At 31.4% G+C, this 72,089-nt stretch overlaps 1 long non-coding RNA gene across 1 annotated transcript; it reads left to right on the top strand.

Annotated features, from left to right (window-relative positions):
* The first annotated feature begins 29,956 nt into the window (after positions 1–29,956).
* LOC148285673 (uncharacterized) lies at positions 29,957–62,172 on the top strand. Its single transcript, XR_015825183.1, has 3 exons — positions 29,957–30,040; positions 59,171–59,301; positions 62,067–62,172. It is a non-coding gene; the product is annotated as an uncharacterized LOC148285673 (long non-coding RNA).
* The last annotated feature ends 9,917 nt before the right edge of the window (positions 62,173–72,089 follow it).

The raw sequence follows: 72,089 nt of genomic DNA, 5'->3' as shown, positions 1-72,089 counted from the left end.
TGATATGATTTATTTAATGTGATAGCTAACATCACAAAAAGTCTTGTGACGAGTGAAATTTCAGCAACATGAGAATGTTTTTTTTTTTAACAATAAAAATATAAAAAAAACACAATAATAATACATCGAGCAAAGAACTAGTAAGTATGGCAATTAAGTGAACACGTAACAGTACAAAAAGTAAACGATAAAAAACTAAACAAAATCAGCAAAGTATTACGAAAATGGCTCTAAAAATAAATAATCTTGTTTCGCATTTTTGTATATTTCCTTCAAATGTAATTAATTGCTGACTCCGTTCCTTTTGGTTACAGGGTTCGTCTTCCTTGCACCGGAGTTCGAAGTGCAGAGATCGAAGTAAAGCTGCAATTGAATATTACTTCAGTGAACAGAGTGCACGAGGACACGTGGCTTAATTTCAAAAGGAACAAGATATGTCTCAAAGGTACCCACATCATTACTACACACTCCTTCACTTTGCATGTAATGGATCCAGAAGGCACTTTGCAGATGTGCAACGAGCATTTGTACGGCGAAAGATTCACAGTCGAGTAGTCGAGTGTCAGTGCCTTTTTTCCCTATATTAAGGTTCTAGAGCTTTTAACTTAGAGGATTCTACTTGTTTTACTTTACATTTGAGATAAACGTGATTTTAAGAAATGCTTTAACTTTTTCAAATGCATTGGAACAACAATCTTTGTCTTAAAAATCTAGGAGTTTTCGTTAAATAATCCATTAGTATTTTTAAAATAGGTAAACACGCAATGTTCAATTATAGAATACTAATTTTTAAGTAGTTTTATTTGTAATTTTATTTAATAATTACATAATGATTATAAAATTATTTTATAACGGTATAATTTATCACATGGAACATACATAATATATGTTGTATAATAACTCTTGTGTGGCTGTGATGTCACACTAGTCTACACATACGATAAAAGACTTGATATATCTCTATTATTTTTGATAAAGTTGTTTGTGTTCTAATCCTCAAATTGACATTATAACACCGAATCGAGGAAGTAATATTAGTATAAATATGCAAGAAACACAAACAATACAAATAAAAATAATATTTATCCTTTTTTAAAAAAAATTTTTTTATTAATATCCCTACAGAGATGAGGTAGAATTTTTTCAAATTCAGGATTATGGATATTCGAGCGTTTACGTTTAAAAACATATATACAAAAATCAAAAATGTTACCTGTGTCGATATTCGCTAATAAGCGGAATGGGGAATGTTGTAGTACGTAAAGTGGCCACTAAACCCAGCCAATGACAGGTCATAAGCCCTGTAAACGCTCGAATATCCATAATCCTGAATTTGAAAAAAATCTACCTCATCTCTGTAGGGATATTAATAAAAAATATATACCTACTCCCCCTTGGGAGAAATCCAGATTTGTGTATGTACAAAATACACGTACCAAAAATAATGTTGAATATTTATTCTTGCTACTTGCTTTGCGAAGAATAAACGTCACGCAATACAGTAATAAATCTGTACAAGAGAAAGCGACAAGATGGAACTCACAACAAAAAAGACAGATACGCTGTTCTCTAGTCGGTGCACATAGGTTGATTTAAATGATTTAGGCGGTCAAAATTATTATGATATTCAAAACAGTATTTGTTATGAAATAATATTATAATATAATATTGTAAACATAAACTTAGTTTGTGTCATATCAACACTGTTTTTTTTTGCCTATGAATATCTAGATATTGTGTTATTGCTTAAAAAAACTTTTAAAACATTATTTCTTTTTTCGTACTGAAATATTTTTTTACTGCTTTTTGTTTAGTACCCAATGTTTCAAAATTTCTCGTGGAACATAACCTCATATTTGACTACTTTTTTGATTTTTGTTGAAAAGCTGCTTTTTGACTTGAGGGAAGTATACAAACAATATTATTAATATTTTGTTGAAGGCAAAAGCCATTGATTCTTGCAGAATCATAGCATAAACTACAAATATTTAAATATTCTTTTTATTTTAATAATAATACAATGAAAAATATAATCATACCTTTTTATTTTTATAAAACAAAACGAAAACTAACTCGGAAACAATTTCACAAACACAATAAACTGCTCGCGTACACGGCAATAGAATAAAACAACGTGCAAAAGCGTGTCTGCTATTAGAATCGCGGCGCCTACTGTTGTCTGGCGTCGGCCGAACCGGGGAAACCCACGCCGGCACCGACCGGCATATTTGTAAGTAGGCGTCAATCAAACCGGCGCAAAACGCCGTTAACCTGTATATAAAATGTATTGAGGAAAATACAACAAATAATACGATTTAACGATAATTCACAATAATTAAACATTGAAACGGAGTGTTCCAATACAAAGTAATTTTCAAATTAATTCTATTTGTGAATGGATTGTGATATCGGTCGACGACCCGTTTTCCCCCTTCCCCTCTTGTCCCGGGTGGCCACAACCCCTCGACCAATCAGACAGCTGTTTGTACCAAGTGCCCCCCTCTGGTATTAGGGTTAATTTGTTTGAGTGTCCGACACAACCCTTAACAGAAGTACCGCTTGAAGCCCGTTATACTTTATTCGCTGCCAATAATTCTTGGTTGATTTTTGAAAAAAAATTTAGTAATTTTCTATGGGTACACCACGTTTAATTTTAAAATATTGAATTAATTTAGTTAACAATTAGGAAATATCACATACTACAAATACAAAGATTTAGAATAAAAAAATCAGTATGGATATTGCGGATAAATATTTTCATGTATAAATTTTAAAAAGGAAATTAAAATATAATACAACAATGGAAAAACGCGATATGTTTGGCTTCGATAGTTATGACGTCAATATTTGTAACAATGTTCTTAACCAATTTAAATGGTCAGGAACAAATAAACATGAATCGTGAAGTATTAGGGGCGTGGCCGAAGGAATGATCGTTTTTGCGGGAATTCAAAATTACAAATTTAAAGATATTTTTTTATGCTACTTATCTATCTATCCATATATATGTATATATGTATATATATATATATATATATATATGTATATATATATATATATATATATATATGTATATATATATATATATATATATATATATATATGTATATATATATATATATATAAATGAATCGCCGTGTTGTGTCTCGCAAAAACTCGAAAATGGCTCGACAGATTTACGTGCGGCTTTTCGCAATTTTTTTTAATTCACGTACTCAAGGTTTACAAATAATAACATCTTCAATATATTGAGTAAAAAAAAACTTAGACGATCATATGCGTTTTAATCGATTTTCCAGGGTTGCATCCGACTAGAATGCATATTCCAAAAAAAATAGGAGAATGTTTTTTTTTTGTTAATTAAAAATTTTTGTATTTTAACGTTAACAAACATCAATTATTTTCAATAGATACTGAATTTATTAATTTCCCAACAATTTCTTAATTTCTACACGTTAACATACTTTTAACGGATTTTTAGTAATATTAAAAAAAAACGACTTTCGAGACATTTTTGAAAAACGGATTCTTACACAGAATGCACCACTGCCGATAAGTGGCGTAGAGTTTGACATTTGCAAAAATAATTCTTTATTTGAAAAATTATTATTTCTTGTTTGAAATTCAACCACAAACAAGTACCAAGGTAATTAAATCTGAAATTTGAATATTAAAAATTCTTCGTTTTGGAATTTAATCATAAACAAGTACGTAGGTACCTACATATCAATGAAAAGTATTTTTCCTTTGATCCGGAAAGTTTTCGCACGTTTTCACGATACAGTCATTTTTCTTTTATTATAATTTATTTATTGACAAACTAATTTTTGCATAATTTTGATTTCGCGCGACGAGACCTCTTAGCCAATCGCATAAGGAGATAAAACGAAAAACTAACCCATTTTAAAGAATAAATAATATAAGTTTATTTTCTTTTATCCGAACAGTTTTTGCACGCATTTACGACACAATCAGTCATTTTCTTTTCACTTATTTTGGTTTCGAATTAAATGTCAAGGTCACGTCAAAACCTGGCTGGTGGTTTAAGAATGACCAAATACACGTCAGTCATGAGTTGAGTGTCATAATTTTAGAACGCTCAGGGGAAAAGTGGTCTGACTTTTATTCGTCAACACGTATTTTTGTATTTTCTTCATGGATTATGGCACTAAAGTAGTGATTTTTGCATTATTTTAATTTGAGTGCGACGAGGCCTCTTAACGATTAAACGTTTGCTAAACCAGCAGGCAAGCTAATGTTCGGGAATATTAATAATTTTTAAATTTGGAATTTAATCATAAACAAGTATCTAGGTACCAATAAAAAGTCTTTTTTCTTTTATACGGACAGTTTTTGCACACCTTCACGACTCAAAAAGGCTTTTTTTTAAAAATATTAAATGATATCGAATTAAATGTAAAAATCACTTCAAAACACGACTGGCTATTAAAGAATGACTAAATTCGCTTTTGGCAAGAGTTAAAACATAATTTTAGAGGGCTCATCGTAAAACGCGGTCCGATTTTTCTTCATTAACACATTAATATATTGTAAAATCTGGCTGGCGGTAAAAAAATTAGCGTTGAGGGTGAGTTGAGTGTCATAATTTTAAAAGCTCAGATATATCGTATTCAGACTGTTTTTTACTAGCACGTATTCACGTATTTTCTCCCTGGATTATGGCACTGGAGCAGTGATTTTTGCTCAATTTAGATTTTTAGCACAACAAGCATTGTGATTGCACATGAGGAGGTAGAACGAAAAACTTAAATATATTACGAAATTATAAATAGCTCGAAAAAAGGAATAGTAAATAACGTGTGTCCTTATTTACAAAATGACGATTACTGAACCAGCTTATAGCAGGCTAGCCAACGTTCGGGAACAAAAATAATTTTTAGTTTTGGGATTCGACCATAAACAAGTACCTAAGTGCCTACTTAAATTCAATATTTAAATATCAATAGCTCTTAGTTTTAAAATTCAATCATAAACAAGTACCTTAGTACTTTATTTTCAATGAAAATTCCTTTTCCTTTAGATCGAATAGTTTTTGCACGCTTTTACGACACAATCAAGCATTTTTCTTTTCATTTTAAGACAAGTATAAAATTAAATTTTAACTTCAATATACAAATAAGAAATATAAGAGCGTCAAATAATTTAACTTGCGAACAACCTTGATCTAACAGAATAAAAAACATTTTTGTATATACAGCAATAAAGTTCTAGAATTCACTTTCTAATGACCTAAAAAATATACAAAACATATACGTACTTTAAAAACGCCCAAACAAAACAGTTCTTACAGCCCGTGTTAGTGATATTTAATGTTAAAGTATCGACTTTTTATTAAAACTCTTCTGTTATAATAAATTATATCCCCTCAGACCAGCACTTTTGCTGATTGAGAATATTTCGTACAAAAAAATATGCAATGTAATGAGTTTTTATATATATATTCTTTTTCTGTTGATTTCAATGATACTCTTATTGTGTTTTTTTTAATACTACTATATTTGACTATTATTTTGTTGATTTTAATGATACCATTATTTTGAATATTTGATTATGTGTGAATCTTAATTTGTATAATTTATATTTTAAAAATTATTTCTGATTATCTTTTTTGCATTGTATTCTTTGGAATTTTATTTTTATTACCTTTACTTTTTTTTCTAGATTGTTATTCTATGTCATTATAATTTGATCTTATTAATTTAACTATGTATTTTTTTGTTATTTATTGTAACTTGACACGGGCATAGCCTAAAAAGCCTTAATAAGTTAATTAATATTTTAACTAGTGTAATTTTGAGTGAATCAATAAATTAAATTAAATGAAATATGTAAAGGTAAAACGATGTATTTTTTCATTTTCGTAATTTATTTTGGTTTCGAATTAAATGTCAAGCTCACATCAAAACACTGCTGGCCATTCAAGAATGACTAAATTCGCGGTGGGCATGAGTTGAGTGTCATAATTTAAGAAGGCTCAAGGAAAAACGCTCTCTGACTTTTCTTCATCAACACGCATTCACGTATTTTCTCCATAGATTGTGGCACTAGAGTAGTGATTTTTGCACGATATTTATTTGAGCACAATAAAGCCTCTTATTTAATCACACATGGAGATACAACAAAAAAAACAAACCCTTATTACGAATATATAAATAGTTTAAAAAAGTCCAAAATAAATATCGGGTGTAATTAATTACGAAAAAAATGTTTGTTCAACTAGCTTATATCAGGCAAGCTTACGTTCGGGCAGGACAACGTCTGTCGGGTATAAAAATATTTTTTTTTACGGGACATCATTTAATAGACCTTAATTATTTTCAAAATGTTAAAAAAATAAATTATTTTCCTATTAAAAAAGGCTAAAGCTTATGGCTACCCGCATTTTTTTTGACTAATTGTATCGATTTATAAACTATAATAGCCGATCAAATAAGAAGATATGTGATTGAAAAGCATAAGGATGTAGTCTGGTCAAACGAACACAAAATAGGAAATCATACAATTTTGCCATTTTAAAACGAATGTTTTTTTTAATCGCGCAATAAAAAAAATATAAGAAAATTGATAAAAACAATATTTTTCCAAAGTATTTTTGTAAAAAAATATACTTAAAAGTTTTATGTAACTAAAATATAATTACTTTTAGACCGGCAGATTACTCCATTTCAAATTTAGACTAAAGTTAGGTATCTGGGATCTCAATAAAACCTAAGTAGGGAACTAAAAATTGTAATAATTGTTTGAAGATAATAAGGTGAACATGAAAGTAACAGAAGCCAAACTTTAGTTTTTCGATTTTGAAGAGAAATATAAGCATTTTAAATCACATACATTTTTGTGACATTTTCCTTTATTTCTACGTGAAATTATGCCTTCGGTAAATACTTAAAAAAAATAAATTATTGAAACACTTTAGTTGAAACCTTTTTTCATAGAATGCCGGCTATCTCAAAACAAATTTTATACCTAGTGAGATGGTTAGCAACCATAAAAACACTTTGTAGTATTTACCTTTTTTTGCTTTATTATTTGTTTTTCCGATTGTAAAAATAAAGCTCTATTCAATAAAAAAAAATCAATGCTGATTTTTTTCTAACCTCACCGCGTTGAAGGCGTTTAGAATCATATTTGCACACATCGCGATGTGTCCAAAAGTTTGACATTTCGCCTGCGTGCATGCGTAAAGTGGCCGTGTAATGTTACCAGACCGCGAACAATATATTATCATAACACAAATATTAGATAACTTTGTGTAATGTTATGCTGTGTTTCACCACAAAAAATATTTTGGCTGACTGGACTAAAAAAAAACAGGTATTTTTATTAGGAAAACTTAAAAAAAAGGTTGTTAAATATGATTTAGTATTTAAGTAAAAATCAACATCGTTTTATATTATACTAAGGTAAGCCGGGCAAAAAAATCGACTACCCTGGAAATACTAAGAAAATGTGGCGCAGTTGGTTAGATGGCTAACTGTGAAACTGGCGTCACGGGTTCGATTCCCGCCAGTTGCAAGAAAGAAATCCAAGAAAGATTTTTTTCTCAATTGGTCTGGGTGTTGTAGTGTATTTTTCGTAGCTTCCTTCCATATCCTCTCTTTCCTACATGCTGCCAAGCCTCTGAAATAAAGGTTTAGCGGGTTTTTCCTTTTAAAAGAAAAAAAAAGAAAAAAACAATCTGGCAGACGGTAAAGTAATCGAATTCTAAAACAATATTATTTGTGAATTTGCTACTTACACGTGAAATGTGATTCCATCCTATTCACTTTCAATCCCAGCAGTATTTAGGCACTTAAAAACGACACAACACGGCATTATTGAATTTTAATCCGCAGTTGCTTACAAAGCGACGTCTACAGAGTAACTAATGGCCACAACGTAAAACCACCAATTGATGAGTAGTTTAGACGGTTTCTGGACTTTTATAATTCTGTGCCTTACCGTTTTTATAAAACTGAGCGCTTTTTTGGGTTTTTTGATAGTCCTAGCTTTCGTAAGAAACAATTTATTAAAAAAGCGAAACAATAGAAATATATCAATAGGAATTATCCATATTTCGCAAAAAAAAAACACTCCTCTATTGCCATAATTCGAGGAGAAATTACGAGAATACGTTTGGATGAAGAAAAATCAGACCGCCTTTCCTCTTAAAGACCGTTGGTCTTCCTACCGGTTTCCCCTATACTAAAAATGTATATGTATATAAGAATATGAACGCGTTACTCCCTAAGAAACTCAATGTCATAAACCCCGATTTCAATTAAATTTGACACTACCGCTTCCATCGTCCCCTTTCCTCGAAGTTTGTTAAATTACACAGAAGTCTTATGTCAAAAACTGTCATTCTTTTTTATGACCATATTGCAATAACACGAATGGTAGCAAAAACTGAGTTTACTTATATTCAATTCAGTTACAAAAATCTTGTCATCAATCAATCAATCAATGATAAAAAAATCTACATTATGGTGTTTTTTATAAATTTAATAATATCAATCTAGATTGTTATGACTATTTTGAAAAATTACTTAACTCTCAACAGGCTGTGCTACAAAATTCCTTTACACGCGGCGATGTACCATCGTGTTACCTCAATCGAAAGACAGTCCCCAGTTAGGGGTGAAAAAAGCCAAAAAAGAAGAAGAAGAAGAATCGAAAGACAGAATATTGTGAAGTTCAGACTTATGAAAAACATAGAGGCATACTGTTAAATGATTTTTTTTCCATAATTTATAAAAATAATAATTTAGGCCTGTTATAGCAAAATAAAACTTTCATGCACTCCCTTTTACTGGTAATAATCGACCGATTGAACGAAATTCTTCTATTGTTTTTGTATCTTTCACACAAACATCGGCCACAGAACAGTCTCTGTCTTTCTTGTTTTAAATTTTATTCTCATCCCCTTTTTTATACAGTATTTAGATTTAAAGCGGTAATTACCATTCACATAATTGAACGTAGTTATGCAGAAAGCAGCCAGCCATAGAAAAGTGAAACTGAGTTAACAGCATTTTAGTGTAAAGGGTGAATAATCGAACCTACACAACAGTTGCAATACTTATTACTATAACAAATGATAAATAATTTTATAATTTAAATTTTAGTCCTCTCCTGTCTAACTTTGAAAATAGTGATATCAAATTACCACCCGTGTAAGAAAAAAACGACTTGATTTATTTGGTCCACTTGTAGTATCTTATACGCTAAATGTAGTATTTAGTGAAAATGATAAAAATAAAAAAGGAATCAATCCATTACTTACGTAAACTTTGACGAAGAAGCTTGTTTGCTTTGAAACCGGTCGGTGGAAAAAAATATAATAAAAAATTAGTGGTTAAAAACAAAGTTGTTTTATTTATTTTACTAAAAAAAAGAATTAATTACGCATACGATACGATTTAATGATTTTTAATGTCTGGCTGACCACACAACAAAAGATTTGCATTTTGCCTAAAACAGCCAGCCAGTCAAACTCTGAAGTGTGTTATGTCATTATGTATTGATAATATTATGTTATGTTTATATGAGAAAACTTAATTGAATGGAATCACTCTATTATTTTTTATAATAACTTAAAAAATAATTTAATTATGTTTCAAAGGAATTTTTGTAATTTTTTTAAAGTCTGGCTGACTTCACAACATAAAATATGCATTTTGCAGAAAACAGCCAGATCTTATATCGAATGAAATCTCATACAAACTCTGAATGTATGAGGTGACATTCATTTTCATGACATTTTGACATAATGGAATTTTCAAAAGGTGATTATTACAGTTTTTGTATGAAAATGGCCTGGTTGTTTTAAGCATGACATAGAATCAACCTTCTTGGAATTGAAAACACCAATATATCATTTTCTCAAAATTGTGGACTGGCTGCTTTCTGCATAACAAGTTTTAATTATTCCTCGCACAGTGAGGATAAATATTTTTTTACATTGACATTCAGCATATTTATACACAATTTACTTTCTAATTCCGATGTGAAAATGTTTATTTATAGATTACGAAAAACACAACTTCATTATTTAAGTAAATAAGCGTGATGTATTGAATCCTATAAGACTCGTATTACATCATAGCCACACAAAAGGTAACTCCGACGCCCTAAACAAGTTATTAAAATATTAATTCCATAAATATACAATTAGCACCATTGATTTCGAGGTTAGCGAAATTCAATCAAGTCACTGTGAAAATATTGTAAGTTTTACGTTTGACAATTACACCATCAAAGGTTAGATAGGAAACACTACTTCCCTTTGATGGTAAAAAACCGCACAAAAGTACTGCAAAGGGCTTATGACCTGTCATTGGCAGGTTAAAGTGGCCATTTTCTTTTGTTCAGTATTTTAAAATATTAACCAAATACACAAAACGTTACTAAACTGCGAGCAAACACAGGGTTTTAAGACGATTCCACCTTTGCGTTATAATAACTGAAAATAATGTTTCTACTCGTACTGTGATTTCTCAATAATTTATTTGAAATCACAAAATTTATACTTTTAAGTAACGTTGAAGTTTTGAATTGGCTGGATTCGGTAAATAAATCATACGGATCATACAAATGCAAATAAATATGCAGATTAATCCACGAGGGATGCAAAAATCCATATTAATTTGTTTTGAGAGCAGAGGGAATGCAGCTCGCATACATGCATATTGTGTGCAAATACGGATGCACCGATGTACGTATGCGAAAGTCATAGTATAAAAATTAGCATTAGCGTTGTGAGTTCATAATATAAATTCAATAGCATTAGCGGCGTGAAAAGTTTGGTCCTAATTTTTATAACAACCATCAAAATTAAATCTTTCTAAATATGGAACCGGCGGATTTTTATTTGTTACATTTCGATCATTCAAAAACTGCGCCCATTTAACATTAAGTTAAATTGAAGCATATTTTCATCGTAAATTTTAGGATTGGTTATATGTCTCGTGGTAGTGTCACGGACTCTGAGTCTGGAGGACTGAGGTTCGCATCCTGCTCCACCATAACTTGTTCCTTTAATTAATATAGTTTTTTAGAACTTATAGAAAATTGCGACTAAATTTTGACATTACTTGTCAAATCACATTAACGGATTTGGTATGTTTCAAGTCCATATAATAGAAAGTAACGATTGATTAAATGTACAAAAGTCGTAGCAAAGATTGAGGAAATTCTGAAATTTTAGTTTCAGTGCTAAAATATGACGTTTATGCAAGGCTTTCGATACTATTAAACACGACATACTTTTTGAAAAACTTACGAATATAGGAATCTTTAATAAGGAATAAAAATTGTTTCAAAGTTACATGAAAAACAGAGAGCAAATAGTAAAGATTGATAATAAATCTATCGACGAAACTGAAATATCATTTGGCGTCCCTCAAGGAAGTATACTTCGCCCAATTTTGTTTCTTATAAATGATCTTTGCAATTTATCTATAAAAGGCTCTATAATTAGGTTCGCTGATAATACTGTGCTACTACCTCAAGGAAGTTCATAGGATATTGTATTAAAAAAGTATGAAAATGACCTAAACTTAGTATAAAAATGGTTAGACTCAAATTATCTAACACTAAATCACTCGAAAACAAATGACATAACATTTAAAATTAATAAAAAAATATGTACATATTTAAAAAATTTTCCTCATTATTCACAGCTATAATAACAAGAACGAATTCCAAATAGTAAATTTATATATAAATCGTTGGACAGAGTAGATTCAATAAAATATTTCGGCATTTATATCGATGGGAATTTAAGATGGACTAATCATGTCGGACATATTAAAAATTGATTGAAAAAATAAATTTGCTTTTTTAAAACTATAAGAAATATAATAAGCCTAAAAGAACTTTTTAAAATTTATTACGCAATAAGTCAATCTGTTTTGGAATATAGAATAATTGGATGGGGATGTATAAATGACACACTGAACAAACAAATAATAATAGCACAAAAAGCTTGAATAAAAATTATCTTAAGAGTCCCAATCAGAACAAGCTCCCTCGGTGTATTCGTAAATTTTAATGTAACATCTATAAAACAACTTTATGTAAAAGCTCTGTTACTGTACGCACACAAACATTATTCTCTACCTTCCATAACTCTTTCTCAAATACAAGAGTTACAAGATACTCCACCCTGATGCTGCAAAAAAAATTTAAAATTAATACAATCTTCGGTCAAAGAGGATTGGCCTACTACTCGGTTAAAGTGTATAATCTACCTCTTTTATCCATAACGACAATTAGTAAGTACTCACAATATAAAATTGCTATTAAGAAATGGATAGTAGAGATGGGTTGCGTACGGATCGAAGAGTCGATCAAGCCAAATAGGTAAAATTTGTGTACTGTTTATGAAATTTGGTCTACAGGTCTACATGAATTGGTTGTGTTTTTTATGATTATTTTAGTTAATATTGCTTATTATGTTAATCAAATTAATTGCGTATTTTTAAAATTATTATGTTAAATTTGTTAAATAACTAATATAGGCATGTTATACTTTTTGTAAAATGTTTCCCTCGACACGGGACACCCCGGCGAGAGAATATTATTCTGTATAAAAAAGAATACAAACATTGTAAAAGTATAAATAAATAAATTTAAAAAAGGAAAAATAACTGTTTGTAAAATTAACTGACAATAAAAAAAAGTGCTTATAATGTTAAGTAAGAAAATCATTTCGATATACATGTTTTATAAAATTGCTTTATAAAACATTGAAATAATCTTACAAAATTGCAAGGAAATAATCATAGCAACCTCACTGGGTACAAAAATATCTGTTCGTAAGCTAAAAATCGACGCCGCTGGCAGCAGCCTCCGTGATGTAGTGGTCAAGACGCTTGACTCACACACGAAAGGTTCCGGGATCGATTCCCGGCGAGAACACAAAAAAAAGTGATTTTTCTCAACACTGGGTGTTCTGTGATGTAATTCACCACTGTAATTGGGCCTTCTGGCCTGTTGTAGTGCAAAAAAAAAGTAACTAGCTAAAAAAACATATTTTAAAGAAATCGCAATTATTACGTTTGGAGAATAAGGAAAAATTTGATTTTTGCGTTTTGGAGGTTTTATGTACACAACGTTATTCATTTGTCATTTTAAGTATATTCCGTTGGTTCTTTATTTTCTTTTTTTAAATACCTGGGAGGTTTGTAACGAAGCAAGGTGGCCAAATTTTGGTTAAGTGACTTTTGCTTGTATATAATTAGGACAATGCAAGCTATAAGAGAGTGAAAGGAAAAAAATAATATTAGAAAATTAATCAAAAGTATTAGAAATAAATTTTATGGTCAAAAGTTAATTTTTGTTTAAAGAAATGTTTTTCGCATGTTTTTTTTTATGTTTTAAAAATAAATTAATATGAATTTACGTAGTAAAAAACCAATAATTCGGATTAACGCAACTTTTTCTAACTAAGTTACCTTGATGACATTTGCCTCTTAAAAACATAATCTTACGCCTCGAATGGCATTTAGCTTAAAGCCGTCATTTTTAGGGTAAGTGACATTTGCTTGAGCGGCGACAGAATATGATTAATAAAATGAAATAGTAAGAAGAATATAAATGTGCATATACTGTTATAACGAAAATTAAGAAGTCACAAAAACAAAATACACAACAACTATAGTTAAATTATAGCAAAAAAAATATGTTAATGATAGAAAATTAATTACAAATATGCATCTATCTGGACAGTTGATATTTTGATAAAAAAAACTCCCATTGCATTTAAAGGAGAACTGCATCTTGAAAAAAATTTAGAAAATAAAAACAAAAACAGAAATATTATCAAAAAAAATTTTGACACTTTAAGACAGCATTATATTGATCAAGTCGAACATACTCGTAATTTACTATATTCTTGATAAAATTGACTAGGCAAATCGAAGCATTTTTTTCCAAATTCGTCTTAGTTTTTAAGGTTTCCAAACTCACTGTAAGAAAATAAAACTCGATTACTTATCCAAAATTCATAAAATCAATAATTAACTTATATCATAAATATTGCTATTGATTTCATGATTTAAAAAAAGATTTTATTAACTTTATTGTTATCTCATGTATGTTTTATCTTTAAAAGCATTTTTTTCAAATTTGCTACTTTCTAAATGTAAACTGATTAAATTTAATATTTAAACTTTGACGAGAAAATAAATTGAAAACAATAAGAAAATATAAAGAAAGTCTGCAATAATCGATATAACGTAAATTCTCCATAGGAAATTGAAAAAAATCTTCAAGACCACCATTATAGAAAAGTTTGACAAAACGATGAAGTTTTTCAACAATAAAAGCGTATAAATAGATTGGTCTGTTAAAAATATTTTATTGGACACATCCCTTTCAGATAAAAGCCAGGAAAACTATTTACTTCCTAATAAAAAAAATATCTTGTTCTTAACGTTTGTAGATGTTTCGTATAGCTACACAATTATTATTATCAAACACATATGTACAATGTACACATCTAGTGGCATATCCAGATAATTTCTGTTACATGGAAGGTAAAGTAAGGTGCTTCCCGTAGCAGTCCAGGATTAATGAAAACTAATATTTCATGTGATATCTGCCAGGAATTGAACCTGTGTAACAAGCGTTATAGGAGAACGCACCAACCACCACACTATGAAGCGGACCTATCGCCAATGGATTTCCCTTTTCAAGATTTTTTATTATTTTGGCTGGTGTGGAGAAGTGGTTAAGATTCTAGATTTTCTGACTCTTGGTTCGATTCTCAGTAAGAGCAAATTTTTTTTCAAGCTTGATGATAAAAGCTGTAATTCACCACTATAATTGAGCCTCCTGGTCCGTTGTGGAGCAAAAGAAAAAGTAACCATGGCGTGATACCCTCGTACCCTAGTACACTCTCGTAGGGTTTTGGTTCAGGCTTAGAACTATATTTTTTTATCCGCCCGGACCCAGCACAACGCAGTCACGTCTATAAATAAATTAAAATCAATCACTTATTGTGTATTTATGTGAAAAGTCAATAAAAAAATATGATCTAAAAATATTATTTGTGTAAAAAATAAATTAATTAAACTGATCTAAAATTAACATATTACAACAGAGATGAAGAACATTTAAGAGAAGGTAATATGGAAGTCTAGGCATCTACAGGGCTTATGGCCTGTCAATGGCTGGTTTAAGTGGCCACTTTACACACTGTGTAACATTCACCATTCTGCCTATATTTGAACATCTATATTCCTTCAATTCTTTCATCTGTTGATGTTTGTGAAGTTTTTTACATTTTTACATTTTTTTTTGCACCACAACAGGCCAAGAGGCCTAATTACAGTGGTGAATTACATCACAGAGCACCCAGGCTTGAGAAATATCACATTTTAATTTTTGTGTTCTCACCGGGAATCGAACCCGGAACCTTCCATGTGTGAGTCAAGCGTCTTGACCACTACACCACGGAGGCCGCCGTTAAAGAGCTGAAACCTTTATTTATGCGGGTGAGATTCATCCAATTGAATTATTTCACCTACATACTAGGCAACGCCTGAAAATATAATTTTTTCAATTTCTATACTTCTTCATGGACCAGGTAATTTATCAACAATATTTTGAGTTTGTCCAAATTTTTGTAGACAAGAACTGGATTCAACTCCCTGGGGAGCTGTTTATATTAACATATTACAACAGAGATGAAGAACATTTAAGAGAAGGTAATATAGAAGTCTAATAAAGTCTAATAAAGGTTTCAGCTCTTTAACTTCACAAACATAAACAGATGAAAGAATTGAAGGAATATAGATGTTCAAATATAGGCAGAATGGTGAATGTTACACAGTGTGTAAAGTGGCCACTTAAACCAACCATTGACAGGTCATAAGCCCTGTAGATGCCTAGACTTCTATATTACCTTCCCTCCCAGTGAGGAATACACAGTCAATAAAATTATATAATTTATTACGGTGAGGTGTTAAATAAACAAATAAATGGATGAATGGAATTAAAATGAATAAATTTATATGATTTCAAAATGTTTTCAGAGTGTCCACCCCAAACTATAAATTTTCAAGATCTTGCATATGCCATCATGTCTGGATGGGTTGTGCGATTCGATTGGTATTTTAGCTAATGCAATACTTTAGCGGACCGGGAGAAAGTTTTCCTTACTTGGTCATTTCTATGAGATATACGGGTATTGCAAGGGGAAGAAAATATTTCGCTTCTTTTGTTGTGAAGATTAATCGACGTTGTCGGAGAAGAGCTTTTTAAAAATAAACTTTGTTACAACGTCAGTGGTCTATTATCTGAGATTCGTATTGTATTTGAAATACGTTTGATATCGGGAAAACAAATATTCGGGAAAGTAAAGTATGATTTTTCGTTTTGTTAAGTATGTCTCTGAGTCCAGGCAAGTGAAAATACAGTTCAGTATGTGAAATATAACTAGAACCCTAGTCGAGTGTTTCCAACTAGATGGCTGCACTTAGGGAAACATTCAAGGGATAAAAAATAAGTCCACCTCTTTGTGTAGTGGATAAAGCGTTCGACATTCATTCTTGAGGTCCTGGGTTCGATTCTTGGCAGGCTGGTCCTGAAACATTGATATTTAAGTTTTTTTGAACTGCAAAATTTGATTATTACTGAACTGGCACATATGGCTTTAGACTGATCACTTTACCTTAATGTAACAGATGATTAAACTAAGCTGCATTTGGTTTACCAATGCTGTGCCCTATGCACCACTTGATACTAAAAAGGGGATGATAATGATATTTTAAGGTATATTCCGGCGTTAAAAATACAGTTCTGTTTGTGAAAAAGAACCAGAGCTCTTGACGAGTGGTTTTGAATCAATGGTAGCTCTTACTTAAATATCCGAACAACCGAAGCCATGGAGTGTGTTCAATGACTACATTCGGGTAAAAAAATCATATAAACGGAAATACATCGGAGATAAGTTCGCTTCATAGTGAATTGATTGGTACATTCGCTTACCACGCTTGAGGTTGTAGTTTATATTCCTGGGGTGGTATCCTAACCACTTTCGTGGCACAGGAAAAAAGTTTTTCTCTTGTGTTTACATACAAAACACACAAAAAAAACTGTTTTTTCGTGCCACGAGAGTGGTTCAGGATACCACTCCTGGTAGCTTAGACGTAAAATATTGATTTTAAAGGTAGGTTTTTACTGAAATTCATTGTCACTGATCTGGCACTTGAAGGCTAAAGACCGATCACCTTACTTTTCATGTAACATAAATGACCCGCAAACGTAGCAATGCAATGTCCAATGCACCACTGGACCAGGGTTGGATAAAAGGATACATACTTGGGTACTAGCATTGGTTGTCTGAACTGAACTCTTGTCCGTCTGTGTTGTTCTTGTCCCATAGAAGGGAAATGGTAAATTACAAATCTAAATAGTAGACTAACTCAAGAAAACCACGCGCCGACCATGCTCTAGGACCCGTTTCGTCTGCTTTAAGGTCTGTGAGATTGTTAGGACGATTAAGGTCTTTGCATAAGATTGTTTCTACTGTTGGTATTAGGAAAATGGTTTTTGCGAGGAATTCAGTACTATGTCGAAAAGTAATTTCGCGTGAGTTCGATAGGGATCATGTTAGTATCTGTGTTAGGATTTTGCCGGTAGTGTCTTGATGATTTGATGTTCCACTGTGATTTGTTATAGATCTGTTGATTGAGTGCATGTTGTATAGGGCAAATTATTCTAATGTTTCCTATATGTATTTGGGTTTCGTCTCGTTTGATTGATTTGTTTGTATTACTACGTTCTTCTTCTTTTCCGATGCGGGATCTGGAGCGTGCGGCCGCGGTCTCAATTTGGAACTAACACTGTATTCCTCCACTGTAATACTGGGAAATTAGAAAAAGGTGATTCTGCTGACCATGTGTATTTGATTGATCACAAACTGACAATACGGCAGTGAGGGGTACAATGAAAGTTTTTAAAGTTTATTTGTTTGTTATTTTCGCGGTTTGATTGTAAAGAAATATAAAATTTTTGTTTAATTAGTTTAAAAAAAAAAAAAAAAATGATATTGATATGCGAAACTGAAGAAAGACTCAAGTCTTTATGAACAGTTTCGGGAAAGGGGTGGATGCTTTCATTGGACCAGGGTTAGAAAATGATGATTAATATAATAAAAATTAAATAAAAATTACAAAATACACTTTTTTTTTAATCCTTGACATTTATTGTATTAATTAGTTATTCAAAGTAGAAATTACCACGTACGATGCTCTGTTTGACGTTATCTCGCTTTACACCCCGCCGTACCTACTTGAGGTTTGTTATCATTTTCACTTTAGAAAAAGCCAGAAAGCACTAGGGGTGAATGAGTGAGTCGCTTACCCTCTCCGAGTAAAACGCGTCCATTCTCTAGCAAGCTATATGTTTTAATAAAACTCTATTATGTGATGTCTGTGATGTTGTTATACTTGAGATTTTATAAATGATGCCACGTTATTAATATTACTTACTTTCTTCTGCAGCGTTCTTGTATTTTCACCTGGAATGCACTTAGAGTATGCATAGTATTGCACAATTGTTTATCCGGTTTATTTGGCATATTACAGTTAGGGGCAAGGGTTCATTGTTTTTTTTATTACCGGGGACCTAAATCAAGAGATCAATCGTTTTGCCTTAATAAAATAACAGTCAGTATACACGGCAGTTATAATACGAGTACGCTACCGGATTATAACAGCTGTTTTTACAAACTCTAGATTGTCAACACTGCATCTTGTCAAACCTATGTGTTGTGGCACATAGTGACCGAGTAAAAGACGTGTTAGCGTATCATTCTTATCTGGTGACGACTATACTAAAATAACTAATGAACAGTGACTGACTGAACTTTCGGTTTTAATTTCGGCCAAAAATTACCCGAAGTTTCGGCCTCGCCTAAACGTACGATCGGGATGTGCCAGATTACGCTTGGCTGTAGGTACTCGGGTGGAAAATTAGCGCAATTAGGGATTTATTTATTTATTAACGGACATCGTCTATTTATACATTTTTTTCTTCTTTTTCATTCCCAATCTTCACCTAATGGTGCATAGGGCGATGCATTGGTACACCAATCGAAGCATATCTTGATCTTTTTTGTGACATGAAGGTAAAATTATCAGCCATACGCTTCCGGTACCAGTCCTGGCGCAATGAAATATTATGGTGTGAAAACACCCTTTTAAATTAATATTTATATCAACCATGTTCACTTTAGAAAATAAAGACGCATCGTAATAGCTAAAAATGCCATGACTCGACTGACCAAAATTTGGCAAGATCGGGGCATCTCGAAAAAAACTAAAATATTCATTGTGCGTACGCTTGTGCTCCCAATATTCTTGTATGCAGAAACGTGGACAATTAAAGCACGTGAGCATGAGAGAATAGATGCCCTTGAGATGTGATGTTGGCGTCGAATGCTGAGAATACCATGGTCGGCCAGAAGAACAAATGTCTCTATACTGGAAGAACTCGATATAAAAGTTCACCTATCGGCCATATGCTATCAACGTATGCTGCAGTTCTTCGGTCACATAGCTAGACGTGACTCAAAAAAACCTGGAGAAAATAATAATCACGGGCAGCGTGCCAGGACGAAGAAGCAGATGCAGAGCTGCAGCTCGATGGATCGACCAGGTGACAACAACCTCACATGCGACCCTATATGGAGCTGTGGAGAGGGCGCAGAGCCGTGGAGACGCTTTGTCAATGGAATGGCTGGTGAGAGTACCAATGATCACGACCCTCAGAACTGAGGAACGACAGAGAAGAAGAAAATCAACCATGTTGGGAATCGAACCCGAGACTTTTCGCATGGTAGGCAAACACGCTGACCATTACACCACGAGGCCGGCAAGATCTGGACTATTTATTAAGTGCTCGTTTAAGTCGTTGTAAACTTAAACCAAAATAGGCCAGATCTTGTCTTGAGTTAACAATACGACAAAGACGGGACGTTGGAGATATTGGACTGTTGTCCATTCGAATAATTAATTATTGTTCACCCCTAAAGGCCTAGAGAGTCGTAAAGATTAACAAATTACAACAGAGATGAGTCACATATTAGAGAAGAGAATATGGAAGTCTAGGTATTGACAAAGCTTATGACTTGTCATTGGCTTCTTTAAGTGGCCAGTTTACACACTGTGTAACATTCTTCATTTGGCCCATGTTTGGGCATCTGCTTTTCTTCTAATCTTCCATAGGTTGATTTTAGTGAAGTTAACGAGCTGAAAGCTGAAGACAGGTCATAAGTCCTGTAAATGCCTGAACTTCCATATTCCCTTCTCTTAAATGTTCTTCATCCCTATCGTAATTTGTCTTAATGATTATCTAGGGGGTGAAATCCAGAATTTTGTTTACAAACATTTGGACAAACTCAATATATGGTTATAAAACCAACTGGTCAAAGAAGTTTAAAAATTGTAAAATTGTTTTCAGGCGTTGCCTAGTATGTAAAACAATTCGATCACGTGAATCTCTTCAAATATATACTCTTAAAATATATATATATATTAATTATATATATTTTACTAGCGGACCCGACAGACGATGTCCTGCCCAAACGTTGGCTTGCCTGCTATTTATTACCTTAGAAAAAGACTTTTCATTGATAAGTAGGTACCTAGGTACTTATTTTTGATTTAATTCCAAAATAAATTTAATTAGGTACTTGTTTATGGTTGAATTCCAAAACCTAAAATAAATATTTTTTTCAAATATGGCATTCTTTTTGCAAACGTCAAACTCCGATATTCTCACCAACAGAGGGGTGTACTTATGTTGGAATACTATTTTAAAAAATGAATTGAGTTTAATATTATTTAAATACTACCAAAAATCCAGTAAAAATAAATAAATGGGTAGAAATTATAAGAAATCTAAGCAAAGAATCTGATTGACATCCACAAAAAACAAAATGCTGTTTGTAAACATTAAAAAAAACTTTTTTTTTACACAAAAAAACAACATTTTTCCGTTTTTTTGTAAATGCATTCTCCTCGAATGTAACCCTGGTAGATCGATGAATAAAATATGTATGCTCCTTACTTCTTTTTTACATATTATATTGTAAATTTTTATATCTACGAACAGGCACAGCGCAAATATTTATATTTCTCTGAAAACCGCACGTATATCGGTTAAGCCGTTTAGGAGGAGTTCAGTGACATCATACGTACAGAGGAATTATATTTATAAAGATTATCTCAAAATGCAGTCAATCCTTAATTTCTCGTACAAGCAGTCCCTCCACAAACCCCTACCCATCTCCTACCTAGTCGCTTCGTTGGTCAAATACGTTTATATCAACAAAAAAAGTTGTTAAGGAGGGGTTGGGGTTTATAGAAGGAATGCTAGTCCGAGAAGTTAAAGATTTACTCCATTTTGATATTTAAAAAAAACCGTGAGGAATGTCCCTCTTAAGTTTTGCGGTCTGGATCTGAAAAACCGGGAACATTTAGTAAAACGTTTGACCACAAAGTTAATGCTTTGTATATTAATAATGACCTTAATCCTGTTTATTTTATTTCAAAAATATTTTACTTCTTATCATACAGAACAAGTACTATTTAATAAAAGCCTACTTATGGATGTAGCTAAATCACTGTTCATAATTTGCAAAGAGCAAATTTACAAAGCTGTACATACAACACGATAAAAGCGCTGGAAAAGAAAATGGAGGGTGAAATAAGAGGCGAGATGGAAAAAAAATCCCTTCTTCGAGAGGATAAAATTTTATATTACATTTAGGGGATCGGAAGACTACTATTTAGATACAAGATCTACATAAAAATGGTTTCAGGCATGCATTAGGCAATGTTTATGAATTTGAAATGATTATCATAGATTTCATAAAATTTGATGTCGGTAAATGGCTTTATTGATTGATTTTGTAAACGTATTATATTAAAAGTATCTACCCTTTCAGTACTAGCGTCTTTCCTCATGTATACGAAGAAAAATAATAATATCTCGTTTTTTTAACCAAACATCTCCGTTTTTTGTACACACTAGTCAAAGGTATTTTGTATATGAAAAAATATAATTTATATGTTGGTAGCCTACGCTTGTTCTGACATTTGGGTTTTATAACGACGGTTTTGGCGGTTCAAATTGGCTTGGCGTCACATGGATTCAAACATTTTTATAAGGTAAGATATTACTTTTACGTTTTGTGAATATTTTAAAAATGGTTAAAAGATGTATAAACTAATATATTTATATAATGAGGAACTTCAGCCCTACGGGAAATTGGATACAAAAAATGTTTTCTTACGCGGGGTAAAAATTAGAGCATTAAATTTTACCGCAAAGTTTCTTGAAAATGTACAGAAAAAATAATAAAAAATATTTTGATAAAAACGCACTACTTTAAATGACGTCACTGGTTCATGTGAATCAACCTATGATCTGAGAGCTATGGAAGATTTCCGGTCTGCTTGTCGCTTCTGGACCAATAGGAAAAACTGAATGGGAATAAGCGGAAATGAATCTCTGACGTCACACGCGGAGTTATTTCAGAAATACAAAACTTTAAAAAATCGTAGCGCCGATAATACGATATGTAAAAATTAAAAAAAAAAAAATTTGACTCAGTTTAACAGTCTATTAACGAATAAAAAATTTGAAAAAAACCGCTGAACTTCCTCATTATGAGGTAAAATTATTTATTTTATTTTTATCATTTTTCGATCTACAAATTCATGCAGTTTAGGAATTAAATTGGTTGTCAAAGGGTGTTGTACGAATATACTAGATACATACTTACTTTCTAGGTGATTTGGTAGTAATTTTAATCACTTTTTAAAAAATTTTAAATTTTTCTAATTCAGAAAGTAAATTATCACAAAATATCCTCTGATTTTACTAATGTCCGTACAATCAAAACTCTTTATTGCTCAACTGTTCGCCCTCTTTTAGAATATGCCTCAGTGGTCTGGTCTCCATTCTATGTCAATCGCATAAATCACATTGAATCAGTCCAATATCGCTTGCCTCGAAAAATAGCGGGGATGCTTGGACTAGAGAGAGATAATTATTCTTATGCTGAAATAGAGTCAATGTTAAATATTTCTAGTCTACAAAAACGTAGAACTAATATTGACTCCATATATATGTTCGGCATACTAAATGGTATAATCGATGTTCCATCATTACTGGGACAAGTAAAATTCAATATTCCGACTCATAGATTGAGAAACAATGAAGTACTGTTCATCGATCAGCATAGAACAAACTATGGCCTAAATTCTCCAATGACCCGCCTTTGTCGTATTGTTAACTCAAGACAAGATCTGGAATTTTTTGGTTTAAGTTTACAACGATTTAAACGAGCACTAAATAAATAGTCCAGATCTTGTCTCGATGTCCCTTATGTTTGTCAACGCTTCTTTCTTTTTTTAAAAATGTTTTAAACTATTATTTTATTGTAATATTTAAACCTTATAAATTGTATACATGGACAATGTCCGTTAGTAAATAAATAAATAAATAAATGGCGTCATAGGTAAAGATGACTTTTCCCGAGTAATTACGAAGATACACTACCGACGCTCTATCTTCAAGTCACTCGTATGCACAGATGGGTCAAGTACCCCACGGTACACATATCTATTCATTGAAAGCGACAAAAAATTTGTTCCACGGAGCAATTTTGGATTAATTTTAAATGTATTTGATTTTTTAATCGTTCTAAGGTAGCCAGTTTTTTTAAAGCCCGTTCAAAATATGAAATAAACCTATTGCGAAATCAAATTCAATTCTGACATAACTTTTAGTTTTGAATCCGAAGGGCTAGATACATAGATATTGTGGCAAGTTGAGCCATATTATTTAGTAGTCTCTAGCCGTAAAAACATTGCCACCATAAAAAATTCATTTTGTTTCTATATTTTTTCACCTTTCAATTTTCCTGAGTAGATGTGAAAATGACCGGCTTGGCAATACCTCGGTAGATAAATACAGACGAAAGTTAAACATACCGTCTTGGTAATTGTCAAAAGTCATAAAAATTATATTCGAGACAGCATTTTTTTCTTTAATTGGGACTTATTTGAGCTTATTATCACTTTAAAAAAACAACTTTTCATCACTGGATTATTTAAATATGGATGAGAACTATATTTAATTTTGATTGAGGAAGGCACGCTGAGTAAAGTTGCGGCTTAATTTATTGGTTGAATTCAATATGAAGTCAGAGATAACAAGTCGGTAGAGCATACCGAGGTAGATAGAGATAGTAAAAAAGTGTGTACCATCTCGGTGTGTACCAATGAAGATAGCTTTTGTAACTGCTCCCGTGATACATCTATATGAGTATACGAAAAACGTGTTTTTGTGCATCGTATAAAAAAAAATTACTCAGGCGTTGTCACTTGATTACGGTCGTTCCTTAATTATAAATAAAGCCTAATTATGAGTGAAAAGTATTTACAAAGGTTTAACGTTTCTTAGAATTTCGATTCGGACCAAGTTGCTAAGTCCTTTCAACATTGGGGGATATATTTGATAAGAATCGTATCTTTCGGCATCACATAATCTTACATTATTCTACGAAAATATGATTTTCAAGGTGGAATTCTAGAATGAAAAGAATTTATTTTTCATTTACTGTATGAGGGAAAAACCACACGTATTTAGTTCCAATTTATTTTGAGATGAATCAAAGCCAGTAATATAAGCCTTAATTGATTAAAGGGAAAATGAAGACTTCGTACAGAGTAAGGCTTTACTGTAATCGTTTTTGTAATCTTTATTGGATACGCGAACATATTTTAAATCAGTTGTAAATAAAATTTTATATTTTATTTAATATAATGTATATGACATTTTAGATGAATGAATGTAGATTTTTATAAATCCGTACATATATGAAAATGAATCGCCGTTATTTTTCTTGCAGAAACTCGAAAATGGTTGGTCTGATTTACGTGCGGTTTTTTGCAAAATCTCTAATTTGTGTCCTCACGGGTTTTATTATTTATTTAGTCTTAAAATAGTACAAACATAATATATATCAAAATATGAATGTTCTTTTTTTAACTTTTATCTAATTATTATGAAAATATATACCAATAATTAACATTTCTAAACAATTTACGTACACTTTAAAAAAAAAACTTCCTTAAAGCGAATACTCAAATACGATTACTTTTTAAGAGCTAACTTATCTGCTACAGACATGTTTTTTTTTATCTTACGTTAAAATGAATTTTTTTCATTCTTTTATTTCTAATGGTAGTTCCCTATGATAATAATAAAACTGTACAGCTCGGTGCATCAACGAGATCTGTTTCTTTGTCTTCTTACAAAATTGCAGCCTTACTTCATTTTCATTTCTTGTTTTATATCCGTTTTATAACATTGATTAGACAAATCCTTTTTAGTTAAATCTTTTGAGGAATAAACATTAATCATTTTGTGAACAAAAAACATTACATTAAAATATATCAGTTGACGTTTTGTCATAATGTTTGTTTGTTTGTTTGTTTCAGCATCAACTTTATTCTATTGTATCTATTTTTTCTCAAAATTACTCTCGTAGGTCCTATTCTGCAGAACAGTAAGTTTATTTTTTTCCTCTTCAGTAGTTAAAAACAAAATACTAGTACAATAATTTACATGGGGCACAACAATTGAATTTTATATCATCCTGCACGAATCTGCACTAACATATCTTCAGATTCTTCCCATAAGAGAAACCTTCCTTGCTATCTTATTCGTCACACATCTCGTATTCTAGGAAAAAGTCAGTCTAGAATCTATTTCTTTAATATTTCTTCATTCATTACCACTGCTGGTAAATAAGAATTTTTTTTATTTTCCATGTTAAAAAACTTAGTTTTATTTGTATTGAGCTTAAATTTATTTTTCTTCAAGCATATTTTGATATTTTTAAGGTCGAATTTTAGTTGATTTATTATAGATTCATTATTTTTTCCTGCAATATATACCAGGGCATCATTCGCAAATAATCTTATTTTACAGTATTTAAGAGTTTTCTCTTTGTCATTAATGTAAAAAATAAATTGTCATAATAACAAAATACATAATGACATCTTCAATATTTTGAGTGAAAAAAAAGTAAGAAGCATATACATGTGTTTTTCATCGATTTTTCAGGGTTATATTCGACTAAAATGCATATATTTAAAAGTTCGGAAGATGTTGATTTTTTGAATATTATAAAAAGTTTGTATTTTAACGTTTACAAACAACAATTATTTATTATGGATTCTTAATTGATAAATTTCCTTAAAATTTCTTAATTTTTGCATATAAACTTATTTTTAATGGATTTATGGTTATGTTTTAATAATTATAACTGACATTTGATACATTTTCGAAAAACGGATTCTTACATAAAATGCACCACTGTTTGTAAGTTGAGCAGAGCAGAGTTTGACTTTTGAAAAATTAATTGTTGACAGTTTGGAATTCAACCATAAACAAGTACCTAAGTACCTACTTAAATTCAATATTTAAAAATAAATTATTTAAACTTTTGGAATTCAATCACAAACAAATACCTAGGTTATTATTTTTATTTTATTTTTTTATTTTCTTTTATTCAGGAAACATACAGTACAGTTACAAAGTTTAATATTTTACACAATTGGACTTAATTCTAATGGACCAGTGAAGTTTCCATATTAAAAAGCAATTAAATCTAATGTTAATTATGAAAGTATAAAAAAGAGAAGGAAAAAGAAAACATAAATGAAAGTTGTTTAAAAATTTAAATTTAAGTGAAAAAAAAATATATTTTAAGGTTTGTAGTTTGTAGTGAGTATTTACAAATGGAAATAATATTAAAATGAAGAAAACTTGTAAGAGTAATTAAGAATTAAGAATGGAAATAAAGAATGAAAAACATACTCAGATGTAAAAATAAAATAAAATAGTAATAACATTTTTTTTTAAAAAAGGAAAAACAGGAAAAACTATGGTTATCAAAAACATTTTTTATGTCGTGGTATGATATTTTCACTTATATGTTTATAAATTTGTATAAACCACTTTAAATTTGAGTTACATTTCGACCGGTTTCAAGGTTACTATCTCATCGTCAGGAATTAAACCAACTTATAATTACATGCGTTGCTATTTATATTATAAAATATAGTATAAAAGAGACAGAAAAATGAAAGAAAGAGAGAAAAAATACTTACATAGTTCCCAAAATATTTCTAACAATAAAAAGAATTGGCGTAGAATTTTGTACATTAATTCATTTTCTAATAATATTGCTCAAATTTTACCTTACAATATCAACAAATAACAACAGGAATGGAGAATACCTTAAATAAGGTAATATGGAAGTCTAGGCATTTACAGGGCTTATGACCTGTCATTGGCTGGTTTATGTGGCCACTTTACACACTGCGTAACATTCACCATTTTGCCTATGTTTGAACATCCATATTTCTTCAATTGTTCCATTTGTTGGTTTAAGTGAAGTTAAAGAGCTGAAACCTTTATTGTTGTGAAGAGATTCATCTGACTGAATTATTTCACATACTAGGCAACGCCTGAAAACAAATTTTTAATTTTTACACTTCTTCTTGGACCAGTTGGCTTCATTACAATATTTGAGTATGAAATATTAATATGCTCGTACTGTACTGTACACATTATTAATTACTTGAAATACATGTATATTTTAAAGAAATTATACAATAACAAAATACATTAATCAATCAAATTATAACTATTCCAACCCAATCTTCTGAAGATGATTTGCTCTTTTCGATAAAAATATGTTGGTCACTTTATTTTTTAAGTTAGGCAGAGATAAACTAAATATATCAAAATGTGATGCATATTCATTCCCGGTATTCTGTAATCTAACAATAAGTGAGTTATATTGAGCTACCGTTCGAGAATTTTGACAATAAAATATTGTAGATGTTCTGCTTAATCTAGGTGGTACATAGAATAAAATCAATTTCAGTAGATCAGGGGTATCAAACATTGGTTTTATTATTTTATATAAAGTCGTAAGATCGGTCGATGTTCTTCGTTCTTGCAATTTAGTTAATATAAAAGAGTCTAAAATTTTGTTATAATTCAATTGATTAGTAGAAAAACCCATCTTAAAATTAATATATCTAAGAAATTTATTCTGAATTCTATCAATAGAATCTGAGAAAGTGATTTGATAAGGTGACCATATTGGAGAATTATAATCTAGTTGGCTTCTAACTAGAGATGTGTAAAGATATTTTAATGTGTTTATATTATCAAAATCTTTTCCGGTTCTAAGTACAAATCCTAATAATTTTACAGCTTTGTTAGATATTTTAATAATGTGCTCTTTAAATAATAATAATAATATTCCCGTATTTTCTATCTGAACACAGGAGCAGTGATTTTTCTACACACCATAGATATTTATTATTGGTCTGTCCCAATTGTTTCGTTTATACACAATGGTTTATTATAAGAACTATTTTAATCTGCTGTCTTCGGGCGCAGGAATACAAACTATTTTTGAAAAACGCAAAACGTACCGATAAAAATAAAAAAATATTCTCATACTCTGTCCAAAAAAAATTCCAAAATCAGTCGATTTTCGAGGTGCGGAAAACGGGACAAAAAAACGTCGATCTTGTCTATTCTAACAAAAGGTCTGACATGCAGTTGTCTTTTTTGCACATTATCCGGGTGGTATTTGCAAGATAGTGACAGGAAAACAATGTTTGAATACCTATTTATCAATATTCTGTGTCCTTTTTTTATGTTTCGGTTTACAATGTATGTAAACCAAAAAAATAAAAATTACAATGTGTACGTACATATTTGATTAGGACCAAATACAATAATTAATATTAAACTATCGATTATGTTCATTGAATATATATATATATATATATGCGAGTATGTTCTCAAATCTAGCGGTAGCAAATGCCGGTTTCAGCTTTTTTATTATAAAACATGTCATATATAAGATATAAATATCACCATATTTATCATTCCTTTTCCGCACCATATACCTATACACGGTTTTCCAGGGCCAGACCGCGAAACTTTAGTGGAACGTTCATAATGGTAAGCTTTAAAAAAAATCCTGATAAAATTTTTCCAAAAAGTCATTAAAAAAAAAAAACAGTGATCTCAAAATGTAGTAAATCCTCAATTTCTCGGACAAACAGTCCCTCCACAAACCCCTACCCATTTCTTACCCAGCCGCTTCCCTTGTCCGCGTTTCGTGCGAATAGCTTCGTTAGTCAAATTCGTTTTTATCGCATTTTTTTTTTTAATTATTGATATACTCCCTTTTGAAATAAATAAAAAAAAATAAGATGAATTTTTGGAAAAAAAATATTAGGATTTTTTTTTAGCTTACCATGAGGAAATTATCCCCTGAACTTTCGCGATATGCCCCTGAAGAACCGTGTATACATATATTTTTACTAGTACCTGTTTAGTAGTTTAAAAATAATGCTTTAAATACCTAGTAATAATAGGGAGATTATTTTTTTAATGAATAGCATCCTTTTTTTTTGTTCTCTCATTTTTATTGACAAAAAATTGTTCACTGATATTAGTACTTATTTTTATTGTTTGATATCTATCGTATTCTTTTAATAGCCTTCATTGAAATTTAAAATTTAATCTATACCCAGTCACAAGCTGCGCCTTTGTGGGATTTTTTTTGTGTTTATGAAATAGTGTTATTTGTAACTTATGAATCTCTATTATAAAATATAATAAATAACAAAAAACCTGACACAATATACAATAAAACTGAAACATAAAAGAAGCATTTAAAATTATTGAGCTTTTGAGATAAATAACAAAACAATTTTGGTGTTTTTTTAGGTTTCTCGCCAATACCATCCCGAAATGACTCCGTGACATTAGCTGCAGATTCTCTAGTGACATCACGCGGAACGTTCTACGTGGCAATGGGCAGTGCTCTCATTATGATATCCGTCATTGTTGGCGCTGTGTCTACCTTGTACATCCGGAGCAAGAAAACCAGAAACCATGGATCCATCCAGTAAGCTTTTTACCTATAGCAGTAGTAGTTTGCTTGCAATCAACGCTTACAAAATTTACGAAATAGTTACAAAAGTTGCGAAATAGTTACAAACGATAAAAAAAACTTATTAATGTTACAAAAATGTTACAAAAATTACAAACAAGTTACAATAATTACAGAATAGTTTCAAAAGTAACAAAACAGTTATGAAAGTTACAGTAACTTGAAAACATAGTGTCAAAGTTAAAACTCGGTTACAATTAAAAACACAAGTGAAAAAATTTGTACAACGCACAGTTGTAGTCGAAAACTTTTTACAATACAAATTAGAAAATGTGGTTGCTTTTGTCAAATGGAGTGAATAATACAGTAAATAAATAAATAAATAATAATAATTATAATACAGTAAAAGTGTTACAAAGCAGTTGCAGATAATAAAAAATATAGAAAAGTCAAAATACAATTACAGGTGGTTATAAATAAACATTTGTCAAAAAAGTATGACTTTTTACAAATCTTCGCTTCACTTCGTTTTTATCCAATAAACCAAAAAACAAATCTGCTAAAAAATAACTTTAAAGTTTTTTTTACGAAATAGGCATAAATAATGACCACAACTTTGGACAAAATTCTTTTCAACTTTAACCCCTTAAACCATTATTTTTTCATTTGAATTTTATAAATAAAGGCTTTATCAGAACTCCTGTACACTTAACTCAGTATTGTTAAAAATGGTCTGTTGAACAAAATCTAAATAAAGCGACGAAATACAGATACAAAAATTATGACCTTAATTATAATAATAAAAATACAAATATACTATTCCAATTTCATTTATAAAATACATTGTTATTGTAAAAAAATATAAATAAAATCTTCTAAGTCTAACTCGTTTATTCCCATAATTAATAGTCTGACGAAATTAATCACGACAAAACCCAGTCACTGGTGAAAAATATAAATTAAAGTGGAATAAAACTATAAACATATTTTTATTTTAATAATTAAAATCCAGTTCCACCAAGAAATTTTAGCAGACAAACTCAAAGTTACGATAGTTACAATTAAAGGCACAAAACATTTTTAGTTTGTTTAAAACGGTTTTTCGTAAATTGATAAAAATTAAAACATTATAAAATATTTGAATGTCACCACTTACCGATTTTTTTATGTCTACCGGTTTCGAGACGTACCTGTCTTTTTGTCAAGACACCAATAAAACCAATCATAAAATTATCAATAAAGTAATCAATAAAACTTCTGAGATTAGTTTTACTTTTATTTAATTTTGACCAACGACCGCTTTCGCCTAAGAAACCATTTTTAGAACTGAAGAAAGTTTCATCAAGAAATATCTACAAAAAACATCAATATGCCTTGACCACTGTTGTTGCACGAAAATATAAAACCAAAAAGACATGCATTTTAATAAGCAACCTTTTTATGCACTGATTAGGTTATGAAAACATTTTATGTTGTGGGAGAAATAGTTGAACTTACAGGGAGGGGAATGTACAAATATTTAATAACATTTAGTAAAAAATGTTTTACCACAAAATTAATGCTTTAATTGTAAACAATCGTAATGTAGATATTGATGATATATATATATCACCGAAAAAAAATAGCTACATAACAATAAAAAAAAGTCAACACATAAATGTTTCTTTGTCACATAACTGTGTAACAAAACTTAAAAGGAAATATGGGAACTCATTTGCCTTTTTCGTTAAGTTCATTTGCTCTTTATTTAATAAAATACTCGTATACACATGATTACAATATTGATACGTTATAAAGAAAACAAAGTATTAAAACATATTTGTCCAGATAAACCATTCAATCAACAATTTAATTAGCAAAGTGGCGACTTTATCGAGTCTATTTTTTAAAATCAAAAACTTTGTTCCAATAAAGAAAAAAAAATTGATGTATGAAGCCTATGTAAAAACCAAAATATGTTATATGCAACTACTATGGGGAACAGGAAATCAAAATGACATAAACAGACTACAAAGACAGCAAAATAAAATATTAACGTAGTATATGACCTTCCCTATCTAACAGCAACTAAAGAACTTTTTGAACAAACTAAACAATTAAATGTAACTGAACACTTTTAACTAGAATCTTAAAAATTTATTCTTAAATTAGCCACTGATGTAATTGTAGACGAAAAATTAAAACATGAAAAAAACTGTAGTAAACATGAACACAATGCGAGAATATCAGAAAAATATCATATTCAATCTTTTAAAACGAGAAAAGAACAATCGAGACTAATAAACCATGGACTGAAATTATATAATAAACTACCAGACAAAACTAAACAAAAGACTCAGACAACCTTTACAAAATATGTTAAAAATTCTATTATTAACAGTAGAATGTGAATTTTAAAAGTGAAAATATTTTGTTAAATGTTTGTAACCTGTAAGGGTTTATCAATGAAATTTAAATTTAAAAAAAAATATATATTAGTTTGTCATCGGGTGCTCCGATATTAGTTTTAATTAATAACCAAATAAAAGAGTACAGACACAATACTGTATACGTATAAAATAATGAACAAATATTATTTTATTTTTGTTGCTTTTATAAAACTAAGAAGAAAAAACTCAACAAAACCAGATAAGAATGGTGTTTAAAGAATTTCTTTTTGAAAGTAAGAAAATAGAGTAAAATAATACAATGAAAATTAAAGAATAGCCAAATGGCTAGTTAATAAGTAAATACTTAAATATATTTTAAATAAAGGAAAAAAATATAAACACACATATAAATAGCGTGTATTCATAAATGTAATAAAAAAAAATATATAAAATAAAACAAACCTAAAAGCAGAATAATAAATATTCTTTCCAACCATGTAACGATTTATCGGTATTACGAAGCTGGCTCTACAGAAATGTCGATACCAGTTTTCGGGAAGATATGGCTTTTAAATAAACGAATTGGAATGGTAATATTTATTTTTCATTATGGCTACACTTCGGAAAAAATAAACCATACCACGCTTATCCAAAAAAGTCAAATAATCTGACGCATTCGCTCTAACTAATCCTCGAAATAATTTTTTTTTGCCTCTAGATGGGGGGCTATCACTGCAGTCTGTCTGTCAAACTTTACTCCGCCCTTAATGGTACTAGAAAGAAGACAATTTAAAAAAAAAAGTCAATGACACATTTCTGGTCGTGCAGTACAAGAGGAGATCCCAGCAAAATGCTCGCACGAGGTTTTTTAGTAATTTTTATTTTTATTTTTAAAATCACGCACGACTTATGCTCGAAGAAATTTTTCTTTTGTGGCCCCGAGAGTATTTAATGAACATATTAAGTTCTCCAAAACGAAAACCATTTTCACGAAAAGAGTACACGTTTGGAATTTGTCCAAGGGAAGAGACCATTGCAAGAGACTACTGCGAGACATTGCATATATTTATATACTATGAAGCGTATTACAATGTATGTTTATGTAATAATTTTTATTTGTAGTATTCTTTAGTAATATGCACCCACATTCCATTATGTTGTATTTCAACTCAACACAGGTCTCTAGGCTTTGCAAAGTTAGGGATTTGATTTTTTTTAAATAAACAAATAAATAACGTCAAATTACAATTAAATCATTTACTTTCCTATTTTAAATAGGCTTCTGAAATTTTTTATCAAAAAAAGGTTATTTCAGAACGAATTAAAGCAAAAAGCACTCGCTTGAACATGATTTTTTCCAGTCCGTAGATGAGAGAGGGGTGCCCTCGATAGCTATCGATTAACTTACCTTTAAACTCAAAGATACGGTGTCGATAGTTCGTCGATCTTCATAATAACTTGAGAGAATTTATATCAAAATATGACGACATCATGAAGGTATGGGTTTGGTATTATACTATTGTAATCAACCCCTTGGAATTTGTTATTGCAATTTCTTAAACTTCTCCATCTCTACTAAAGTATCTATCTATGCAATTAATGTAGTAGTGTGGCTAACCTTTGGTGTTAAAATTGTCAAACATAGTACCTACCTACTTAAAATCCTTTCACTACGACTTGATAAATATGGTGTAGTTAATACACTTTAAATAACTGGTGATTAGACATGCATGAATATGGGATTGATCTTTTGGTGACTTATATGAAGGCATCGGAGTTCAGACATTTAAAAATAATGAAAATAATTATACTATCTAACGAGTTTAAATTTAAAAACTACTATAATGGACACAGGCAATTGTGATACAAGTAAATAAAGCTTTTGCTACAGTTTGTGTTTGCAATACGGTCAAGAGAATGAATGTCAGTATCCGACAAAGACCCTCTATATAATTTACTTGACTCGCAGTGGAAAACGGGGCAGTGAACGTAGAAGAGTTAATTGTGATTTATTTATTTATTTATGTATTTATTTATTTATGTATTTCACAGTTTTAAAATGTAGAGAGTTTATTTGTTTCAGGTCCCGACTATCTAGGAAATTCCTGTGTTTAGGAAGGGCCTTATTTTTTTCATGTGTTTTTTTAATATTTTTAATATCATTAAATGATGCTTAATAAATTCAAAGAATAATAATAACATTAGAAAAAATCAATATAAATATAAATTAGAAAACATGCAAGTAATAATAAAAAATATTGAATCATAAAAATAAATTAGAAAATATGCCATTTATAGTAAATAAATGAGACATAATTATTACAAATTATAAAACATACCGATAATAATAAAAATTGAACCACAAATACACATTATAAAATATAAAATTAGTAATAATGAAATTAAACAAAAATATAAATTGGAAAACATAACGATAATAATAAAAATTGAAGCTTAAACACAAATTTGAAAATATATCGTTAGTAATTAAAAATTGAAGAACAAAAATAAATTACAGAATATACCATTTATAATTTTAAAAAATTAAGATACGTGTAAAATACTAGTATTAAAAAGAAAAATAAAACATATGTAAATGAATAAACATAGAAAGTAAAAATGAAATATACATAAAAACAATAAGACATTTTTTTTCAATTAAAAGCAACACAATTTTTAGTTATGAAAATAATTACAGGATATAAAACGGTCTACCCCTAATCCATTTGCTCACCTTCTTTTTATAAACATTGTAACTGACAGACGTCTTTATGTCAGGGTCCAACATGTTAAAAAACCTAGGGCCCAATACTGCAAAATGCCTCTGAAAAAAGGCAGTTCTACTTAGAGGTACCCCAAAGTTTATGCTCATATCATATCTTGTTTTAATATTTTGTTTTGTTCTATTTTTTATTGAAGACCAGAAATTTGTAAGGACTTCTCTAACATAAAGTTGTCTGACAGTTAGTAAATTTGTTGTTTCAAATAGAGTATGAGAGGGGTAAGTAGATGGCAGTTTTAGCATTATTTTCAATATTGTTTTTTGGAGAATGACCAATGGATTTAGTATGACCTCCGAACAACCACCCCATCCAATTACTCCATATGACGCAACCGATGATATGTGAAATTGGAAATTTTAAAAGAGTATCTCATTTATTGACCAAAAAAACGTTGCTTTTTTGTACTAGTGAAACCGATAAGAAGACCCATAACCTATAAAAATTTATGTTATTCAAAGGAAGTCTTTTCACTATTCAAATGATGTTTAGAGCACTAAGTCGTTAAGCTAACGAAGTTAAAACGTTCAAAATTCGCTTGTCGCTGTCGCTTTTGATTCCAAGTGGACTGGAAATAAAAGTAAAAACCTGTTTACACTATCGATTTGCACCCTGAAACGTTATTGGAAAAGCGCCTTTAAGCGGTCAGCGTTTCACTTTGATTACGAGTAATCCCATTCTTCCCAAGAAGTCGTAGACCGAATTCCACATTCGAAGCGAAATAGTTGCAGACTCTGCAGAATTTTTTCTTCGTCAAAACCCAAAAACGAAGTAACGTGAAAATTAAAATTTATTAAAACCGACAGGGAGACATTTTTGAGAAAGGAATAAAAAAGTCCAGGCATATATTTATTTCTACTTATTTATTCATTCACAAAAGTAGTTTTTAAATTACTTGCACAAACTTTAAATAAACAATCGCGCTATTTCCCCGAAAGGGTATGCAGATAGGATAGAACGCCACATCACTTTATCTTTGATTTCTCTACATTCATCTTCTCATGAGCGCGCGCCGATTATTCTGACTTTTTACATGTCCATCTTCAAGTATATGTTGGATTTGATCATGCCATGTCTTTCTCGTTCTTCCTCTATTTCTGCATCCACCAAAATTCGCATTGTAAATATTTTTAGTCGTTCTTCCGCTCTCCATTCGCTTTACATGTCCAAACCGACGCAGAGCTCCTTTCTTGATTTTGTCGATAATGCCTATATCAGCCTCACATAATGTACGGATCTCAACATTTGTGCATTTATTGCAGATTGTTTTATTTATTTATTAAAAGAAAACAACAGCCATTACAAAAAAAAATATTTACAAATAAACCAAAATTATTGGCCAATTATAGTTTTCTATACATTACTAAATACAATGTCAAAAAAATAACAAAAAAAGCGTTCATTGAAATAGCCACTCCGTATCCTGTCTCTAACCCTCATTTCAATATCTTTCTCAGACATTCAATCCCTAGTAAACACACTTTCCAGTTACACAAATTCTTCTACCTGTTTTAGTATAACCCCACCCCATTCAGTCACATTTAGTCATACTTTCATTTCTTTCAAAAATTCATTAAATTCTATTTATCAAACTTCATCAGATATTTCATATCATTCGTGTGATATTTCAGTCAGTGGTATTTTGCGTGTATTTAAATCAACTGTATCAATAAATTTTAATAAGGGGATGGAATAGGAAGAATTTTTGCTAACATAAACAGATGATAAACAAGTTGCAAAAAGATTTGATCGGGTTGTGGTCCCGTGTCTAGTGTCTCAGACTCACGGACCAAAGGTCCGTGGTTCGAATCCCACTCTACCCCAACTTGATTCCATTTTCTAATAGTGAGTTATTTACAACTCGTTGAAAATGGCCCTCAAAATTAAATATTTGGGTAAATCATACGAACGCAAATATTTCTTTTTTCTTAAAAAATAATATAAAAAATTGACATATTAGCTCTATTGGTTGCGTAAACATCATTATGAAATAAACTAAAAAGTAAATCATGGTCACTACGTTTTTGAGCTACAAATTCCCAAAACTTTTTTTGATTGTCCCTCAGCATTTGTTCTGTAGCAGTTTTTACTTTCAGTTTTTGCCATTTCTGTAAATGTGAGAAAATTTTCAGTAAAACACAAGATTGCCGGTTAATTTTTCAAACATTTTGGAAATTTGGCTGAACAAATTTGGCTTTAGGAATAAAAATTTCAATTCAGTTTGTTATTATATCTGTCAAAGTTGGCAACAGATTCATTAACCCCCCCTCCGGTGATGTGCAGCTAGTACACATTGCGTCTAATAGCTTAAATATCTTTATAAATATTAGGTTTAGGTATTCAGTATTCCTCCATTACACATTTACGTATCGACTGCAATAATTTGTTTTTAAATAATAAATACTTATTAGGCACAAAAAAGCATTTTATCAGAAATCGGGAATAAATTATACTCACAGTATACCAATGCTTCGCATTGTTGCGTATGAAGAAAATAGTAAAGAATTTACACCCGTCGCAGTCCATCACGTAGTCTAGTACTAGCTACTTTTAGTAGTTCTTGGGAAGTTGGCGCGGGTGCACGTTTCGCCCGAGTCGTTAGCGATACCCAATGGTTATTTCATGTTTTCAGTAGCTAGATTTAAAATATTATCATCTTTGAATTCAATTATGGTTAATTAAAGCCAATCCCTATAAACATTCCATGTTTCACTTTTTTATTCTCTTATTTTTTTATTGTGTAGTGACTACACAACACCGTCACTCGCGGATGTTTTTAGGACAGTGAGGGAAAGGTTAATGTTAGTATCAGATATAAGTATTCTAATTACAAGATGCAAAGTAGTCGTTTAATCTGTCATAATTACCACTATCAAACTTATAGTAAACGGATTCGTTAGGTATGCGAGAAATTCAAGTTTTGTAGAATGGAAAACATTTATATTGAGAGGTGGGTGGTATTTGTAAATAGGCAGTAAATTATCGAAGGATTCAAAAGCACTAGTGTCAGAAACAGTCCGAAAAATCAAAGAAAGACAATATCCCGAACAACTTATACTGTTACTTGACTGACACATATTCATGTATACAAACGAATTGACAACATCAGCCCTTTGTGGGGTTATTGTGCCCCATGCTTTAACACCACCCTTATTTATATACGCACTTATTTAGTCCATTTAACAAGGGTAAATACATTTTCTTATAATATATGCAGGTATAATTTAAATAAAATACACCTTAAGAAAATTAATGCAAAGACAAATTTAAAATGATATTATTTAAATAATTTTTATCATTTACCCAAGACACAAGCCAGGTTATAATCTCTACATACAAATACAGAACTTTTCTTGCGAGAAACTCGCTCCAACAGTTTATTATGAGCCTTTTAAATATCAATTGGTGACGAAGGAGAAATATAAACACAACCAATTATATGTTACTATAAATAATAAGGGCCAAAAATAATAATGTGCTGTTCCTTGATCAGCAGAGCACATATTATGGCTAGCGTGCACTAATGTTCCAGTTTTGTCGCGTTGTTTACTCACAAGATCGGACCTTTTTTGGTGTGAACAGTGAATCAGTGTGAACGAAGATATTCTAAATCAGGTAATTTGTGTATTTGGGAAGTATGTTTACTAGGGATGGAAAGACCGAGAAAGATATTGAAAGGAGGGTGAGTGCTGGGAACAGGGTGAACGGTGCACTGAAATCTACTTTGGCAAACAAATATTTATTGCAGGAGGCTAAACTAGCAGTTCACAATGGAGTTCTAGTGCCAACTCTAATGTATGGAAGCGAAGTATGGAATTTGAAAAATGATGATGAAAGTAGGTTGAATGCTGTCGAAATGCGACCCCTCAGGCAAATGTGTGGTAAAACGATGTATGATAGGTGCACGAATGTTGAAATCCGTGAATTGTGTAAGTCTGAGACATGCATTATCGACAGAATCAAGAAAGGGGTGCTGCGTTGGTTTAAACATTTAGAGCGATTGAACAACGAAAGAATGGCTAAGAGGACCAACGATGCAAATGTTGATTGATGCAGAAAACGAGGAAGATCGAGAAAGACATGGCACGATCAAGTCCATCAAATACTTGAAGATGGACATGTCAAAAGTAGGAATAATCGGCGTACGTCCATGAGAAGATGTATGAATGTAGCGGAAGCGAGGTCTGTATGCAAAAATAAAATGATAGAGGTCAATATACAAAGATAGATTGAGATCTATCCTCTCTGCCTACCCCCACGGGGAAACGGCGTGATGATTTGTTGTTGTTGTATCTTATTTTCGTTGTACCAATATACACGTATATGATAAAGAAATGTATTTACCATTGTTAAATGGACTGAATACGCTCGTACATAAATAAATAAATTAATGATAGTATGGGTAACGCGATTCGCTATCGCTATTTTATTTTGGAGGGCAACACTGTATTTGCTATATTTTAAATGTAGTTAGCAAAGGAGTAACGTGTCTATACTTTGTACGTCAGTGCACCCAAGTATGTTCATGTACGTAGTTTTTCAAATACGCACTATTTCAATGTATTTTTGCTGGATAAAAATAGTGTAAAGCTAACAAAATTGACAACATTCCCCGAGGCTTACATACTATAGCTACTCGTATTGTTCGCTGTTCACACGTCGGCGTCGGCGTCGCGTCGCGTATAATAATAAATATGATTTTAACCCCAATATGTCATCAACGTTATATGAGATGCTTGTTAAACCAAGGATCGTGGCATCAGAAGACTGTTTTCCTTTTCGGTTAAATTACCATTATGAAAACATACAATATTGTTACAATACTTTGAGTTTGTCCAAATGTTTGTGGACAATAGACTGGATTTTCCCTCCCAGGGAGTCACGAAGATTAATCAATTACAACAGGGATGGAAATCATTTTAAAGAAACGAAAATTAAAGTCTAGGCTTTTACAGGGCTTATGACCTGTCATTGGCTGGTTAAATCAGGCAAAATGGTGAATGTTACACAGTGTGTAAAGTGGCCACTTAAACCAGCCAATGAGACAGAACATAAGCCCTGTAAATGCCTAGAATATTTGAGTTCTTATGATTTTCCCGAATATTTTATTTTTCAGGGCCATTTTCGACGAGTTATAAATGACTCAATAATAGAAAATGGGAATCAAGTTGAGGTAGAGTGGGATTTGAACCACGGACCTTTGAGCCGTGAGTCCAAGACACTAGCCGCGGGATCACGACCCGACACAAACTTTTTTCTAAACTAATTTTATATATTGTTATAATTGTCAAAATGTTTATAAATACGTACTGGATTCATCCTTCTAAGAAGTTGTTTAAAGTTGATACTGGGTGTTAACACAAGCTGTATCTTATTTATTCCCAAATTTAAAAATCAGAACCGAAAGTATAACAAAATGATAAAAGTCATACCTACGTCAGTTGAAATAATTTTTTCTTTTCTATAAGATATTGTATATGCTTTTTCGTTACGAATGCTTTACATTCCTTTGAAATGAAATGTCAAGTAGACAAAAGTAAGTATTTTTGACAGCTTTTTCTGTTCGCGTTCAATTAAAGGAATAAAGCTGCCTAAAATATTTGCACATAGTACGGTGAAGATTCTATGAAGTATTGACTAATTTGTTGTAAAATAATGAAGGAGAACTCATTATTTACTAATTCGTTGTGATTTTTTTGTTGTGTCCTCCTTATTAAACAACTACTTATGTTATCTCCAATAAATTAGTAAATAATGTATTCTTCTTCATTATTTTACAACAAATTTTTCAATAATTTATGAAATCTTCACCTCACACTGCGCAACTGTAGCGAGCAGCTTTAGCCGATTTATACCTTCGATTGAAAGTGAACAGAAGGAGGTGTCAAAAATGTCTACTTGGGATTCCATTTTGAAGGCTTGTAATAAAATAAAATAAAATACATAACGTAAAAACAAATGCAATATCTTGTAGTATAGAAAATTTTCTTTCGAATTGCATATAACTTGAACCATTTCGTTGAGGTATATAACTAAAATAGATGTAACTTATGTAAAAAACCTGTGGACAATTGGCATATGTTTAATAGAACGGGCTTAAGTCGGTTGTAAGCATTCCTTGACTACTTTCGGACTTGTGTCTGTGACGCGTATGCAAAAGGGAGCGATATACTGAATAGGACTCAGAGTACACCGATGTAAACAGTCCGTGCTTTTTTATTTAATTTAACCATGTTTTGCTTGCTAAAGTCGACGTGATATGTACGTGACGACATTTGCTCCCTCCGCTGGTCATTTCCTTTTTTTTGAAGATGACTTTTTGGCTCGGATTTGAATGGAGTGTCACCCCTTTACACTATATTATCCTAATGTATTAATTTTTTTTTCTTCAGTGCTTATTTTAAAATTTGAAAAAAAAACACATGATATAACTAAAACCACGAAAAAATAGACTGATTTTTTAATATTTTTATTTATTTATTAAAAATTTTATGTACATATACAATAAATATATATAAGAGTGGGCATATTGCCTGGTGGCAATTTTTTCCTACCTACCCAAACCGTTCAGTTTAAGAAAATTAGAAGTACATGGACATATTTTGGGTACTACAGGATATATTTATACACAATTATGTGTACATGCTATTAAAAAAATTGGAAACAAAATTTGATATGTTGAATCTTATGATTCTATACAAAGATAAACTAAAAAATAAAAAAAATTAACACTGTATTATGTAAAGATGGGAAGGAAAGAAGAAGGATAAAATAACCACTGAAATCTTTGGATTGTGACAATTCAATCTTGACTTAAATGTAAAAAAAGAAGGGGCGTCTCTAACATTAGTGGATAAATTATTCCGCAATCATGCAGTTACTACTGTGAAAGAGGAGGCAAGAAAATTAGAGCGACAAAAAGGTATTAAAAGGGTTCTCTCATTACTAGAACGAAGTTGTCCGTGTTGTGATAGAGGTTGGAAGAGCTCTCTCAGAAAAACAGGCGAAGTGGGATTATTTAACATATTGTGAAGAAGTGATAGAATGTGAATGTTTCTTCCATGCCTGATACTGAGCTAGTGTAGTTGCGTGCGATATTCGGTTACGTGGTCGAATTTGCGAAGATTAAAGATATAACGTTTACAAACATTCTTCAATCGTTCCAACTTATCAAGTAATTCAGAGTAAGCATCTGGATAACATACATCTGCATAGTCAAGGAGTGGAAGAAGTAAGCTCTGGACTAATGTTTGCTTAACATCAATTGGCAAGAAATTCTGTAATCTTTTAAGTGATTGCAAATTGCTATAAAGTTTACGACTAACTTCGTTCACCTGATTGTTCCACCCTAAATGCTAATGAATATCTAAGTTTTTGACTGATATCATGAATGGAATTTTTGTACCATCTATTTTGAAAAGAGGAAGTGAACAAAAGTTTACTTATTAATACATTTTTTTACTACCAACAAGTATAATTTGTGAAAGAATGCTGTCAAAATGCGATATATTGCGTATCAAACTTTATTTAGAAAGGTCACAATCCGTGTAGTATGCAAAGCTGGGACTAGCATTATCGAAACAATAAAAAATGGGGTGTGACGTAAGTTATGCAATGCAGAGCGAATGGACAACAAAAGAATGACTAAAAAGATCTGCGATGTAAATGTCGACAGACGCAGCAAACGAAGAAGACTTTAATATCAAAATCTGAAATATTTAGAATTTCTGCATTAAAAGTTGTATGAATGGAGAAGACGCGAAATATTGTAAAAAAAACTTTATGTTACTATAACGTATCTACAGTCAAGTTGTGGTCCAGTGGCTAGTGTCTCGGACTCACGGCTTAAAGCCACAACTTGTTTCCAATTTTTAATTGTTATTTACAACTCGTGTAAAATGGCATTCACAATGAAATATTTGGGTAAATCATAAGAACGCAAATATTTTCTTTCACTAAAAAAAATAAAAAAATAATGTGTTGTATTAAAATATTTATTTTTGCTGATCTCAAATAAGTCATTTTAATTTTAAAATAAAAACATCCGACTTAAAGATATCGCGAGAGCGATAAAACTGTCACTGGCTTTTTTAAATTTATAAGTTTATCTATAACCGTTCTTCTTTTTCTATGATATACAAGTATTAAAATAATTTATTAATAATATTTTGACTATGCCTAGAATTTTCAATTCATCTCGAAATTTCTAAAACAAAATGATTTGATAAACTCACCGGCTGGACATAACGATAAAAGTGTTTTTCAGGAAAACCAAATTTCTTTAGTTCTTACTTTTGTGAGAAATTTTCAAAGTTTATTTTCTTAACATTATCTTTGAATGGGTTTCTATGGTGTACCAAGTTGAGTTTGAATTAACTTTTATCTTATTCCCAAACTTGACAAGAAAGAGAAAGTACCATCCCTCGGAATATTGATGGCTATTTTTAGTAATACTGGTGGGTACTTACCAACCAACACACTGCGGTGGTGATACAAACCTATATACGTATAATAGTGCTTTAAGTATGTGTTAGATGTACACACATACTAGAATCTTCTGATTAGGGTTGGCACAAACAAAATAAATCGAGATATTTTAACACATCAAGTGGTCGTATATAAATAATAGTTATTGTGAAATATTAATAATGGAGAGTATTTTTCTTCATTTTCCTAATGACTACTTTAGGCATAGGCAGCTTGAGCTGTTGTATCTTCCTGCTTGCAGAACCAACCTGCCGATGGTAATGCCAGTAAGAAGAGTAATGTCTTAACCGTATCTCTTCGGGTATCGACATTTTTCATACTGGTATTAGTTCAGAGAGGAAAGCATTTTTTCACTTTAATTGCTGGGTATTTTTATTTTACCATTGTTGAACATTTAAATTGTGGTATTAATTTTTTCGTGTTATGTATGTATACCTTGAAATATTTTTGTAATGTACATAAACGGATATAAAATAAATAAATAAAAAGCTTGAAATTACAGATACACAATAGCGAATTCCGCTCATAAACGGGAATATATAGAATTATTGTATTTAACCAACTTTTTTGCATTTAAAGAACATATTATAAAAAAATATTCCCCGGGAGTTTAAGGAAAAAAGCTCGTTTAGGGACAGATTTTAATTTATTTTTTCAAAAGAAGTTTTTAAAGCATTGTTTATTCTTATACCTGTCAATGGAAATACATGTTTTACAAACAAAAAAAAACAAATTAGAACAATGTTGGTATGTGTCCGGGCGGAAAAAAATATAATACTAAATGTGAAGAAAAACAAAAATCCAAAACGAGTATTTTCGACTCAATGGCCACTCTCGGGTAAACAGTGGTGGTGGTTGATGCATTCACTTCCATGTTTAAAGTCTCAGGTTCGATTTATGTTAAGGTCGAAAAAAATGGAATTTTTACTACAGTAATTAATTGTACCTGGTCTCGCACACAAATCGTAAGATTGATCACCTTCATGTATCAAATCATTAAAAGACGCTGTAAATTAGAGTACTTATGCAGTGCCCTATGATACTTGCAGTGATTAGAACACAAGCAAAATTTAATTCTTGGATATAATTTTTTTTTTTCAGAAATAAAAAAAATCATATATTGGCTCGTTGGCACCCTTGAGGGTTTAATACGTTGTGGGGGGTGAATTGAATTTTGCTACTTAAGGGTGGTATGGGGATGCATTGAATTTTGTTGCGTCACCGTAGTCCGTTATTCGATGATGATAAATGGATAATTGACTACGGCGACAAGATGGCGCTCTTCAACCCTTTGATTGATTTTACTCCAAAGTAGACTCGTTTTCAAAGCTCACATTTTTCATATTCAAAATGTTCGTTTTACTTCCAAATCTTTGATAAGTCTTAGCATCTCTTAAGCACAAAAAGAAACCCGTTCCTACATTTTATTAAGTTAGTTTATAAGGATCTTATTTTGTTTTGTATTTAATTTTTTTATTAACAGTTTGAATTATAGTATATTACAACAGAGATGAAGAACATTTTTAGGAATGACATATTAAAGTTCATAATGGGATTATGACATGTCATTGTTTGATTTAAGGGTTGACGTTACATTCACCGTTCTGCGTATGTTTGAACATGTTATTAAAACATTTAAAAAATACTTGAAAATGCTGTTTCGTTGTCTCTCTTTATTTGGAAAAAAACGGACACAATTTATGAAAAAGCATTCTTTTTCATTATTTAATAACAAATTAGTGAATAATTCATAGCATTTTCAGCGTACACTGCGGAAACCTCACGAGCATCTTTGGTAATTTTATTTCTTCCATTGAACGCGAACAGAAGAAGTTGTTGAAAATGCTCACTTTCGCCTACTTGACATTAGATTTTGAAGGCTTGTAATCAAACACAATGTAAAAAAAACCACTTTATCTTATAGATAAAAAAACACTTAATCTTATAGAGCAGAAAAGTTTTGTGTTTTTGTGTGCAAAGTAAATAATGGCTAATATTAAACAAGTAGGTATATTTGTGGTAATACGAGTTTAAGGTAATCAAGTGAAGATAAGTCCGCCTTTTTGTGTAGTGGTTGGCGCGTTTACCAGTCATTCGATACCTGGCGATACCTGGCAGCGTAAAATGATATATTTTTATACATTAACTGGACTCAACTGGAGTTATTAATATTTATATATTACAACAGAGATGACGAATATTTTATAGAAGGGAATAAAGAAGCTTAGTTAAGTTCAGTTTAGTCTAAACCCTCTTTTAAACGTTCTTCATCTCTGTTGTAAAATATTAATATTAATAAACCCCAAGGCGGTTGAATCCAGTTCCTGTCTAAAAAAAAATTGGATACACTCAAAATATTTTTGATAAAACCAGCTGGTCCAAGATTCTTCTTGGACCAGCTGGTTCTACTTATGTATAAAAATTTAACAATATTTTCAGGTTTTGTCTAGTATGCAGGTGAAATTTTTAAGTCAGAATGTCACCCACATCAATAAAAGATTCAGCCTTTTAACTTCGCAAAGATCAACAGATGGGATAATTTAAGGAATATAGAAACTGTAAACGTTACACAGTGAGTAAGGTGGTCACTTAAATCAGCCCAGACTGGTCATAAGCCCCGTGAATGCCTAGAATTCTATAAAATGCGCTTTATCTCTGTTGAAATACAGTTATAAAATGTTTGTTTTAAATGGATCTTTTTTTTCTCGTTTTTTGTAATACTTTTTTTTTGTATTTGTTACTTTTGTATCTTTTTTTTCTTCTTGCGGTGCCTTGTCAGGTCCCCCCGACGTTGGCGATCACTACAGCGAAATCATCTCGGTACTGCTAGGACAACTGCTTATTAGATATACTCGCCATAGTGAATCCCGGGAAAAGATAACCACAGTGGTTTCCCGTTGCCTTCTCTGGTGGATTTTTCTGTCTGGGTTACCTGCCCTTAGCTGGATAGTTCTGGTTTGGAGGCGCCAGAAACTCGACTATCATCCTCTCGTTATCTGATGTAATCACGGCGTTATGAGTGTGATGCCATTACTTTTGTATACCTATTGTAAAATGCAAAGAAAAAAATGTAATACTTTTTTTTTTTTAAACCCAACATTTCTTTGTTCTTGGACTGGTATCTAACCTTCGTGTAACAGACAATCAGGATAAGTTGCATTTGGTTTACCAGTAAACTGTCCTGTGTAACATTAGGTGTGAAATTTATTTTTATTTTATTTATTTTATTTTTGCACCACAACAGACCAGGAGGCCCGATTACAGTGGTGAATTTCATCACAAAATACCCAGGCTTGAGAAAAATTACATTGAATTTGTGTTCTCACCGGGAATCGAACCCGGAACCTTCCGCGAGTGAGTCAAGCGTCTTGACCACTACACCACGGAGGCCGCCTGAATGGTGAATGAATATGTTGGTAATGATACTTGCGGGTTTATAATCTTGAACTGTATAGAGTCGTCTTAGTCGTTTCCTTCTTCATATTGTAGTAGATCTAGGTCTCCTGGAATACCGAAATCCAACTGTCTCGCCACCTCTTTGGAGGTCTTCCAGGTTGGCGACTACCCTCTGGCATGTTGTTCGCTACCACGTTCTGGAAATCTTTTGGTATCTAAACTCTCCGCGTGGTTGCCCGAGAGACCCGAAGACCGAGAAATACACGGCATGACCATATAAAAAAGTACTGGTCATGTCAAAAGACGGAATAATCGGCGTTCGTGCATGAGAAGATGTATTAATGTAGAGGCGAGATCTGTATGCAAAGACATAGTGATATGGCGTCATCCTCTCTTCCTATTCCTACGGGGAAATGGCGAGATGTTTTTAGTTTAAATATTAATCAAAATATGTAAAACAAAAAAAATTAACACAAAACCTCACTCCTGAAACATGGAAATAAATTCAGCACGTTTTTTTTTTAAAAAATATATTTATATTACGGCAGAAAAATACGAGCGAGAAACTTTATTCTAAACTAACTCATGGAAAAACCGCAATTAAGTCCCCTCACTCATAAAGTTGGCGTGGTTTTCGTTCGTAAAGCATTCATAAATATTTACAGCGGAAGCAATTACTGTGTTCACTGCATCCAGTTCCAATTTACATCACAAGAGATGTCATCAGTACTGACCGCTGTAATTAAGATCTATCTATAAAATTCATATTTGAAGCACTTTCTTTGTATCTATCTATCAATATATATATAAACTAGCGAACCCGACAGACGTTGTCGTGCCAGAACGTTGGCTTGCCTGCTATTGCCTCGGAAAAACACTTTTTATTGATATGTACCTAGTTACTAGTTTAGGATTGAATTCCAAAACTAAAAATAATTCATTTTCAAATATGGAATTTTTTTTGCAAATGTCGAACTCGGCTCTTCTCACCAACAGGGCTACACTTTATTCATGATTGCAATATTCAAAAATGTATTGAATGTCAGTCAATATTATTTAAGTATTTCCAAAATTCTAGTAAAAAAAAAAGAAGTTAAGCCGTTTAGGAGGAGTTTGGTGACATCAGGAGGAATTATAAATATAAAGATGATTCGCCGTGTCGTGTCTCGCAGAAACTCGAAAATGGCTCGAAAGATTTACGTGCGGTTTTTTGCATTTTTTTTTAATTTACGTCCTCAAGGTTAATAAATAATAACATCTTCAATATATTGAGTAGGTTAAAAGCATATTTGTGTTTTCATCGATTTTCCAGGGTTGCATTCGTCTAAAATGCATACATTGAAAAATTTTAAGGATGTAGTTTTTGGTAGATTAAAAAAGTTTGTATTTTAACGTTTATAAACAACAGTTATTTTTAATGGATACTAAATTGAATAATTTCCTTCCAATTTCTTTATTTTTACATATAAAATTATTTTTAATGGATTTTTAGTAATGCCTTGATAAATTTAACTGACTTATGATAACTTTTTGGGTAACGGATTCTTACACGAAATGCATCACTGTTTGTTTGTAGACAGAGCATAGTTTGACGTTTGTGAAAATAATAGCATATTTAAAAATCAATTATCTTATGTTTTGGAATTCAACCATAAACAAGTACCTACTTAAATTTAATATTTGAATATTAATAATTTCTAGTTTTGGAATTCAATCATACACAAATATCTAGGTTATGTATCACTATGCTTTGCTTAGAAAGGAAAAAAGTATCTAGGTACCTACTTATCAATTAAAAGTCTTTTTTGTTTTATCCGGACAGTTTTTGCACGCTTTAACTGCACAATCAGACATTTTTCATTTCAGTAGTGATTTTTTCATGATTTTGATTTGAGCACGACGAATCCTCTTAGCCAATCACATGAAGAGATAAAACGAAAAACTAATCTTTATTACGAATAAATAAATAGCTTAAAAAAGGTAAAAAAAATAAACCAACGTTCGGGCAAGACAACGTCTGTCGGGTCCGCTAGTAATAAAATAAATATAAAATCACTTTCACTAAAAACATAAAACTTTCTCTAACAAAATGATACGAAAGTTTCACTTACAAACATACATTATCTAGATTTCAAATGAAATTCTTATGGTCCTTAAAATATAACTTGATTAAAATGACAGCTGTCAAACTAATGTCACTAGTGATGATCACTGATCATGTACCGATCAAATCGATTTTATCAGTTTTTGCGTGCAAAAATGAAACTCTGTTTCCGAAAATTGATATAAAAACGCAAAAACAAGCGCATTATAGTGTGTTTAGGACAACTATTTACTAAAAAATTAGATATAAACAACAACAAATGAACTATTTTTTATTCGATAGATTTACATTGATCAATTTGTCCCACCTCTAACATTTTTGCAAAATGACGTAAACTTGTAAGAATGTCGTTAATAATTAGGTTTTTTTTTTTTTTGGATTTTAAGCTGATTTTATATAATTATGTTGATTTATAGGTCAAGCATTGTATTAAAAAATTAAATTAACATTCCGGATACAAATATTTTTTTGTGTGTCAATATAAATCACTCCTTAGCCGTCACTTCAAAGTTATGTCGTCACTTTTGCTGACAACTGTCATTCTAATCAAGATATATTATAAGGAATATAGAGGGTTAATAATTCCATTTTGAACGTTTTCAATTTTAAGTACGTTTTTCAAATTGACACGTTTGTCTACCATTCTTGAGGAATATGATGATTAAAAATGATTTCTCTAAACATCGTATTAAAAATATTTTTGTTTTTTTTTTATCTGAAAGGATATGCAAATATAAGTGGTTGCACCACATGTCCTATGTTTGTCGTGTATTGCACATTTACTAAATTGCTGCGTTTAATTTATTACTAACTACTGAGCCCTGGTGGCAATGTTGTAATTACGACAACCGTAGGAACAATTTTTTTCTCTCCGGCCCAATAACAACTGAAATGTCACTGACTGTACAAGTGATTTTTTTATATTTCCAGTGCGATCGCCTGCAATTTGATTTAGCCATCAATAAGGCCTTATAATCTACGTTGTTGCGGTATCGAATTAATATCCAAGAAACCGACAAGTGTCGATCTAACCACAGGATCAGAGAGAGCCTGCCGCGAGAGGAGTTTGAACAATAAGGTGCCAAGAATCCCTGTACAAAGTAGGAATTGCATTAATTTGTATTGGGGTTTGGTGGCAAAGTAACCGAAGATAACACAAAGACACGCCAAAATCCAGCGAACCAGAGAAACGCAATATTCGAGCGTCAATACGCTATCTAACGAGTGGCGCGATCGATAAGGCATCCTTAAAAGTTGGCTGTTTCTAGTTCTGCTATTATATTTCACATACGAATTTAGAGTTTATCTTTTATTCCATTTGACTCGTGGTAAATTGGTTTGCCCCTCCTGCTATTCTGCATAATGTCCCAGGTTCGATTCCATACAAAATTGTCGAAAAATATTTATAATTTTTTAACTAAAAAATAAGTGGCATCATTTTTATTATTTATCCAAAAAAATATATTGTGGTTACCATGGTTATAAATAACCTACCATTAAAAAACTGGAAAATCGAATTGTCGTAGAGTGGAGTTCGAACTTAAGATCTTTAAAAAGAGCATGTTGAACAATATTCACTGTTCCTAAAAAAGAAAACTGATGATTTAGCCATAATGTAATTAACGATCGAAATACTCTGCAATTGGTTACCAATAAAGCACCTTAATTTACAAGAACAAGTGTTGCCGATTCCATAAACGTTCACCAACTAATAATTTAACATACTACAGTAGAGATGAAGAACATTTTAGAGAAGGGTCTAGGCATCTAGAGTTTATGACATGTAATTGGCTAGTTTAAGTTGCCACTTTATACACTGAGTAACATTTACCATTCTTATTTAAATTTATTTCAACAGAGAGGGAAAAAGTTTTTGAGAAGAAATTAGGAAGTCTAGGCATTTACAGGGCTTATGACCTGTCATTGTCTCAAAAACTTTTTCCCTCTCTGTTGAAATAAATTTAAATATGAACAACTCCCTAGGGAGGAAATCCAGCCAGTCTGCAAGCATTTGGACATAATCAAACATTGTTGATTTACCATTCTGCCTATATTTGAACAAATGTATTCTTTATTGCTTTTATCTGTTGATGTTTGTGAAGCGAAAGAGCTGAAACCTTGATTTCTGCAAGTGAGATTTATCTTACATTCTAGACAACGCCTAATTTTTTTGGTATATACCTGCTAACTTTTTCAAAAGGCTAATATGCTTTAAATTGGTGAGAAAGATTTACGGTCAATATTTAGTTTTGAGTGATCTCATGTAAGTTAGATTCGTCCCAACGTTTCAGCTAAAAATATATGTGTTTATGTACTTGTAGTTTGTACCGTGTCGCAGTCGGCAGTAGGCACATTCCGTGTCATTTTTGTAATGTGTAGTGCCGGGAACTATGTTGAGTTTAGTTTCAGCCCGTTGTTTTTGTTTATGTTATTTGGGTGTTTGCGTATTTCGATTGCGTCTTTTATGCTTCATAATATCTAGGTTTATGCACAATATTTGGTTTAAAGGATGATAAAAAGATGTCTCGTGACTATAAAGTGTCCCGCTATTGTAGATTTTTCAGGGTGTTCAAGTTGACACGGAATGTGTCCTACTGCAGACTGTAACACAATACAAATTACTATTAAATAAACACGTATTTTTTTCCACAAAACACGCAGTTTATCCAAAAAATAGCCCCTGCAATAAAAGCCGAAACGACATAACAAATCCAACTAAACATATTCATTTTACTAATATGTTTTATTTACCGTCACTAAAATAAGTCAGCTTAGTCAATCAGTTAATGTTACACAAATCTTTTATGATATTAAAACTATACCGATATTCAAAACATATTTATAAAAATTGTGTACTTTGCGCTTGTACAAAGTGTATTGTCGTACGGTATCTTAGGATGGAGAGGTGCATTATTGTCTTGTCTCGACCCTCTCATCAAGTGTCAAAAGTCTGTTCTTATAGTAATAAATAAAAAACCGTATCGCTGTCCTTCAGAGCTCTTCAAGGAATTTAATACTTTGGACGTCAGACAATTGTATACTAAAACAATAATAATTAACCATCACAATAATAAAATTGACTACGTCTTAACAGCAAACAATATATCAACTCGTAGTGTGACGTCACAGAAAAACATTGTACTGTGAACGAGAACTTCTTTCGGACAAAGATCTTTTAGCTTTATGGCTCCTAGAATTTATAATAAGGTTATTTATTCACCCATTACGATGTAACTTCTATGCAAAAAAATAAAATAACCCAGTGGCTTATTAAGTTAGGAAGAAAAGAAATCGAAACCTTATTAAACGACATTACAAGGTAAATTATATTAATATTAATATTGTCGACGACAATTTAAACACTATAAAATACAATGACAAGAAGGATAAAATTTATAAATATATTTATATGTATGTGTATGTAAGGGTGTTTATGTATATGTGTGTGTATATATGTATGAATATTAATTTGAGTATGTGTATATGAATGTGTATGTGTACATATATGTATATATGCATGTATTTGTGTGTATATGCGTGAATGTATGTGTATGAATGTTTACAAGGGTGAACACGTGTGTGTGTATGTATATGCTAATATATAAATAAACATATGTGTAAGTGTGCCTTAGCACGCGTCTTCTCCTACTAGGCATTACTTTATAATATATATTAAAAAACAAAAAACATATATCCATTTTTTGTGAGTATTTTTCGCATTTTCTGCGAGCGTAATTTTTATCTGAAGTCTCAAAAACACTCACAAATTCTTAGCATCGGCTATCTTTTTCACTATGTACTCCTCTCAGAATAAGGACAATGTCTCCCATAAGCGGATATTTATGGCGTTTCCGATTACACTAATTTGCCCGCCCGACGATTAATGGGGCTTTGTGCCACGAAAAGTCTGCCCCCCACGAATCGGATACCCTGTTCCATAGGTGTTAATGATGATAGAAGAGTTTATGTGGCGCACCGAAAGTGTTATTTTTCCACTCAATTATTGTCAAACTCTAATAAATTACATAAATGTAATTGCCGGTCGATAAAGCGAATGGTAAAAGTTTTTTCAACAAGAAAAACCCCCCTTTAACTCAGGGTACCGAAACGCTTTTAAAGTGTAATTTTGTACTTGTGTCGTTTTGTCTTTATAATGTTATTTTGTTTTAAGTTGTGTGGCACTTTTGATTAAAAAAAAGGATGGAAACAAAAAAATAGCCCATTATTAGTCATTTTAAAATTTTATTTAAAAATTATATACTTAATATAAAGTATTTAACGAAGTATAATACTTATGAATTACATTCTCAGGGTACGTATTCTGAGGGAAGTAAAAATTTATCTTCATTTTATCTACAAAGTAAAATTAAGTTTTCTGTATGAAAAATGTAATACATTTATAATTTTCTAAACATGTTCAATTACCGGTATCCGACGAAGGTATTTTCAAACAAATATATACTTTTTCGTACATAAATGTTGATATTAGTTTATACCGTCTTAGTATATACCGATGAAGATAGCCGTTCATAATCGCGGCCCAGGACTTAAAATAACTCAATTGGGAAGAGACCATTGCAGGAGACTGCTGAGAAATATTGCATAGATTTATATACTATTAAGCGTGTTGTCCAGTAGCCCAATCACAAATAACTATCAACGTGCTAATAAGCGACGTGATAACAATTTCTCACCATGGTTGTTTATCGTATTCGCGATCATAATGGAACATCCGTGAACACCTAATATTGAATGTCGTAATATTTACGTTTCGCGACGTATAATCTTGCTGTATAATCACATATTTAATTTCACCGGTGTAAATATGGAATATTTTCCAAAACTGCTATTTCTATTTATTTATTTTTTATTTATCATGCTATTTATTGCATTCAGCCGGCGGTTGGTAAGCTAAATGCCAAGAAAAGCAGTCGCCATAGTAATTGAAATTTAATTTGCACTTTTTTGTTTTAGATACTCCTTTCTATTTTGCAAATGCAATATATTGTATTATTTTTTTTAGTAAACGCCGATTTTTCGCTAGTGAACTGTATTTATTTACGAGGAAAAAAAAGGACACGAGCGTTGGCTTAAGAGATTACACACGCGTTGACTTAATTTTAATTTTGAATTTTGTTTATTCAGAAAAACAACGGCAATACAAAAAAATATACACAACATTATAAAAAAAACATAAAATAAAGCCAAATCAGTTTTCCACATAAATAAAATTATAAAAATCCATTTCAGTTAGATATAATTCATAGAAGTGCATGTGTGCGAGTTTTTTTGTGTGAGGATGCGTGTGTAAAAAAGTGGAGTGTGGTTTTGGTAGGTGAATATGTGTGTGCTTGTATATGGGTGTGAGGGTAGGTTTAGGGACAGGGTGAGTGTGTGTTTGATATGAGTGAATAGAAACAATTAAAATTAATAATGTAAAAATATATATTTTTTTAACGAAACATAATTTTTTTCAAATAACAGTTTTTTTAATTTTGGTTTTAAAAGTGAGTTTACTGCAGTTAAATATGTCTATGTTATTGAAAAACAAATTATAATTACGCGTCAAGCGAATCAGAGGAGAGTTCTGACTGCGATAACTTAAGCATGTTCATTACTGTTCATTGTGATCTCTCAAATGCTTAACATGTTTTTAAGCACGTCGATAGTTATTTATAATTGAGCTTCAAATGCCTTTTGAAATATGTGTATGTTTATGTAATAATAATTAATTTATATTTTTGCAATTATATAATTATGTACGTGCTTCCACTTTCTATTATGTTGTATCCCAACTAAACACGGGGCCCATGGCCTCATAAAAATTTAGACATACTCAAAACATTGTTGAATTAAATAACTGGTAAAATAAGAAGTAAAAAATGGGAAAGCTGTTTTCAGGCGTTGCGTTGCATATAAATTGGTCCAGCCGGATGAATCTCACAAATATGATAAAAGTTTCAGCTCCTTCACTTCACAAAAGTCAACTGATGGAAGAGTTAAAGAAACGTGGATGTTTCAACATGGGCAAATTGTGAATATTACAGTGCGTAAAGTGGCCACTTAAACCAGCAAATGACAGATCATAATCACTGTAAATGCCTAGACTTCCATATTCCCTTCGCTATAATCTTTTCCCTCTCTGTTGCAACAAATTGAGATCAATCGATCGAATCAAAAAATAAACCTAAGATCTCATGTACGTAAGTACAAAACGAAATATGGTTAAAATACTACCACTTTCTTCACTATATATATTGCATAATATAAAATTGAAATTCATCTTTGTCATGTCAATCCTTTATTTGTTGTGATCTAAAATTAAGTCCTGCAATAATAACTCAAAAGTAATTTCTTTTAAAGATAATTAAATATAAAATAATTAAAATTTTCCATTAAACCGTTAAGAAAGATTTTCCTTACCGCAAACGAATATTATTGTAAAAATTATATTACAGTAAAACAAATTTTATTTATTTATTTTTCAAAAATATTTACCAAATAGTCTTAAATTAAAGTCCTGCTGAGTTGCATACATACAACTCGTCAGCAGGTTCTTATAAATTGCATCGATTATTTACACTTAACCTACATTAACAATAATTTTACTTGAAAAACATTACATATTACATTATGAAAAATTGAAAACTATCACTAATACAATTTTTTTTTTCTAATAACCATAATTTGAGCAAACGTCTCACTCCTGTATTTAACTCAGCATTTTAAATATTGTTTGGTAACATGTTAAATATTTTAGGTATAATGTATTGCAGTGTCCTTTTGCCATATTTATTGCATTATCTAAGAACAGCTAGCCCTTCCATACTAGTAAACCTGGTGTATTCATGTACCAACTAATGTGGGTACTTGCCCGAATTATGTAATGGGTGCCAAATTTTACTGCTTTTATAATAATAACAATAGTAAAATTGGAATCGCATTAAAAACTTACTTAAACATTTTCAGCAAAGTTAATTGCACAACTAAATTAGAATTGAAAATGTCTCTTTTTTTTAATTTCCTGATATCGATCTGAATATTTGGCAATCTAGATGACTGGAGTTCTTATAAAAGGAGTTCTACGGTATGTACATATGATATTAGACGGTATCCGGCATAGAACGAACTTTTACGCCAGAACATTCGAGGCATTTTAAAGGATCGGTATTTGTAAAATAATGGCATCACATAGAAAAGGAATCTTCACCATTTTCTTTGTCTTTCGGTTTTATCGACTTTGTATTTTATCGAGAAAAAAACTCGTTAAAAGTTTTTGCCAACGGATAATTTTTGATCTCGGGTCTCTGAAACTTTTACAAAGATAAACTCAATCTCACTTGAAAAATTGTGAACAAATACTTACCGACCTTTGAAAAGATGTATTAAAAAATACATCTTTAGGCGTTAAAATTTTACGCCCTTTCATTTTAAAAAGTTAACCAATTTTTTTACCTACCGTTTGAAATAAGTATAAAAATTATAAATATTCAAGCTCTCATCTAGACTTCCGTATTTCTATCTCAAAAATATTATTCCCTATTTGCAATATATGCAAATAAACAGTTCTGTTGATAAATATATATTAAGAAAAATTGTTCCTAAAGTACGTTTTAAAATTAACATATTACAACAGAGATGAAGAACATTTAAGATAAGGTAATATAGAAGTCTAGGTATCTACAGGGCTTATGACCTGTCAATGGCTGGTTTAAGTGGCCACTTTACACACTGTGTAACATTCACCATTCAGCCTATATTTGAACATCTATATTCCTTCAATTCTTTCGTCTGTTGATGTAAAGAGCTGAAACCTTTATTTATGCGGGTGAGATTCGTCTAATTGAATTATTTCACCTACATACTAGGCAACGCCTGAAAATATTATTTTTTCAATTTCTATACTTCTTCATGGACTAGGTAATTTATCAACAATATTTTTAATTTATCCAAATTTTTGTAGACAAGGACTGGATTCAACTCCCTGAGGAGCTGTTTATATTAACATATTACAACAGAGATGAAGAACATTTTAGATGTAGATACCTAGACTTCTATATTACCTTCTCTTAAATGTTCTTCATCTCTGTTGTAATATGTTAATATAAACAGCTCCCTAGGGAGTTGAATCCAGTCTTCGTCTACAAAAATTTGGACAAACTCAAAATATTGTTGTTACATTTTAAAAGATAAGCATTTATGTTTTTTAACTATTTGTTCAGTGTATCCTGTAAGGAAACAATTTTCAAATTTTTATAGCTCTTCTATAACCAGCTACCTTAATCAACAATGTTTGAGTATGTCCAAATGTCTGTAGACTGGTTGGATTTCCTCCTTAGGAAGTTATTTCGATCTAAATTTGTTGCAACAGAGAGGGAAAACATTATTGCGAAGGTAATATGGGAGTCTAGGCATTTACAGCTTATGGCCTTATGACCTGTCATTGGTTGGTTTTTCGGATAAATCTCACCCACGTGATAAAGGTTTCAGCTCTTTTACTTCACAAAAGCCAGCAGATGGAAGAGTTGATAAATCATAGATGTTTAAACACAAGCAAAATGGTGAATTTTACACGGTGCGTAAAGTGGCCACTTACGACAGCCAATGACAGGTCATAATCCCAATAAATGCCTAGCCTTCCATATTCCTTTCTCAAAATGTTTTCTTCTCTGTTGCAACAAATTTAGATCTATCGATCGATCGAATTGAAAATTAGACCCCAGATCTCATGTACGTAAGTACAAAACGCTAACCAGTGTACCATGAAAAAGATAGTTTTCAATTAAATACAGTGGAAGTATTACTATTTCCCACACCATTTAATACTCTTTCATATATATTATAAAGAATGCCGGGAACAGCGTGATCGGCGACCAAAAGCAACCTTGGCAAATAAATATTAGTCGCAAGACGCAAAATCAGCAGTTCACAATGGAGTCCTCGTCCTGACTCTGTTTGGGAGCGAAGTATGAACTTGGAAAAACAGGGATGAAAGTAGGCTGAATGCGGTCGAAATACGATCTCTCAGGCGAATGTGTGATAAAAAAATGATCGATAAATGAACAAATGTCGAGATCCGTACATTATGTAAAGCTGAGATAAGCATTATCGACAAAATCAAAAAAGAAACTCTTCGTTGGTTTGGACATGTACAGCAAACAGAAAGCAAAAGAACGGCTAAAATATTTACAATGCGAATGTTGATGGATGCAGAAATAGAGGAAGACCGAAAAAAACATGGCATGACCGAATCCAACAAATACTTGAAGATGGACATGTCAAAAGGAATCGGAATAATCGGCGCGCGTGCATGAGAAGATGCATGAATGTAGAGAAAGCGAGATTCGTATGTAAAGATATACACGGTTTTTCAGGGCCAGAACACGAAACTTCAGAGGAACGTTCCTCATGGTAAGTTTAAAAAAAAATCTTAATATTTTTTTTCCAAAAAGTCTTTTTTTTATTATCTCAAAACGGAAATAATCTTTCATCTCTCTGACTCCACAAACCTCCCTCCACAAACCTCCATCCCTCTCCTACCCAGTCGCTTCCCCTGTCCGCGTCTGGTGCGTATCGCTTCGTTGCGTTGGTCAAATACGTTTTTATCGCAATTTTTTTTATCGGGGAGGGAAAGGGGTTTGCGGAAGGGATGCTTGTCCGAGAAATTAAAGATTGACTCCATTTTGAGATCATTAAAAAAAAACTTTTTGGAAAAAAAAAAAAGATTTTTTTTAAAGCTTACCACGAGGAATGCTCCCCTGAAGTTTTGCGGTCTGGCCCTGAAACACGGTATTTTGATGTGGCGTTCTATCCTCTTTGCCTACGCTTACGAGGATGCGGCGTTATGGTTTGTTGTTGTTATATATTGCAAAATATCTCCACCCACAAGAATTGAGTTTTAGAAAAACATTTTTGTCGTGTCAATCCTTTATTCGACACTAAATTTGATATATAACGTGGTGTAATATCTGTTGACGTAATATTTACTCAGCAGTATTTTCTTTTCCAGTACAAGTTATACGACTGCAGCGTACGGTAGCCATGGCAACGTTTTCATCCGATTGGACGCGCTGGGCAGACCATCTAGTGTGGGGAGCGGGTCCTACGCCACAATTGCTAGCATTCACAAGTTCCCACTAGGTAAGTGTATACAGTATACAGAAGGGATAATTTTCCACATACCTAAATGCAGAACAAATTAGTCAAAGAACGCTACGATTACCTGTATTAGGGATACGTATAACAGAAAATTTAACGACATAGATATATTTACAAAAAATATTAAATTTATTAAAACTGCCATAGGCAATAAATTGTCTTAGTCCGCATCCTCCTCTCCGATGCTCTCTATCCCTGAATAAATATAAGTTTTATAGTGAGAAGATCTTTTAATATAATTATGTATCACCGTACTGCGGGCCAACTGTTTGTGACACCTGATTTTTATAATTCGAATCATTTCTATCAAACTTATATGTTATTCTTATTTATATATTATGTAGGTGCATATAATATGTTTTTGTATGTTCGTTTTGAATCAACGTTCGCGTATTGTCAAACCTTGTTTTATTGTTGACATTATATCGTATTTACTGCATTTTGTGGTTACCTACCGTACTAGTATTGTATGGGACTTGTGCACATTATTCATTCGATGTGTATCAGTTAAATTTTAATATAAAATGCCAATTTTTCAGAATACGGTTTTAAATCTAACATACTTTTAAAAAATAAAATGTATATTTCTTGATTTAAATTTTAACAAAAAGGTTTCAAACTTTTCACCAAGCTCTTTCTTGTACTATTTTTAATATATTTATAAGTTTTAACCAATTATTTTTTTATACTTACGTACCCACACACACGCACCCTCTCCCTCATTCATTTACGCATACACACATTAACATACACATGAATACAAACGTCACACACATACAATTACGTTAACTCTTTTCTTATATATTTTGTGTCATTAGACTTACAGTGGATTTTTTAAATTGGTTTAAGTATTGTCAATATTTTTCTACTTATTTTGTTTATGTAATAGCTGTAAAAATCCCAAATAAAATAAAATAAAATGAAATAAAATAAAATAAAATAAATAAAATAATGCAATATTAGAGCTGGTCTGACGGACGTCCACAATAAAGAAGTTTTACGGAACTGTTTTCAAGTTGATAAACAATATAAATTATATAATAAATATTTATAGCATTAACTTTGTCATGATGAAATAACTTATATCTACGTACAAGTAACTATTTTATTATTGTTTTATTATTTATTTATAAATCACAAAACACAAAGTATTTTACAAGTACATTACATTAAATTACATTCCCAGGAGTTACAAAAATTTAATTCGGGATATATATAATTGTTTAGACCCTTTATGTGTAGATTTATCTCTTCTTCTTCTTTTCCACATCCACTCCTAAGTGGAGCATGTGGACAACACCAGTTGCCTCCAGGAGACCCTATCGCCAGCCAGCATTTTGCCTCTTCCCACGTCAATCCCGCGCCCCTTAATTCCGCCGAATAAAGTCAAGAGATCGTCATTGACGGCTTTCCGAGACGGCGTGAGCCCGCAGGTTTAAAGAAGAGGCAACTTGGGTTTAGGTTCTCCTGAGGTATACGCAGCACGTGTTCAAGCTAGGTCCACCGCCGCATCCTCAAGACGCTTGTTATAGGAGGCTGCTGCGTCCGTTCTCGTACTTCAATATTAGTTTTAAAATCAAACCACCTTATACCTAATATTCTTCTCAAGCACTTACTCTCAAAACTCAAAAAAAAAAAAGAAATTTGGGTTTTGAGCTTCGGAAGGTGCCAAGATTTGCACCCATATAGAAGTACTGGCATTATACAAGTATAATGCCAGTACTCCTATATGGCAAGAGTTGAATTATCGGCATTTTGTTTTGACCGAGTATAGACTAGAGTTTCAGACAACACGCATCATGTTAAAAGTTGCTCCAGCAAATACTAGGCGGATTGCGAGCTCTTTGTGCTTGCTTCCATCCTCAGTTATGTGAACTCCCTGAAGTATTTAAAGCCATCAACTTTCTCAATCCTCTGTCCATTATTATAAAGAGGCAGAACTAAGTCAGGACAGGATTTGTTGCACATAATCTGAGTCTTTTTGTATTAATATTAAGATCCAGACGAGTTGAGTTTTCCTGCAGTGTGTCAACAATTTTCTGAAAATCACCATCAGACTTTTCAAAAAGAACTGCATCATGATGAATAAGAAATCAAATATTTAAATTAAAGTAGATTAATGGACATTTATTTACATTTTTAGAATGTTTTAGGGAATAAAAAACTACTTTAACATTAAAATTTGCTGCCCGGTAATATTTCTTGTAAGAACACACCTACTTATTTCATGCTATGGAAGTATTGTGATAAATAAGTTCCGGGGGGGCGAAACACCCACCAGAACTTTTTCATCCACCGACAAGCAGAGCCGAATAAAACATGAGAACATTAAAACCTTTTACCAAGGCAAATACCTTTCATCCCAAGTGATATATGCACCACCCGAATCCTCGAATTGAAACACAAAAATATTTTTGCATAGATTTAAAAAAAAAGACGGTTAGTTGTGTTATTAAATTAGAGGAGATTCATAGAAATTCGAAATTGAAGTCATTTTATCACTTTACATAGAATGTCACTTCTGATAATATTTCAAATAAAAATTACCGCTGGAGTAAAAGAAAAACTACCTTTGTTTAGAGTAAAAAAGCAATAATTTATAACACACGCCTCTTAGTCCTTATGATGAACTTACTGCAGTAAAACTTTATAGTAAAAAAACAGGTTATGCGGTATTGCAGTATCACCGACAAACAGCAAAATTAGTAGGTTTATGGTTTTGTAAAAAGGGTTAAATTGTTATTTAGGAAGTCGACGCTCTCCATCACCTTACGCTACGACGCAGCTGAGTGGTCATATTTACTCTCGACCTGAACCTCCCGCTTACTTCCCTCCGACCAGCACATACTGCCCTTCGGAGACTGTTTCCCAGGTAAGAATTTTTTTTTTCAAAATCAATATTTTTAAAGCACTAAAATCATTATTGTTAACGATAAAGCGGACTGTATGATGTTAAACAAACATCGTTGAATTTAGTACAAAGTTGGAGTATTTAAATAAAGGAAAGGAGCACGGGAATGGACCTACTTTTAATGCGATGAGGATGTTCTTCAATATTGGTGCACTGGATGATGAAAGTTCACCATGAATGATGATATTTAACGGTTTATTATAATAACTTTCACAATGATACGCGACGATTCCAAGAATTCTTTTACAATGTAAAGTAATGTCTTTTTTTTTTTAATGTTCTAAATCCAAATGTTCTATTTTTATAAATCTTCTGTCTTGATTTTTGGTAGGTACCATAAGTATAGGTTTAGGGAAAGATGGAAAACAAAGATAAACGGCCAGGAAAAATATCGATCCACGCTATTTTATTCAAAACAATAATTGTTCATGTAAAATAATTTAATTATGCGTGAAATCAATAAATAAATATGTCTACTGATTTCCTGGGGACGGAAGGAATCTTATTTATTAGTCATGTACCGAAACCGATGAGCATATTAATTTTTATTTACACTAAATACATACGTTATCAAATTATTTTAACGTAATTTTTATAAAAAAAATTAATGAACTACAGATAAAATTTTAATCCACTTAGTTTGAAAGAACAATTTTTATGTTTTATTTTATTTTTTTAATATTTCGTCGTTGTAACTATTAAATAAATTTTTACCAGCAAGTTTTGAAAAAATAAGGAAAGATTTTAAACCAAGACTTTTATGTATACTCGTTGCTTGATTTTTCGTTGACGTCACTTTTTATCTAATGTTTTTTTGTTGTTTTTAATTCATTAGGGCATTACTATTGATAATTTTTTTTTAATGGGATAAACATGTAACCAAATTATGTAAAATATTAAGAACAGTTATAGGCAGCATGTTTAGAATAAAATATTTATCAATTATTAGCGGAATCAATTATTTGGTACGGTATTACAAGTTGGGCTTTTTTGTAAAACCACATAAAAAATTCAATCTTTACAAAAATCGTCTCTTAAATTAATTAACAGATCAGCTAGAATTGATAAGGAAGAGGTACCCGAACTTTTTAAAAAGCAAGGGTGCCTGTCCGTAAATGCTATTCTATAGCTCAAATTTGTTACTAGATATCTATTTGATAGTAACTACCAGAAAATGTAAATACATTCACATAATACAAGGCTAGCACAACGTGGTTTGTAAACAAGTATAGCCAAAGAATACTTCATTTTACAATTACTAAAATTTTCAATGAGATTCCCAAGCAGATCTTAAAAGAAAATGCTGAAAAAAGTTTTAAGAAAAAAATATAATAAATGGCTTATATGTAACAAGGCTTTATTTTGATTAATATTTTATGTTAACATTCATTTATTACAATTTTTGTTAAGAAATACGTATGCTTTTAGTTCTTAATAATTTTTATATTACATTTTCAATTTATATAATTTCTCTTACGTTTTTCTTTGTAAAAGAAAAATAAAAAACCTGCTGACAAGCCGGTTTCGCGGTTAAATGGGTTTTATTATTTTTTCTTCAATATATTTATATTTATATTCTTAAATAAAAATAAATACAAAAAAAAAACAAAAAAAAAACCCTAATGGGACATTTTGCTGTAGAGAAATACAAAAACATTGTATGAAGACAGCAGATACAAAGAATAACAATAAAGCGAGTTTAAAAAAAAAAAAAAAAAAATTGTTTCTAAGATATACAAAATAAAGGAAACAGAAAAAGAATAATATTTTAAGTACCTAAATAAATTTTTAACTTCTTCTTCCTCTCTCTTATTTGATTTTATTTGGGGTTGGCTTTCCTAGTTATACATCTCCACGGTTTCCTACTCTTGGTCATTGTCTTCAGACTTCCATCTTCTTTTTCATGACACTCAACTATGTGGCTCTGGATCGACTTCTACTTCTTCGGCCCTTATAAGGTTTTAGCGCCATTTGCATTTTCCACATTTTACTCAAGCATAATGACTATACCATATGTCTGCATTTCATTACCTTCTCTGCAACTAAATCCACCCTAAAACTGCCTCTCATATGTGCATTTCTTACTCTATCCAGCCTTGTCACACCCCCCCCTGCGCTTCTTCATCTAGTTTGTATGAAGTTTTTGTTCACGCACATTCTTACGGTCCAGCATTCAGAATTGTTTACTTTTGTGTGTCTGCGGTATAACACAAATCTACAGAGTTACTTAATTGTATTTATTAAAAACATTATGCATGCATTAGTTAATTACAGAGACACAGTTTATAAATGATAAAATTTCAAGTGAACATTTTAACATCGGATTTGAAAAGTAAAATTTGTATTAATATGCTTTTTTTTTAAATACAAAACATATTTATGCTTATTATGCGAATAATAATTACACAAATGAAAGCGACGCCAATACCACAATAAATCTGTTTTACTGTGGAAGACTGAGCACATCAATATAACTTAAAACAAATACGACAGAGACGCTGTTCTGTGGCCAGTATTAGGGTAAAACATACAAAAACAGAATCAGAAATTTGTTCAATCGGTCGGTTATTGGGTTGTGATCCTGTAGCTAGTCACAGATCAAAGGTCCGTGGTTCGAACCTCACTCTACCCCAGCTTGATTTTCATTTTCTAATAGTAAGTTATTTACAACTTGTTTAAAAATGGCCGTCAAAATGAAATATTTGGGTAAATTATAAGAACGCAAATATTTATTTTAATCATAAAAAAATAGTAAAAAAATGGCAATTAGCGGGAGTGTACGCTAGTTATATCACTGGCGTATTTATGATTTATTTTTTTTTGGCCATAACAATAACACGCCTAAATTATGTAATATTTTTTATAAATTATGAAAAAGGAATTATTTAACAGTATGCCTCTTTGTTTTTTTTCATATTTCTGGATTTCCGATTATTATATCTTTTACTTAAGGTAACATGATGTTCTATCACCGCGTGTAAAGAAATTATGTAGTAGTGCAGCCTTTTATGTCGCGTTGTGGTTATGAATATGTTTACTTTTGTTTTTATTGATACACGATTGTCACACAAATGTTATTTCTGATACGCTAACCGGGCCCTATATGCTGTAAGCTTCTTGATTACTTTTATTTAATTATATTTAATATAACGTAAGATAGGGTAAGCATTAAATGAAACATGTTACCCAATTGAATTATTGATAATGAAATTTCAGCGATATTAACAATTCCTGTTTGCAGTTACACGGTAGGTTACTTCTAGCAACTTAATAGACTTAACTAAGTCCTGAAGACAGCCCTACTGGATTCTGTTTAAAATACGATACCTCTCTCACTTCGGTACTGAAGTATATTAATTCACGTCTTTATTGGAGGATTCATCCTCATTTAATTACAACACGTTCACGTAAGAGAGGCATTTTAATCGAATCCTCGATAATTAATTCACAGACTAAAACAGTAATTAAATTAAGTAATTTAGGAAATAAATACGAGTAGAGTGAAGACAATCAAGTCGTTTATCTATGATCCTATATGGATTGAAATATGGAGTTAATTCTAGGTTTTTAAGTAGAAACAAAATATTGCAAATGAATTTGGTAAAAAAAAATCGCGGAAAGGAATTGAAAATATTTTTTTTTCGTAAAATTTCATAGTAATGAAGTTTTATTATGAAACAGTGAATTTACAAAAAAAAACTTTTTAATTATTTGTTTTATAATATTTAAAATTAAAAAAAAAACTGCGTTCAAAATTCCAAAGTAATCATAGCTACAGATATAATAAAGTACTTATACATACTTGTAAGTGTGCATTTGTTCAAATTTTCTATAAAGAAAAAAATTCGTCAATAGTGGTAATTACAGCTTGTTGCAGCAGCACCTAAATTTCAGACTATTTATTTTAGTAATACATATACAAAAAAAAAAAAAACGTTGATACTTAACGCACAACAGCAACACCAACACGGTTAATTAATGTGGAGGTAGGTGTTGCTTTTTTGAAACTAAATTTGTGATATTCGGGTTGATTTTCTAAGTTGTAATCTCAAATCGGATTCCACTTGTAATCTGTTTCTGTATTTATTTTTCGTATATACTAGAGCAGAAAATGCCCTTTCACAGAGGTATGTGCTTGAGAAAAGCAATAAATGTTTCAGTGCTTCTTCTGATATTTCTTTACATTTACCCAAAAATTTTATAAAGAGGATTCTTTGAAATTACATTTCAATGCTGAATCACAAGATATTTCTATTAATTGGTCAAGCCAGTAATATCAGTAACATCTGTATCAAAGTGTTTAATATCCGATTTTTATTTTTGTCGGGTACTGGAAAATAATCCCAAAACGACGACTTTAAAGCCCGGAGGTGTTTATCATTCTGTCTTGTACTTAAGTTGGCAACATTGCTCCACTAGAGGATTCCAAAAACGCTGTAGGAAAGTGATTATAATTTTTTTGAATTTTACGATTTGACCAAAGGTCAAGATTTTTTGGAATCGTTTCAATTTTATCTTCAACTTGGAAGATGTCGTTTTCTCTCCCTTGTAGACTCGAGTTCAAAAATAAACCTCGCATAATACTCAATATGAAGTTGTGATAGCGACCACAGTTACTTATTCCACGCTTATACCTGGGTCCATCGTGGTAAAGCGCTGGAATAAACCCGCGATCTGGCGTCTGTCAAATTTAAACAATTTGTACAAAACGCAATTTCTCCAGAGATTTTAAAGTAAAATATTGTTTATTAGTATAAAAATGATCAAATCAAATTTTCATTTCATTTGGATACATTTTAATTAGCAGATATTTTCTTAGTGATCCTTATTATGTTTTGCCGTGTTTATACTTAAAAGATTTATTGTAATATATATTTGAATTCATATTCATCCAATTGTCTTCTTCTTCTCCCCAATGGAGGTTGGAAATCATCCTTGCAATTCTCACTTTGTTGGCAGCTGCCCTGAACAAGGACTGAGTGCTGCAATGGAACCAGTCGCGCAAGTTCTTTAGCTAAGAGATGCGCCGTCTACCTGCACTGCGTCTTCCTTCAATCGTTCCCTGTAGAATGACTCGTATTTTTTTTTTATTTTTCGCCTCTCATCACATGCCTAAAGTACTCAAGTTTTCTTTTCTTTATGCTCTTCAGTACCTCTTTATCCCTTTTCACCCGTCGAAGAACATCATCGGTTGGGACTCTATCCACCTAGAAGATTTTTAATGTCCTCCTGTAGCACTACGTTTTAAGGGTTTCGATCTTATTTGAAGTGTTTTGGGTGAGTGTTCACGTTTCGACGCCGTAAAAAAGTACTAAGAAGACGTAACATCGAGTGCGCATTCGGGGGTCTAAATTAATAAAATAAAATAAATAAATAAAAATTATTTATAAAAAAATTCAAGCATTTTGACGAATATTCATAGAATAAAGAATAAACGAATTGGAAAAATGACCAACATTCCCCTAAAAATATTTATATGGCTACTCATTCGCGAACGCAGATTTGACAGCCGTATCTTTGTTTATGTCTGTGGTCTATGTTATAACCTCAAAATTGACTAATATTACTTGTCGCATATACCTAGCTTAAATCGAGAAACATAATTTAATGTTATTAAATTAATTATCAATATCGTATTCATATAAATGTATTTATTGGATGCTTTTTACAATTTAAAAGTTGTGGTATCACGGCGGCATCACGAATGCGCGCGGCGAAAGTGAGGCATAGTAGAGGAATTATTGGACACAGTCCGATGAATTCAAATATGATTCTACGCTCCTTCTGGACTTTTTAAAATTCTTTGCGAATATTAAATATACTTAAAAGTGCATTATTAAAAATAAAGAATAGTTAGTTTTTATAATTTTAAATATAAACGTATTAATTAATTTAAAAAAATATATTACCACAACTTTTAAATTGTAAAAAGCATCCAATAAATACATTTATATGAATACGATTTAAATAATTAATTCAATAACATCAAATGATGTTTTCGATTTAGGCTAGGTATGAACGATAAGTAATATTAGTCAATTTTGAGGTTATAACATAGACCACAGACATGGCCAAAGATACGGCTATCAAATCTGCGTTCGCGAATGTGTAGCCATATAAATATTTTTAGGGGAATGTTGGTCGTTTTTCCAATGTGTTTATTCTTTATTCTATGAATATTCGTCAAAATGCTTGAAATTTTATCGTCGCTTCATTGTAAAATAAATACAGAAATTATCGTTTTTTTATGATAAAACAATACATTTTAGAAGCAATAAATTTTCGCATTGTTTGAATGGGTCCCCCCACGTGATTTAGTTACCCGGCTGAGGGCACCCGCAATAGTCAGACAAAGAATAAATTCATAACGAGCCGGTGAACCGATTATAATTATTGGCCTGTGATGTTGCCAGTCGCTTTACTTATTTTCACAAACGGTCTGCCGTATTAATTTGTAGATTTTGATAAAATATACCAAACAACGCAATGGCCAGGCATGTCAGTAAAGAGGGAAATAATCAACGATTTAATTGATTCTGGTTCGTGCACAAATTAAATGTACTTATCTACGCCTATTGATAGAGAGTGTGTATTATAATTCATATACTTAAGTTTCATTTTAAATTTCCAGCAGTGTTTGTTGTGAATTTAAAAATAAGGTCTCAATAATTTTTCAAACGTTTTCATACGTTCGTAGACACTTTTTTCTCATTGAATCCACTCATATGGACACAAATCTTCTTCTATTTCCACATAAAATGCTTATCTCAGCCTCACATAATGTACAGATCTCGACATTAGTGCATCTTTCGTACATAGTTTTACCACACATTCGCCTGAGAGTTCAACCTAATTTCATTCCTGTTTTTCCATGTTCATACTTCGCTCCCAAACATCAGCGTCGAGACCAAGACTCCATTGTGAACTGCTAATTTTGCCTCTTGCGATAAACATTAATTTGTCAAGGTTGATTTAAGTGCTCTGTTCACTCTGTTTCCAGCACTCATTCTTTTTTCAATATATTTCTCAGTCATTCCATCCCTAGTAAACATACTTCCCAGATAAACAAATTTTTCTACATGTTTTAGTATAACCCCATTCGCAATGATTTCTCATTTAGTCATACTTTTATTTCTTTATAAAACTATTTAATTTGATTTGCCGAGATAGACTAAAAATGATTAATATTAAAATAATGAATTAAAGTAGGTACCAGGTTACTTGTTTATGGTTAAGTTCCAAAACATCAATTTATTATTTTGAAATATAAAATTCTTTTTTGTAACTGTCCAACTCTGGTCAATTTACAAACAGTGGTGCATTTCATGTGAGAATCCGTTTTACAAAAATGTATCAAAAGTCAGATAAAATTATTAAGGCATTACTAAAAATCCATTGAAAATAACTTTATATGTCGAAATTAAGAAATTGTAAGGAAATTATTCAATTAAGTATCCATTAAAAATAATTGTTGATTGTAAACGTTAAAATACATTTTTTTAAGATACATAAATACAACATCCTCCAATTTTTTCAATATATGCATTTTAGACGAATGCAACCCTGGAAAATCGATGAAAACACAAATATGCTTTTAACTTTTTTTCTACTCAATTTATTGAAGATGTTTTTATTTGTAAACCTTGAGTACGTAAAAAATTTTTTTTTTCAAAAAACCGCACGTAAATCTGTCTAGCCATTTTCGAGTTTTTTGCGAGACACAACACGGTGATTCATTTTTCCATGTATAGAAGAAAGATAGATAAATATATAGAAGATAGAAGATAAAGGTCTGTACATACTTACATTAGTTTTAAACACTATTTATTAAATATGAAATGAATTACAAATAAAAATGAGTGGGATTCATTATTGAATATATTCCTCTTAAGCACTGAAGTTAAAATTATATATTTTCACTCTGCGGTTGACAATAATCAAGGATCTCTTCTCTTCTCTCTTTCTCTTGGTTGTAGGTGGCGAGCTGCGAAGGTGGAGAAGAGGACTAGTGATCAGTGCGTCGGTGCTTATATATGCTAACTTACGTCACTAATCCTCTGGGTTGTGTTTGCTGTCGTGTTTGTTGTCTATTCAGTTCAGTTCAGTTCAGTGCTGAATAAATCAGCATTTATTGTAAAGCATAGTATTATTATGATCTGTTTGCAAAACAGTAAAGGTTAAAAATCTACAAATAAGCAAAATTAAAGTAAAATCTAGTAAAAAAATAAGAATTAAAGTAAAGCCAAATAAAAGTATAAGCAAACATATTGGGTAAATATATGAAAATACTAGCTAACTCGACAGACTTTGTCTTGCCCGAACGTTGGCTTACCTGCTATTACCTTGGAAAAAGACTTTTCATTGATGAGTAGGTATCTAGTTTCTTGTTTATGGTAGAATTCCAAAACATAAAATAATTCATTTTCAAATAGAGAATTCTTTTTGCAAATGTCCAACTGGGCTCTTCTCACCAACAGGTGTGCACTTTATTTATGAATGCGATTTTCGAAAATGCATTAGTAATAATAGTTTATATTATTGTAGTAGCAACAAAAATCCAGTAAAAAGAAGGGAATAAAAAGAAATTATTAAGAATGTAAAAAAAGAATCTGATTAGGATTCATAAAAAGCAAATTTTGTTTGTAAACATTCAAAAACAATTGTTTTTAACACGAAAAAACAACATCCTTCCCCTTTTTTTGTAAATGCATTATCGTTGAATGCAACCCTGGTAGGTCGATGAAAAAAGATTTATATTTCTAACTTCTTTTTCACAGAATTAATTGACAGTTATACTACGATTTAATCTACGAACACGCCCAGCGCAAAGATCTACATTTTGCTGAAAACCGCACGTAAATCGGTTAAGCCGTTTATGAGAAGTTCAGTGACATCACACGGACATAGGAACTATATATATAAAGATGATAATCTTACAAAAAATCACGGAACTAAAAAATCAAAACTGTCAAAGCATATGTAACTAAAAAAATATATGAATATGAAAAAATATATGAAACTAAAAAAATACATGAAACTTAAAAAAAATATATAATTAATTTTTTAAAACTTTTTTTACATATTTTTTTTTGCACCACAACGGGCGAGAATGCCCAATTACAGTGGTGAGTTGCATTACAGATCATCCAGGCTTGAGAAAAAATCACATTTTATTTTTGTGTTCTCACCGGGAATCGAACCCAGAACCTTCCATGTGTGAGTCAAGCGTCTTGACCACTACACCATGGAGGCCGCCGTGTATTATTAATATGTACTAACTGATATAAAGTAATGAATTTGTAAACCAACACTAAAAAATAAAAAAAACATCACACTGACAAATAAAATTATATCCTACAATTTCTATTAATAGCTGCTCTAACCGGCTCTTTCCCATTTTTAAAATCCACTCTTTTGTACCAATTTTAAATTTCTTTCCAGGGCCGCGATTATGAACGGCTATTTTCATTGGTATGTACTGAGACGGTTTAAACTAATATCGATATTTATATTTGAATGAAATTTTAAAGTTTCTTTGTCGGTAACCGGCAATTGAACATGTTTAGAAAAAAAAAATGTAAACATATTCTATTTTTCATACAGAAAACTTAGTTTTACTTTGTAGATAAAATTAAAGAAAATTTTTATCTTCTCATAATAATCGAGGGTCAGTTAAGCATAATATTTCTTGTGAGAGCATATTGTATTCATGGGGCCTATAAAAATTGGATGCCTTTGGGAAAAATAAGTTTTCACGTGGGGAATATTTATTTTACCTTCAGTTGCCGGTACCTTCTTCTGAGGCACCACATCACGTTGGACGCAGTACATATAAAATTAATTTATATTGGACACCACT

The sequence above is a fragment of the Micrasema longulum genome, unplaced genomic scaffold, assembly GCF_059751315.1.
Source record: "Micrasema longulum isolate JH-2025_06_02 unplaced genomic scaffold, ASM5975131v1 h1tg000015l, whole genome shotgun sequence".
In the NCBI taxonomy this organism is placed as follows: Eukaryota; Metazoa; Arthropoda; class Insecta; order Trichoptera; family Brachycentridae; genus Micrasema; species Micrasema longulum.
Note: the sequence above shows the minus strand (reverse complement) of the source record. Positions and strands in the feature narration are given on the sequence as shown.